Source organism: Oncorhynchus nerka, unplaced genomic scaffold (assembly GCF_034236695.1).
Source record: "Oncorhynchus nerka isolate Pitt River unplaced genomic scaffold, Oner_Uvic_2.0 unplaced_scaffold_1393, whole genome shotgun sequence".
Taxonomy (NCBI): domain Eukaryota; kingdom Metazoa; phylum Chordata; class Actinopteri; order Salmoniformes; family Salmonidae; genus Oncorhynchus; species Oncorhynchus nerka.
The window spans coordinates 32898-104986 of NW_027039920.1; the positions used below are offsets into that span (position 1 = coordinate 32898).

At 41.1% G+C, this 72089-nt stretch overlaps 1 protein-coding gene across 1 annotated transcript; it reads left to right on the forward strand.

Moving 5' to 3' along the window:
- The first annotated feature begins 13017 nt into the window (after window positions 1–13017).
- LOC135568776 (NACHT, LRR and PYD domains-containing protein 12-like) lies at window positions 13018–38097 on the forward strand. The gene is given in 16 exon segments (XM_065015518.1): window positions 13018–13101; window positions 15031–15119; window positions 15122–15173; window positions 20166–20282; window positions 20630–20714; window positions 20845–21065; window positions 21436–23235; window positions 23516–23689; window positions 25442–25615; window positions 28468–28641; window positions 30918–31091; window positions 33770–33943; window positions 35694–35867; window positions 36267–36440; window positions 36911–36957; window positions 37563–38097. Coding segments are annotated over 15 exon segments (4140 nt in total). The 5' UTR covers window positions 13018–13101; window positions 15031–15046; the 3' UTR covers window positions 38090–38097.
- Window positions 38098–72089: the final 33992 nt, after the last annotated feature.

Sequence of the window (72089 nt, forward strand, 5' to 3'; positions counted from 1 at the left end):
ACAGAGACAAACAGCATCTACACAAACAGCCACCTGAACTACTGTCCTACAGAGACAAACAGCCACCTGAACTACTGTCCTACAGAGACAAACAGCCACCTGAACTACTGTCCTACAAAGACAAACAGCATCTACACAAACAGCCACCTGAACTAATGTCCTACAAAGACAAACAGCATCTACACAAACAGCCACCTGATCTACTGTCCTACAAAGACAAACAGCCACCTGAACTACTGTCCTACAAAGACAAACAGCATCTACACAAACAGCCACCTGAACTACTGTCCTACAAAGACAAACAGCCAACTGAACTACTGTCCTACAAAGACAAACATCATCTACACAAACAGCCACCTGAACTACTGTCCTACAGAAACAAACAGCATCTACACAAACAGCCACCTGAACTACTGTCCTACAGAGACAAACAGCATCTACACAAACAGCCACCTGAACTACTGTCCTACAAAGACAAACAGAATCTACACAAACAGCCACCTGAACTACTGTCCTACAAAGACAAACAGCCACCTGAACTACTGTCCTACAAAGACAAACAGCCACCTGAACTACTGTCCTACAAAGACAAACAGCCACCTGAGCTACTGTCCTACAAAGACAAACAGCCACCCGAACTACTGTCCTACAAAGACAAACAGCCACCTGAACTACTGTCCTACAGAGACAAACAGCATCTACACAAACAGACACCTGAACTACTGTCCTACAAAGACAAACAGCATCTACACAAACAGCCACCTGAACTACTGTGCTACAAAGACAAACAGCATCTACTCAAACAGCCACCTGAACTACTGTCCTACAGAGACAAACAGCCACCTGAACTACTGTCCTACAGAGACAAACAGCTACCTGAACTACTGTCCTACAAAGACAAACAGCATCTCCACAAACAGCCACCTAAACTACTGTCCTACAGAGGCAAACAGCATCTACACAAACAGCTACCTGAACTACTGTCCTACAAAGACAAACAGCCACCTGAACTACTGTCCTACAAAGACAAACAGCATCTCCACAAACAGCCACCTGAACTACTGTCCTACAGAGGCAAACAGCATCTACACAAACAGCCACCGGAACTACTGTCCTACAAAGACAAACAGCATCTACACAAACAGCCACCTGAACTACTGTCCTACAAAGACAAACAGCATCTACACAAACAGCCACCTGAACTACTGTCCTACAGAGACAAACAGCCACCTGAACTACTGTCCTACAAAGACAAACAGCATCTCCACAAACAGCCACCTGAACTACTGTCCTACAGAGACAAACAGCCACCTGAACTACTGTCCTACAGAGACAAACAGCATCTACACAAACAGCCACCTGAACTACTGTCCTACAGAGACAAACAGCCACCTGAACTACTGTCCTACAGAGACAAACAGCATCTACACAAACAGCCACCTGAACTACTGTCCTACAGAGACAAACAGCATCTCCACAAACAGCCACCTAAACTACTGTCCTACAGAGGCAAACAGCATCTACACAAACAGCTACCTGAACTACTGTCCTACAAAGACAAACAGCCACCTGAACTACTGTCCTACAAAGACAAACAGCATCTCCACAAACAGCCACCTGAACTACTGTCCTACAGAGGCAAACAGCATCTACACAAACAGCCACCGGAACTACTGTCCTACAAAGACAAACAGCATCTACACAAACAGCCACCTGAACTACTGTCCTACAAAGACAAACAGCATCTACACAAACAGCCACCTGAACTACTGTCCTACAGAGACAAACAGCCACCTGAACTACTGTCCTACAAAGACAAACAGCATCTCCACAAACAGCCACCTGAACTACTGTCCTACAGAGACAAACAGCCACCTGAACTACTGTCCTACAGAGACAAACAGCATCTACACAAACAGCCACCTGAACTACTGTCCTACAGAGACAAACAGCCACCTGAACTACTGTCCTACAGAGACAAACAGCATCTACACAAACAGCCACCTGAACTACTGTCCTACAGAGACAAACAGTCCTACCACAGCTGAACTACTGTCCTACAAAGACAAACAGCATCTACACAAACAGCCACCTGAACTAATGTCCTACAAAGACAAACAGCATCTACACAAACAGCCACCTGAACTACTGTCCTACAGAGACAAACAGCATCTACACAAACAGCCACCTGAACTACTGTCCTAAAAAGACAAACAGCATCTACACAAACAGCCACCTGAACTACTGTCCTAAAAGACAAACAGCATCTACACAAACAGCCACTTGAACTACTGTCCTAAAAGACAAACAGCATCTACACAAACAGCCACCTGAACTACTGTCCTACAGAGACAAACAGCATCTACACAAACAGCCACCTGAACTACTGTCCTACAAAGACAAACAGCATCTACACAAACAGCCACTTGAACTACTGTCCTAAAAAGACAAACAGCATCTACACAAACAGCCACCTGAACTACTGTCCTACAAAGACAAACAGCCAACTGAACTACTGTCCTACAAAGACAAACAGCATCTACACAAACAGCCACCTGAACTACTGTCCTACAGAAACAAACAGCATCTACACAAACAGCCACCTGAACTACTGTCCTACAGAGACAAACAGCATCTACACAAACAGCCACCTGAACTACTGTCCTACAAAGACAAACAGAATCTACACAAACAGCCACCTGAACTACTGTCCTACAAAGACAAACAGCCACCTGAACTACTGTCCTACAAAGACAAACAGCCACCTGAACTACTGTCCTACAAAGACAAACAGCCACCTGAGCTACTGTCCTACAAAGACAAACAGCCACCCGAACTACTGTCCTACAAAGACAAACAGCCACCTGAACTACTGTCCTACAGAGACAAACAGCATCTACACAAACAGACACCTGAACTACTGTCCTACAAAGACAAACAGCATCTACACAAACAGCCACCTGAACTACTGTGCTACAAAGACAAACAGCATCTACTCAAACAGCCACCTGAACTACTGTCCTACAGAGACAAACAGCCACCTGAACTACTGTCCTACAGAGACAAACAGCTACCTGATCTACTGTCCTACAAAGACAAACAGCATCTCCACAAACAGCCACCTAAACTACTGTCCTACAGAGGCAAACAGCATCTACACAAACAGCTACCTGAACTACTGTCCTACAAAGACAAACAGCCACCTGAACTACTGTCCTACAAAGACAAACAGCATCTCCACAAACAGCCACCTGAACTACTGTCCTACAGAGGCAAACAGCATCTACACAAACAGCCACCGGAACTACTGTCCTACAAAGACAAACAGCATCTACACAAACAGCCACCTGAACTACTGTCCTACAAAGACAAACAGCATCTACACAAACAGCCACCTGAACTACTGTCCTACAGAGACAAACAGCCACCTGAACTACTGTCCTACAAAGACAAACAGCATCTCCACAAACAGCCACCTGAACTATTGTCCTGAGACAAACAGCCACCTGAACTACTGTCCTACAGAGACAAACAGCATCTACACAAACAGCCACCTGAACTACTGTCCTACAGAGACAAACAGCCACCTGAACTACTGTCCTACAGAGACAAACAGCATCTACACAAACAGCCACCTGAACTACTGTCCTACAGAGACAAACAGCATCTACACAAACAGCCACCTGAACTACTGTCCTACAGAGACAAACAGCCACCTGAACTACTGTCCTACAGAGACAAACAGCCACCTGAACTACTGTCCTACAAAGACAAACAGCATCTACACAAACAGCCACCTGAACTAATGTCCTACAAAGACAAACAGCATCTACACAAACAGCCACCTGAACTACTGTCCTACAGAGACAAACAGCATCTACACAAACAGCCACCTGAACTACTGTCCTAAAAGACAAACAGCATCTACACAAACAGCCACCTGAACTACTGTCCTAAAAAGACAAACAGCATCTACACAAACAGCCACTTGAACTACTGTCCTAAAAGACAAACAGCATCTACACAAACAGCCACCTGAACTACTGTCCTACAGAGACAAACAGCATCTACACAAACAGCCACCTGAACTACTGTCCTACAAAGACAAACAGCATCTACACAAACAGCCACTTGAACTACTGTCCTAAAAAGACAAACAGCATCTACACAAACAGCCACCTGAACTACTGTCCTACAAAGACAAACAGCCAACTGAACTACTGTCCTACAAAGACAAACAGCATCTACACAAACAGGGAATCTGAGAAAAAATGGCTTTAAAGTTTGTTTTCTAGTCCATGCATATTAACCATGACCACTGATCTGAACTATGACCCCTAAGTACTGATACTACACTCTGCCTTGGTCTGACCTTAAACAGCTGTCTGGGTAATGAAACAGCAAAGTACAGCATCTAGAAATCTAAATGTGTTGATCCAGATTTATTGTTGTTTTTCTGTTTGATGGAAACAGTTTGAGATCTAACTACATTCCAACTGTATTTAATGGTGTTATGTAGTTGTGTTGTCATGTTGTCATGTTGTATTGTAGTAACCCTCAACTGTATTTAATGGTGTTATGTAGTTGTGTTGTCATGTTGTATTGTAGTAACCCTCAACTGTATTTAATGGTGTTATGTAGTTGTGTTGTCATGTTGTATTGTAGTAACCCTCAACTGTATTTAATGGTGTTATGTAGTTGTGTTGTCATGTTGTATTGTAGTAACCCTCAACTGTATTTAATGGTGTTATGTAGTTGTGTTGTCATGTTGTATTGTAGTAACCCTCAACTGTATTTAATGGTGTTATGTAGTTGTGTTGTCATGTTGTATTGTAGTAACCCTCAACTCTATTTAATGGTGTTATGTAGTTGTGTTGTCATGTTGTATTGTAGTAACCCTCAACTGTATTTAATGGTGTTATGTAGTTGTGTTGTCATGTTGTATTGTAGTAACCCTCAACTGTATTTAATGGTGTTATGTAGTTGTGTTGTCATGTTGTATTGTAGTAACCCTCAACTGTATTTAATGGTGTTATGTAGTTGTGTTGTCATGTTGTATTGTAGTAACCCTCAACTGTATTTAATGGTGTTATGTAGTTGTGTTGTCATGTTGTCATGTTGTATTGTAGTAACCCTCAACTGTATTTAATGGTGTTATGTAGTTGTGTTGTCATGTTGTCATGTTGTAGTAACCCTCAACTGTATTTAATGGTGTTATGTAGTTGTGTTGTCATGTTGTATTGTAGTAACCCTCAACTGTATTTAATGGTGTTATGTAGTTGTGTTGTCATGTTGTATTGTAGTAACCCTCAACTCTATTTAATGGTGTTATGTAGTTGTGTTGTCATGTTGTATTGTAGTAACCCTCAACTGTATTTAATGGTGTTATGTAGTTGTGTTGTCATGTTGTATTGTAGTAACCCTCAACTGTATTTAATGGTGTTATGTAGTTGTGTTGTCATGTTGTATTGTAGTAACCCTCAACTGTATTTAATGGTGTTATGTAGTTGTGTTGTCATGTTGTATTGTAGTAACCCTCAACTGTATTTAATGGTGTTATGTAGTTGTGTTGTCATGTTGTATTGTAGTAGCCCTCAAATGTATTTAATGGTGTTATGTAGTTGTGTTGTCATGTTGTGAATGTTGTATTGTAGGAGGCCTAAATGACAACAATTTCTGGTGATGGAGAGAGACACAGACAAGACACAGAGACAGCAACAGAAGAATAGGATATGATGAAGAGAGACACCAGACAAGACACAGAGACAGCAACAGAAGAATATGATGTGATGGAGGAGAGAGACACCAGACAAGACACAGAGACAGCAACAGAAGAATAGGATATGATGGAGAGAGACACCAGACAAGACACAGAGACAGCAACAGAGGAATAGGATGTGATGGAGAGAGACACCAGACAAGACACAGAGACAGCAACAGAGGAATAGGATATGATGGAGAGAGACACCAGACAAGACACAGAGACAGCAACAGACTATGATATGATGGAGAGTGACACCAGACAAGACACAGAGACAGCAACAGAGGAATAGGATATGATGGAGAGAGACACCAGACAAGACACAGAGACAGCAACAGAATAGGATATGATGGAGAGAGACACCAGACAAGACACGGAGACAGCAACAGACGACACAGAGAAAGTGATGGAGAGAGACAGAAGAATAGAGTTCCAGACAGTTGTAGACAAGACACATTGTAAGAGCTATAAAGAGAGAGGGAGAGAGAACAGGCAGAACCTGATATGTAAATGAGCAGAGCAAATGAAAGTAACTTTTGACGACCTGATGATCATTCAGACTCTGTTTCTATTGAGAGATAAAAGGTAAGACGACGATTGTTATGTGTATTCATATAGTTGATGATATTGTTATGTGTATTCATATAGTTGATGATATTGTTATGGGTATTCATATAGTTGATGATATTGTTATGGGTATTCATATAGTTGATGATATTGTTATGGGTATTCATATAGTTGATGATATTGTTATGGTATTCATATAGTTGATGATATTGTTATGGGTATTCATATAGTTGATGATATTGTTATGGGTATTCATATAGTTGATGATATTGTTGTGTGTATTCATATAGTTGATGATATTGTTATGTGTATTCATATAGTTGATGATATTGTTATGTGTATTCATATAGTTGATGATATTGTTGTGTGTATTCATATAGTTGATGATATTGTTATGTGTATTCATATAGTTGATGATATTGTTATGTGTATTCATATAGTTGATGATATTGTTATATTCATATAGTAGATGATATTGTTATGTGTATTCATATAGTTGATGATATTGTTATGTGTATTCATATAGTTGATGATATTGTTATGTGTATTCATATAGTTGATGATATTTCTGGTGGACAGTGTTATAATAGTCCTACTCTCCTTAAAATGTTTGATATAAATTAGATGCTTGGGGTGAATTGGTTCTGTGCCCATCTGTGTGCCCCAGGGTGATCACTCCTACACTATCTAGAATCTAAAAGGGTTCTTTGGCTGTCCTCATAGGAGAACCCTTTGTAGAACCCTTTTTGGTACTAGGTAGAACCCTTTTGGGTTCCATGAAGAACCCTTTCCACAGAGGGTTCTACATAGAAGCCAGGAGAATTCTACCTCGAACCCAAAAGCGTTCTCCTGTGGGAACAGCCAGAGGATCCGTTTAGAACCCTTTATTCTAAGAGTGTACTGTATCATAGGTCTATAGACCAGGGTGATCTCCTACTGTATCATAGGTCTATAGACCAGGGTGATCTCCTACTGTATCATAGGTCTATAGACCAGGGTGATCTCCTACTGTATCATAGGTCTATAGACCAGGGTGATCTCCTACTGTATCATAGATCTATAGACCAGGGTGATCTCCTACTGTATCATAGGTCTATAGACCAGGGTGATCTCCTACTGTATCATAGGTCTATAGACCAGGGTGATCTCCTACTGTATCATAGGTCTATAGACCAGGGTGATCTCCTACTGTTTCATAGGTCTATAGACCAGGGTGATCTCCTACTGTATCATAGGTCTATAGACCAGGGTGATCTCCTACTGTATCATAGGTCTATAGACCAGGGTGAGCTCCTAAATCAAATCAAATCAAATCAAATGTATTTATATAGCCCTTCGTACATCAGCTGATATCTCAAAGTGCTGTACAGAAACCCAGCCTAAAACCCCAAACAGCAAGAAATGCAGCTGTAGAAGCACGGTGGCTAGGAAAAACTCCCTAGAAAGGCCAAAACCTAGGAAGAAACCTAGAGAGGAACCAGGCTATGTGGGGTGGCCAGTCCTCTTCTGGCTGTGCCGGGTGGAGATTATAACAGAACATGGCCAAGATGTTCAAATGTTCATAAATGACCAGCATGGTCGAATAATAGTATGGCAGAACAGTTGAAACTGGAGCAGCAGCATTGCCTGGTGGACTGGGGACAGCAAGGAGTCATCATGTCAGGTAGTCCTGGGACATGGTCCTAGGGCTCAGGTCAGTTGAAACTGGAGCAGCAGCATGGCCAGGTGGACTGGGGACAGCAAGGAGTCATCATGTCAGGTAGTCCTGGGGCATGGTCCTAGGGCTCAGGTCCTCCGAGAGAGAGAAAGAAAGAGAGAAGGAGAGAATTAGAGAACGCACACTTAGATTCACACAGGACACCGAATAGGACAGGAGAAGTACTCCAGATATAACAAACTGACCCTAGCCCCCGACACATAAACTACTGCAGCATAAATACTGGAGGCTGAGACAGGAGGGGTCAGGAGACACTGTGGCCCCATCCGAGGACACCACCGGACAGGGCCAAACAGGAAGGATATAACCCCACCCACTTTGCCAAAGCTCAGCCCCCACACCACTAGAGGGATAACTTCAACCACCAACTTACCATCCTGAGACAAGGCCGAGTATAGCCCACAAAGATCTCCGCCACGGCACAACCCAAGGGGGGCGCCAACCCAGACAGGATGACCACAACAGTGAATCAACCCACTCAGGTGACGCACCCCCTCCAGGGACGGCATGAGAGAGCCCCAGTAAGCCAGTGACCCAGCCCCTGTAATAGGGTTAGAGGCAGAGAGTCCCAGTGGAAAGAGGGGAACCGGCCAGGCAGAGACAGCAAGGGCGGTTCGTTGCTCCAGAGCCTTTCCGTTCACCTTCCCGCTCATGGGCCAGACTACACTCAATCATATGACCCACTGAAGAGATGAGTCTTCAGTAAAGACTTAAAGGTTGAGACAGAGTTAGCGTCTCTGACATGGGTAGGCAGACCGTTCCATAAAAATTGAGCTCTATAGGAGAAAGCCCTGCCTCCAGCTGTTTGCTTAGAAATTCTAGGGACAATTAGGAGGCCTGCGTCTTGTGACCGTAGCGTACGTGTAGGTATGTACGGCAGGACCAAATCAGAGAGATAGGTAGGAGCAAGCCCATGTAATGCTTTGTAGCTTAGCAGTAAAACCTTGAAATCAGCCCTTGCTTTGACAGGAAGCCAGTGTAGAGAGGCTAGCACTGGAGTAATATGATCAAATTTTTTGGTTCTAGTCAGGATTCTAGCAGCCGTATTTAGCACTAACTGAAGTTTATTTAGTGCTTTATCCGGGTAGCCGGAAAGTAGAGCATTGCAGTAGTCTAACCTAGAAGTGACAAAAGCATGGATAAATTTTTCTGCATCATTTTTGGACAGAAAGTTTCTGATTTTTGCAATGTTACGTAGATGGAAAAAAGCTGTCCTCGAAATGGTCTTGATATGTTCTTCAAAAGAGAGATCAGGGTCCAGAGTAACGCCGAGGTCCTTCACAGTTTTATTTGAGACGACTGTACAACCATTAAGATTAATTGTCAGATTCAACAGAAGATCTCTTTGTTTCTTGGGACCTAGAACAAGCATCTCTGTTTTGTCCGAGTTTAATAGTAGAAAGTTTGCAGCCATCCACTTCCTTATGTCTGAAACACATGCTTCTAGCGAGGGCAATTTTGGGGCTTCACCATGTTTCATTGAAATGTACAGCTGTGTGTCATCCGCATAGCAGTGAAAGTTAACATTATGTTTTCGAATAACATCCCCAAGAGGTAAAATATATACTCCTACTGTATCCTAGGTCTGTAGACCAGGGTGATCTCCTACTGTATCATAGGTCTGTAGACCAGGGTGGTCTCCTACTGTATCATAGGTCTATAGACCAGGGTGATCTCCTACTGTATCATAGTTCTATAGACTAGGGTGCTCTCCTACTGTATAATAGGTCTATAGACCAGGGTGATCTCCTACTGTATCATAGGTCTATAGACCAGGGTGATCTCCTACTGTATCATAGGTCTATAGACCAGGGTGTTCCCCTACTGTATCATAGGTCTATAGACCAGGGTGATCTCCTACTGTATCATAGGTCTGTAGACCAGGGTGATCTCCTACTGTATATCATAGGTCTATAGACCAGGGTGATCTCCTACTGTATCATAGGTCTATAGACCAGGGTGGTCTCCTACTGTATCATAGGTCTGTAGACCAGGGTGATCTCCTATTGTATCATAGGTCTATAGACCAGGGTGATCTCCTACTGTATCATAGGTCTATAGACCAGGGTGATCTCCTACTGTATCATAGGTCTATAGACCAGGGTGATCTCCTACTGTATCATAGGTCTATAGACCAGGGTGATCTCCTACTGTATCATAGGTCTATAGACTTGTCTTCTCAAAACAGGCTTAAAACACAACAAGCAACAAACAATCTCATTTTTATGCTTCTCACTTAGTTGTGTGAAAGAGAGACAAATACATATTGTGGAAAGCCTAATAACAAATTCCACTTCATCAAAACAGGTTGTGTGTATTCAATAGTGCCAACTGTAGAAAAACGTTTTTGTCACGTTGTACAGTGTTTGGAAACTGTAAACTGTTTATGCAACATTTTAAAACCGTTGGCTGTGGAGTAAACTAATGAATACAACCCAGGTTGTAGCCTACGACTCGGCATGTTGATACCTGCCTGATGCTGAAACCTGAACATAGCCTGAGGGGTAAACTATGATACTAGCCAGATATACTGGTTTTCTAAAAATAGCCAGGTTCAGTTAGCTTCACATTCCAGCTCAGACCTCATCCATCAGAATATACAGAACACAACAGAAAATATCTCAATGACTTGACATGTTCTGGTTGTGAATTCAGGCTACAAGGTGAGAATCCTGCCAGGGATTATTGTAAAGTGTGTAGAGACATTCAATGTCTGGTGTAATGTTAGTATAGTGAAGTAAAACACTCCTAACAGTAGATACATTAAATGTATGGTGTAATGTTAGTATAGTGAATGACAGTAAAACACTCCTAACAGTAGATACATTAAATGTCTGGTGTAATGTTAGTATAGTGAAGTAAAACACTCCTAACAGTAGATAAATTAAATGTCTGGTGTAATGTTAGTATAGTGAATGACAGTAAAACACTCCTAACAGTAGATACATTAAATGTATGGTGTAATGTTAGTATAGTGAAGTATAACACTCCTAACAGTAGATAAATTAAATGTCTGGTGTAATGTTAGTATAGTGAATGACAGTAAAACACTCCTAACTGTAGATACATTAAATGTATGGTGTAATGTTAGTATAGTGAAGTAAAACACTCCTAACTGTAGATACATTAAATGTATGGTGTAATGTTAGTATAGTGAATGACAGTAAAACACTGCTAACAGTCTACTTCTACTGAGACAGGTTGGTGTCAGTTTAATCATACAACATGGAGCTGACTGGACGTGGTCAAGTCAAATTCAATATGTCAACATTCATATATTATAGTTCTACATTTAACATTTCATATGATAATGTAATTTTATCATAGTTCCTCTACATTTCATATGATAATGTAATTGTATCATAGTTCCACAATAGTATAGTAATCCTCTACATTTCATATGATAATGTAATTGTATCATAGTTCCTCTACATTTCATATGATAATGTAATTGTATCATAGTTCCTCTATAGTGTAGTGAGCCACGTCACAATTCCAACCAAGTTACCCAATTGGTGCCAATGGCGCGATGCGTAGGTTGTTCACCTTTCACACATGCAACCTGGGTTCGCTTCCCTGCCCTGCTGTTTGCTACATTGGTGTCTGAGACATGCTTTTGTGTGAGCCAGGTAACAATTCCCACCATGTGGGTTAACCCTATTGGTGCAATACGTAGGGTGTTGACCTCCCTGCCAGCTGTTTTCAACTATATTAACAGCACAGGCTGCCTGTAGGGTGTTGACCTCCCTGCCTGCTGTTTTCAACTATATTAACAGCACAGGCTGCCTGTAGGGTGTTGACCTCCCTGCCTGCTGTTTTCAACTATATTAACAGCACAGGCTGCCTGTAGGGTGTTGACCTCCCTGCCTGCTGTTTTCAACTATATTAACAGCACAGGCTGCCTGTAGGGTGTTGACCTCCCTGCCTGCTGTTTTCAACTATATTAACAGCACATGCTGCCCGTAGGGTGTTGACCTCCCTGCCTGCTGTTTTCAACTATATTAACAGCACAGGCTGCCTGTAGGGTGTTGACCTCCCTGCCTGCTGTTTTCAACTATATTAACAGCACATGCTGCCCGTAGGGTGTTGACCTCCCTGCCTGCTGTTTTCAACTATATTAACAGCACAGGCTGCCTGTAGGGTGTTGACCTCCCTGCCTGCTGTTTTCAACTATATTAACAGCACAGGCTGCCTGTAGGGTGTTGACCTCCCTGCCTGCTGTTTTCAACTATATTAACATCACAGGCTGCCCGACATTCGTTGAACAAAGAGACACAATAATATGAGTGAAAGGATGTTAGGATAATATCAGTAAGTGTTGATTTAGAGTTGTCTTCTGGGTTCAGCCTTCTAGTTGCCTTTATCAGCAGGTTGAAATGTAATAAATGACATCACAATGACATGTCCTCAGAGTTGGAAAGATCCTACATCTGAACACATTATTTAACATGGTGACATGGTGCTGCTAGTGAAAGAAAACATTAAGAGACAGAATACAGGCGGTGGAGTTTGCACAAAGTTCACGTACAACAATACATTGAACTAGGTAGAGTGAGCATAGAGCTAAAGGCTGTAACCACGGGGAAGAAACTGTTCAGATTGGGGTCTATAACATCCAATCACAGAGGTTTACAGCAGCTGACAGTTGCAACTTCATTGCTAATAACTCAAACTTCCTTTTTCAGATAAAGACATCATCTCTGTACAGATGTAGGATCTGAATTTGATCACCCTGTTGCAGGAAAACTAAAACTTGCAGTGTATTTGATGTTTTAAAAGGCTTCTGAAGTTTGTCATTTCCACTTTCCGCTTTAAAATGTTAATTATAATCCACATAATTTTTCTGCTGTAGTAAACTGTCTCAAATTAAGATCCGACATCTGTAGCAAAACACCTGTCTTTCATGTGTATGACTCCATATATATATCTCTACCTCTTTCATGTCTTCTCCTTTGACCATTTGACATCTTTTATTTACTGTTGTTTAGGCTGGTTGAATGAGTTGTCTATGAAAGCTACTTCATCTGTAAGAAAACAGGCGTCTGCACCAGTGACTGTAAGTTATGTGATTTCCTCATATGAAATTAAAAGTATGTTTGTAGCCTACGCAGTTACAAAAATGGCTGTTGAAACTGTGACACATATTTCTCAGTACATTAGAAGTCGGATAAATGTGTTGAGACGTAGGAAAGATGGGCAAACTCTCGTTGGTCTTGGCTTTCTACAAACTATTATAAGGTTAGTCGATGTCAGACATTCAATATTCAGAGTAGGTTGGAGCTATGATCACTTATCATGCTGACAAACCTGATGGTCTCTGTGAACTGATCTGAACAGGTTTAGACTGGTCATCTATGATATGTAGGTTATATACAGTACATTCTCTGTCCTGCTACTGGTAGGACTATAACATTATGTGAACTGATCTGAACAGGTTTAGGCTGGTCATCTATGATATGTAGGTTATATACAGTACATTCTCTGTCCTGCTACTGGTAGGACTATAACATTATGTAAACTGATCTGAACATGTTTAGACTGGTCATCTATGATATGTAGGTTATATACAGTACATTCTCTGTCCTGCTACTGGAAGGACTATAACATTATGTGAACTGATCTGAACAGGTTTAGACTGGTCATCTATGATATGTAGGTTATATACAGTACATTCTCTGTCCTGCTACTGGTAGGACTATAACATTATGTGAACTGATTGGAACAGGTTTAGACTGGTCATCTATGATATGTAGGCTATAGCTGAGGTATAGACCTCGATCTGCATATCACTAACAACCTGCTACTATACATTATAACCTAGTCTACTTTACATAATATAACATCTACATATCACTAACAACCCACTGCTATACATTATAACCTAGTCTACTTTACATAATATAACATATCACTAACAACCCACTACTATACATTATAACCTAGTCTACTTTACATAATATAACATATCAATAACAACCCACTACTATACATTATAACCTAGTCTACTTTACATAATATAACATCTATATATCACTAACAACCCACTACTATACATTATAACCTAGTCTACTTTACATAATATAACATCTACATATCACTAACAACCCACTACTAGACATTATAACCTAGTCTACTTTACATAATATAACATATCACTAACAACCCACTACTATACATTATAACCAGGTCTACTTTACATAATATAAAATCTCTAACTTGTTGCAAATAAACTTTCTGAATGGATCAATAATTTCCCCCTCAGATCAATCATGCCCGTTTTAGTACTTCTGTCTACATTCTCAGATACGTTTAGAAAATAACAGATTGAAAGACAATAAAAAGCCACTTTTAATGAATAAAAATAAGTGTGAGACATGGCCTTGTGTTGCTGTACTGTCTAGAACTACCTGAACAAACAGTGACTTATTATTATTATTATTATTGTTGCTGTACTGTCTATAACTACCTTAACAAACAGTGACTTATTATTATTATTATTATTATTATTATTATTGTTGTTGTACTGTCTATAACTACCTTAACAAACAGTGACTTATTATTATTATTATTGTTGCTGTACTGTCTATAACTACCTTAACAAACAGTGACTTATTATTATTATTATTGTTGTTGCTGTACTGTCTAGAACTACCTTAACAAACAGTGACTTATTATTATTATTATTATTATTGTTGTTGCTGTACTGTCTATAACTACCTTAACAAACAGTGACTTATTATTATTATTATTATTGTTGTTGCTGTACTGTCTATAACTACCTTAACAAACAGTGACTTATTATTATTACAGACAGTTACCATGGAGATGAAATGTCACAACTATGTTTTCATGTGATGCATTACATCATCTAATTGTTTCTGTGTCTGTTAGTAAATGTTTTATAAGAGAAAATTAATAAATGATAACAATTAACATTAAATAATTACTGTGTTAACCACAACCAACATTTTGGATCTCTGTTTAGGGGTCAGTGCTCTAAAATGAGTCTCTCTGGGGAGAGAAAGGAGGGGGGCCCTGCCTCTAAAATGAGTCTCTCTGGGGAGAGAGAGGAGGGGGCCCTGCCTCTAAAATGAGTCTCTCTGGGGAACATGACACCAAAGCTAAGAGGTGAGATGACAATTTTTGATATCATTATTATGAGTTTTTTTCCCAAAATGTTCACATTTGTGTTTTAATCAGAAATGGTTGTTATGGGTACCTTCAATATTACTGTTCTCAGATTTTTTACTAATAGATTTTAGATGGGTATATATATATATATGTATATATATACGTAGCTATCTTAATTAAGATGAATGCACTTACTGTAAATTACTCTGGATAAGAGCATCTGCTAAATCAGGGTTCTCAATCCGGGGTCTGTGGAGGTACTGCAGGGGTTCTCAATCCGGGGTCTGTGGAGGTACTGCAGGGGTTCTCAATCCGGGGTCTGGGGAGGTACTGCAGGGGTTCTCAATTCGGGGTCTGTGGAGGTACTGCAGGGGTTCTCAATCCGGGGTCTGTGGAGGTACTGCAGGGGTTCTCAATCCGGGGTCTGTGGAGGTACTGCAGGGGTTCTCAATCCGGGGTCTGTGGAGGTTCTGTAGGGGTTCTCAATCCGGGGTCTGTGGAGGTACTGCAGGGGTTCTCAATCCGGGGTCTGGGGAGGTACTGCAGGGGTTCTCAATCCGGGGTTTGTGGAGGTACTGCAGGGGTTCGCGGCACCCTGACTGTACTCGTTGTAATGTTAGACATTTGATAGAATTTTCACATGACACGACCACTTTGCCTATTCTGAATTATTGCCTAATATAATAGAATGCATCTTTTAGACAATATAACCGTTATATCTACACTTCTGTTTAACAACTCTAAATATCTTTGACATAGTAGGTATCATGTCCCTTGCCAATAATGTTGCCTACAACGTTGCATACAATGTTCATATTCATCAAACACATATTACACCCTAGATGCCTTCAACTGCCCCATTTATATCCATCTGTCCAGTTTAGGATTATTATTTAACAACATGATGTTGTGCTCCAAAGGGAGAACTTGAAATAACATGATGTAGATAATTAAATAACAACATGATGTTGTGCTCCAAAGGAGAACTTGATATAACATGATGTAGATAATTAAATAACAACATGATGTTGTGCTCCAAAGGGAGAACTTGAAATAACATGATGTAGATAATTAAATAACAACATGATGTTGTGCTCCAAAGGGAGAACTTGAAATAACATGATGTAGATAATTAAATAACAACATGATGTTGTGCTCCAAAGGAGAACTTGATATAACATGATGTAGATAATTAAATAACAACATGATGTTGTGCTCCAAAGGGAGAACTTGAAATAACATGATGTAGATAATTAAATAATCAAAAGAAAAACGTGTTTATTATTATACACTCTTAGAACAGAAGGTTCCTTATAGAACCATAAAGGCTTCTATCACTTCCTTAATATATGGAACCACTAAAACATTATCTATATTGTTTGGTTCAGTGAAGAAGAACCTCTGGAGATCTGATCAACGGAAGGTTAATGTTTAGAGGATGTGAATCAAGCAGCCTTCCAGTCATCAGATCACTTCTGGTGGGTTTTTTCCCGGCCCGGGATTTGAACCAGCCACCTTTTGGCCACAAGCACCAACTCCTTAGCCGCTGGGCGAAAACCTGAGATAATAAGCCAAAATGTAGACACAATGCTGTGCAGACATAAATGGTATGACTTATTATAATTTTTATGCATAAATCATTGCCAAAAGCACAAGACGTACTGTTGCATGTAGGTCTATATTATTAATGGATTGATCATATAGAAATATAAAACATTCTTTTAACTACTACAATGCAATTACATGTGGAGCAGGAACCACTGACTCACTGCATTATTCTATAGTATTATCAAGACACCTGCTGTTAACTCTTAACTACTCAGGACACCTGCTGTTAACTCTTAACTACTCAGGACACCTGCTGTTAACTCTTAACTACTTAGGACATCTGCTGTTAACTCTTAACTACTTAGGACACCTGCTGTTAACTCTTAACTACTTAGGACACCTGCTGTTAACTCTAACTACTCAGGACACCTGCTGTTAACTCTTAACTACTTAGGACACCTGCTGTTAACTCTTAACTACTCAGGACACCTGCTGTTAACTCTTAACTACTTAGGACACCTGCTGTTAACTCTTAACTACTCAGGACACCTGCTGTTAACTCTTAACTACTCAGGACACCTGCTGTTAACTCTTAACTACTTAGGACACCTGCTGTTAACTCTTAACTACTCAGGACACCTGCTGTTAACTCTTAACTACTTAAGACAGCTCACGAGGTGTCCTAAATATCTGCCGACTAGGTGGGACTAGAGACTTCATGCATAGTTACCCCCCCACTTATACCCATAAGTGTAAAATGTCTTTATTCTCAGCACTTATACTACTAATGTTCTACTCTGAGACACTGTGTGAACATGGTCCCAGATCTCAACATATTGTTACAAAAAAACATAGAATGTTTGTTTTACATAATAATAAATAATTCATATTACTAATGTAACCCACTGTAAAGACTGGGTTTAGTTGATTGTGTTGCACTGATCATGTCCACGTTCTGGAACTGTCCTCACCCCGTACAGAACCGTCCGCGTCCCCGTACAGAACTGTCCCCATACAGAACTGTCCACGTCCCAGTACAGAACTGTCCCCATACAGAACTGTCCACGTCCCCGTACAGAACTGTCCACGTCCCCGTACAGAACTGTCCACGTCCCCCGTACAGAACTGTCCGCGTCCCAGGACAGAACTGTCCCCATACAGAACTGTCCGCGTCCCCGTACAGAACTGTCCACGTCCCCGTACAGAACTGTCCCCATACAGAACTGTCCACGTCCCCGTACAGAACTGTCCTCGTCCCCGTACAGAACTGTCCACGTCCCCGTACAGAACTGTCCGCGTCCCCGTACAGAACTGTCCACGTCCCAGTACAGGACTGTCCCCATACAGGACTGTCCGCGTCCCCGTACAGAACCGTCCGCGTCCCCGTACAGAACTGTCCGCGTCCCCGTACAGAACTGTCCTCGTCCACGTTCGGTGTGGCGCCAAGGAGATTATCCGGTTATGCGCAGAGTGGACTGAGGTGATCTTGGAGCATAACTACGGAGTTTGTTACAGTGTTGAAACACAGAAGTTTACTGTTCAATTTGCTTTTTCTTTACGGTCAGGGACAGGATGAGTGTAGCCAGATCCTTTTCACTCTCTATCCTTGTTTCATTTTGTGTTTCACCGGATTCGTCATCATCATCGAGACGAGGGACAGACGAACGACCTGCTAGCTAGCCAAGCTAGTCGGTACAGCTCGGTAAGCTAGCTAGCTACTCTACCAGCAGCATCCTAGTTATCCTAGCTAGTCGGTACAGCTCGGTAAGCTAGCTAGCTACTCTACCAGCAGCATCCTAGTTATCCTAGCTAGTCAGTACAGCTCGGTAATCTAGCTAGCTACTCTACCAGCAGCCTCCTAGTTATCCTAGCTAGTCGGTACAGCTCGGTAAGCTAGCTAGCTACTCTACCAGCAGCATCCTAGTTACCATAGCTACCACTACATCATCACCGCCTGTCTGCATTTCCTGTGGACCGATGGAGTTGACGGATGCTGGCTACCTCTGTCCGGTTCTCCTCTCTTCACTAGATGGACGGTAACTTTAGTGTTTAAACCCTCTGTGTCCAAGGACCGAACTTTTGAATATTATTTTCGGGGCCCTCAAGGAGGCTGTAAACATTCCGTTTTTAACAACGCTTTTTTTGGACGAAGTTCATTGCATCCAGTTTCATAATACCAATGAATGTGCTGGGAAAATACATTTTCTGGACCAGAATTGACTGAATTAATGTTCAGGCTTATTAATAGCCTAGTGGTTAGAGACAGGTAGCCTAGTGGTTAGAGTGTTGGACTAGTAACTGGAAGGTTGCAAGTTCAAATCCCGAGCTGACAAGGTACAAATCTGCCATTCTGCTCCTGAACAGGCAGTTAACCCACTGTTCCTAGGCTGTCATTGAAAATAAGAATTTGTTCTTAACTGACTTGCCTCGTGAAATATAATTTCAAAACATGAGTATAAAACCAGGTTATAATAAACATGAATCATCATTATATTACTTCACAGTAATCTGTTAAATGCTGTTTCAGTCCTTCCTCTTGTGTTAGCAGTGTGGAAAGGGACAGGAAGAAGCACACAGGAGTTTTCCTGTGAGGGGAGTGGTGGTGTATCCAGGGAGAAAACTAAACTAATCTACTGAAATGTCATTAGGGGTCTTATGCTGCCATCTATTGGAATTATGTAGCAACTGCAGTAGTGAATGTGTAATTCCTTATTGAAGTAGTATTTACTGTACATAGTCCATCGGTAAATAGCCCACCCAATCTACCTACCTCATCCCCATATTGTTTTTATTTACTTTTCTGCTCTTTTGCACATCAGTATTTCTGCTTGCACATCATCATCTGCTCATCATCATCTATCACTTCAGTGTTTATCTGCTAAATTGTAATTACTTTGCTACTATGGCCTATTTATTGCCTTACCTCCTCACGCCATTTGCACTGTATATAGACTTTATTTTTTCTACTGTACGTTTGTTTACTCCATGTGTAACTCTGTGTTGTTGTTCGTGTCACACTGCTTTGCTTTATCTTGGCCAGGTCGCAGTTGTAAATGAGAACTTGTTGTCTACTAGCCTGGTTAAATAAAGGTGGAAAATAAATAAATATATATATATATAAATAATAATAATATTAAATATATATATATAAATAATAATAATAATAAATATATATATATATTTAGCAAAAAAAATGATTATATGTCTCTCTGAAATGAAACATCAATTGATAGATTTTTAACTAATAGATGTCTGACCAATCGCCTGATTAGCTTGTGAAAAACACCAAACTCTTTCATCATTTCTTTAAACAATAAGAGCTAATTTACCAACATTTCTGAAAAGTGATATATAGTGTTTTGGAATGAAACTCTTCTTCTGTTTCCCCATCTGAGCTCAGAGTAGATGAGAGATGTAATGTTTGTCTCTGTTGTGTTGAAGCCCAATCAAGCAGGAGAGACCAGCCTCCCCTGTTCCCAGCTGTGTGTCCATGAAGAGTGACCGGTCTATGAATCTACCAATGAAGTTTAGAGAGGGAGACTTTTCTACTGAACAAAGGTAAGAAGAACTCATGGGTCCTGGTCAGTGAGTTAAACAACACCGTCTCTAGTCATTTCTCTTCTCCCATTTTCCCATTTATTGTTGTTGTTTTCATAATCCATATGCTAATCATTTAGTCCATTTTCATAGTCCTAAAACAATATTAAACAAACATAACATTCCCTCCCTGTGTGTGTGTGTGTGTGTGTGTGTGTGTGTGTGTGTGTGTGTGTGTGTGTGTGTGTGTGTGTGTGTGTGTGTGTGTGTGTGTGTGTGTGTGTGTGTGTGTGTGTGTGTGTGTGTGTGTGTGTGTGTGTGTGTGCACTCACTGGATGAGGAGATGTAATCTCATGTTTTGTCCACAGAAACCAACAGGAGAGATCAGAGTCAGAGATTCTCAGTGGTCAGTCTTCTCAGAGTCATCAAACAGACCTGGCCTCCATATTCAGTGTATGTGGTCCTGTTATGTACATTTGTTTTTGTTTTCCTCAAGTAAAGTTGATCTGTCAATCATTCATTAATGTGTTAATGAGAAAGCATTTAGTCTCTTGCATTAACTTATTTACTTTATTTATTTCAGTTGCTTGAAGAGAAAATTATGACATTTGTGAAGAATGAGATGAAGATGTTCAAGAGGATTCTTAGTCCAGAACTCCCAGAAGGCATCGAGAGTCAGAAGCAGGAAGTGGTGGATGCTGAAGATGAGAAGCAGGAGAGCAGTGCCAGAGAGGGGGCTCTGAAGATCACACTGCACATCCTGAGGAAAATGAACCAGAAGGAGCTTGCTGACACACTGGAGAAATGTAAGATCTGTCTGCCTCATGTTGAATGATGTTTTATAACATTTAAAAGCTGTAGCTAAAGTACAGCTAAAGTAGCTGTGTAACTCAATGATATTGTAGCAGCCTTAACACAACACCTAGTGACCTCATCAAGTAGCAGCAGGGATGTGTTGTGGTGATTCATTTAGAGAGAGAACATTAATAATACCATCAATAATACCAATAATAATATAATCAGTCACACCAGTCTGTAATGCATTATGAAAACATTTACACATTTATACCGTCAGTTAAGAGAATAAATTATTATAATTTACAACTTTATAACAGTCCTACAATACTGTAGGTATTAAAACAGATGTAATATTAATATCCTCTGTGTTATTTCTATATTCAGATGAGCTTGCTGTGATTTGCCAACTTGAACTCAAATCTAATCTAAAGAAGAAGTTTCAATGTGTATTTGAGGGGATCGCTAAACAAGGAAACCCAACACTTCTCAATAAGATCTACACAGAGCTCTACATCACAGAGGGTGGAACAGGAGAGGTCAATAATGAACATGAGCTGAGACAGATTGAGACAACAACCAGGAAACAAGCAAGACCAGAGACTGCAATCAAATGTAACGACATCTTCAAACCCTTAACTGGACAAGACAAACTTATCAGAACTGTGCTGACAAAGGGAGTCGCTGGCATTGGAAAAACAGTCTCTGTGCAGAAGTTCATTCTGGACTGGGCTGAAGGAAAAGCAAATCAGGATGTCCAATTCGTATTTTCATTCCCTTTTAGGGAGCTGAATATGATGAAAGGGGACAAACACACTTTAATTGAACTTCTTAGTCACTTCTCAATGGAAACCAAACAATCAGGAATCTCCATCTACAACAAGTACAAAGTTCTGTTCATCTTTGATGGTCTGGATGAGTGCCGACTGCCCCTAGACTTCCAGAAGAACAAGATCTGTTGTGACGTCACAGAGTCAACCTCAGTGGATGTTCTGCTGACAAATCTCATCAAGGGAAATCTGCTTCCCTCTGCTCTCCTCTGGATAACTACCCGACCTGCAGCAGCCAATAAGATCCCTTCAGGGTGTGTTGACCAGGTGACAGAGGTACGAGGGTTCAATGACCCACAGAAGGAGGAGTACTTCAGGAAGAGATTCAGTGATGAGGACCTGGCCAGCAGAATCATCTCACACATAAAGACATCAAGGAGCCTCCACATCATGTGCCACATTCCAGTCTTCTGTTGGATTTCTGCAACAGTCCTTGAACACATGCTGAAACATAAGAGAGTAGAGATGCCCAAGACTCTGACTGAGATGTACACACACCTTGTGGTGTTTCATACCAAACAGAAGAATGAAAAGTATCTTGGGAAAGAAGAGACAGGTTCACACTGGAATAAAGAGAGCATTCTGTCACTGGGAAAACTGGCTTTTCAACAGCTTGTGAAAGGCAATCTGATTTTCTATGAAGAAGACCTGAAAGATGCTGGCATTGATGTCAATGAAGCCTCAGTGTACTCAGGATTGTGCACACAGCTCTTTAAAGAGGAATGTGGGCTGTACCAGGACAAGGTGTACTGCTTTGTTCATCTGAGCATTCAGGAGTTTCTGGCTGCTGTATATGTGTTCGTCTCATTCATCAACAACAATGAGAATCTAATGGACAAACTGCAAACAACGTCCAGGAACTTTTCTGTGAGGATCAAACAAAGGCGTAAAGTTACTTTCTACAAGAGTGCTGTGGATAAAGCCTTACAAAGTGAGACGGGAAACCTGGACCTTTTCCTCCGCTTCCTTCTGGGCCTCTCACTGGAGTCCAATCAGAAGCACTTACAAGGTCTACTGACAAAGACAAGAAGCAGCTCACAGAGCCATGAAAAAACAGTCAAGTACATCAAGGAGAAGATCAGGGAGAATCCCTCTCCAGAGAGGAGTATCAATCTGTTCCACTGTCTGAATGAACTGAATGACCATTCTCTAGTGGAGGAGATCCAAAGATACCTGAGATCAGGAAGTCTCTCAGAACCCAACCTGTCACCTGCACAGTGGTCAGCTGTGGTCTTTGTGTTGCTGACTTCAGAAAAGGAGCTGGATGTGTTTGACCTGAAGAAATACTCCAGATCAGAGGAAGGTCTTCTGAGGCTGCTGCCAGTGGTCAAAGCCTCCAGAGCTGTTCTGTGAGTAAATAAAATGACATATAAGAACTAATCATCAGGAAGAAATATTCAGTTTAGAGAAAAATATGTATTATAATATGTATATAATATTATATTGTAAAACATATTGAATAAATGCATTGATTTTCACATTAGTATAACATTATGACCATACAATTCTGGGAGACGGAAGATGAATCTATATGTTGTTTGAGAGAATAAACCAAATGCATCTGCCATTGTCCTTCTACACTACTGGTGTTAAATGAACATCATGAAGTCATGATGATCTCTTTGTCAGGCTGTCAGGCTGTGGAGTCACAGAGGAAGGCTGTGCTTCTCTGGTCTCAGCTCTGAGGTCAAACCCCTCACACCTGAGAGAGCTGGACCTGAGTAACAATGACCTGAAGGATTCAGGAGTGAAGCTGCTCTCTGCTGGACTGGGGAATCCCCACTGTAAACTGGAGACTCTGAGGTCAGTATTATCAGATATGAAAGCACTTTATGTATGTAGTTCTCCCATTTGAAAAAGTCGTAATTACTCTGAAACATTCACTTATATTGTATTAAAGTAGTCATACGTTTAGTATTTGGTCCCATATTCCATGCCTGCAGTGATTACATCAAGCTTGTGATTCTACTAACTTGTTGAATTCATTTGCAGTTTGTCTTGGTTGTGTTTTGGATGTTTTTCCTAATAGAAACTGAATGGTGAATAATGTCCCTTCATTTTGGAGTCACTTCACTTGTATTGTCAGTAAGAATAGAAGATGTTTCTGAACACTTCTACATTCATGTGGATGCTACTATGATTATGAATAATAATGAATGAATCGTGAATGATGATGAATGAGAAAGTTACAGAGGTACAAACCCCCTCTGTTATTGGTGATGGTGAGAGGTTAGCGTGTTTTGTTGTAGCCTCTGTTATTGGTAATGGTGAGAGGTTATCATGTTTTGTTGTAGTCTCTGTTATTGGTAATGGTGAGAGGTTAGCATGTTTTGTTGTAGTCTCTGTTATTGGTAATGGTGAGAGGTTAGCATGTTTTGTTGTAGTCTCTGTTATTGGTAATGGTGAGAGGTTAGATTGTTTTGTTGTAGTCTCTGTTATTGGTAATGGTGAGAGGTTAGTATGGTTTGTTGTAGCCTCTGTTATTGGTAATGGTGAGAGGTTAGTATGTGTTGTTGTAGTCTCTGTAATTGGTAATGGTGAGAGGTTAGCATGTTTTGGACAATGACCCCAAGCATACGTCCAAAGTTGTAGTAAAATGGCTTAAGGACAACAAAGTCAATGTATTGGAGTGGCCATCACAAATCCCTGACCTCAATCCTACAGAAAATTTGAGGGCAGAACTGAAAAAGCATGTGTGAGCAAGGAGACCTACAAACTTGACTCAGTTACACCAGCTCTGTCAGGAGGAATGGGCCAAAATTCACCCAACTTATTGTGGGAAGCTTGTGGAAGGCTACCTGAAACATTTGACCCAAGTTAAACAATTTAAAGGCAATGCTACCAAATACTAATTGAGTGTATGTAAACTTCTGACCCATTGGGAATGTGATGAAAGAAATAAAAGCTGAAATAAATCATTCTCTCTACTATTATTCTGACATTTCACATTCTTAAAATAAAGTGGTGATCCTAACTGACCTAAGACAGGGAATTTTAACTAGGATTAAATGTCAGGAATTGTAAAAATTGAGTTTAAAAGTATTTGGCTAAGGTGTATGTAAACTACCGACGTCAACTGTATGTATTAAAATACCCCAAATAAAAGGTGACATTATATACTGTCACCTCATATGAAACATTTGATCTGAAATCCAAAATGTTGGAGTATAGAGCCACATTTAAAATGTCAGCTTCACTGTCAAAATATATATGGTGTGGACTGTATACTCAATACAATCTAAATCTGATACCTCACTGTCTAAATAGATATGGTGTGGACTGTATACTCAATACAATCTAAATCTGATACCTCACTGTCTAAATAGATATGGTGTGGACTGTATACTCAATACAATCTAAATCTGATACCTCACTGACTGTCTTTTGAGTGATACTGATTTTTAAACTGGTCTGGTCAGTCTTCTCAAATATTTGTACTATACATGTTTCTATCTGCAGGCAATACTTTGATCATGTGTCATTTTTAATGATGATACACTATTTTCACCACCAAAGAATATCAGTGTGATTTTAATATGATTTGACTCTTTGCAGGCTGTCAGGCTGTCTAGTCACAGAGGAAGGCTGTGCTTCTCTGCTCTCAGCTCTGAGGTCAAACCCCTCACACCTGAGAGAGCTGGACCTGAGTAACAATGACCTGAAGGATTCAGGAGTGAAGCTGCTCTGTGCTGGACTGGAGGATCCCCACTGTAAACTGGAGACTCTGAGGTCAGTATTCCTGTAGTTGGTCAACAAGTGATAACTGTTCACCAGATCCACATGTGTTTACCAGACACACATAGTCCACACCATATGTGTTTGGACAGTGAAGCTTACAGTTTTAAATGTGGTGCTTTGATCCAGCATTTTGGATTTGAGATATAATGTTTCATATTAGGAGACAGTACAGAATGTCACCTTTTATTTAAAGGTATTTTCATACATATTTATTTTACAGTTTATAAATGAAAACACTTTATGTATCTAGTTCTCCCATTTGAAAAAGTCATAATATTTTGGATAAATGATTTTTGTCAAAAGTTTAGTATTTGGTCCCATATTCCATGCCTGCAGTGATTACATCAAGATTGTGATTCTACTAACTTGTTGAACTTATTTGCAGTTTGTCTTGGTTGTGTTTTAGATGTTTTTCCTAATAGAAACTGAATGGTGAATAATGTCCTGTCATTTTGGAGTCACTTCACTTGTATTGTCAGTAAGAATAGAAGATGTTTCTGAACACTTCTACATTCATGTGGATGCTACCATGATTATGAATAATAATGAATGAATCGAGAATGATGATGAATGAGAAAGTTACTGAGGGACAAAGATCAGACCTCCTCTGTTATTGGTAATGGTGAGAGGTTAGCATGTTTTGTTGTAGCCTCTATTATTGGTAATGCTGAGAGGTTAGTGTGTTTTGTTGTAGACTCTGTTATTGGTAATGGTGAGAGGTTAGCATGTTTTGTTGTAGCCTCTGTTATTGGTAATGGTGAGAGGTTAGCATGTTTTGTTGTAGCCTCTGTTATTGGTAATGGTGAGAGGTTAGCATGTTTTGTTGTAGCCTCTGTTATTGGTAATGGTGAGAGGTTAGCATGTTTTGTTGTAGCCTCTGTTATTGGTAATGGTGAGAGGTTAGCATGTTTTGTTGTAGCGTCTGTTATTGGTAATGGTGAGAGGTTAGCATGTTTTGTTGTAGCGTCTGTTATTGGTAATGGTGAGAGGTTAGCATGTTTTGTTGTAGCCTCTGTTATTGGTAATGGTGAGAGGTTAGCATGTTTTGTTGTAGCCTCTGTAACTTTCTCACTCATTATTATTCATGATTCTTTCATGATTTTTCTTAATCATGACATCATCAGGATTAATGTATTATTGTTTAGAAACATGTTATCTACTCTCTTAGACAGAAAAGTTACTCCACTCATCATCCACCATTTTATTATTGGACAAAACACAACCAAAAACACAACCAAAACAATCTGCAAATGCAACCAACGAGTTTACGACAAAATACTATACTTTTGACTACTTTAATATACTATAAGTAAATTGGTCAGATTACTTATGTCTTCTTCTAATGGGGAGACTGGAAACATAAAGTGTTTTCATTTCAAAATGTGAAACAGATATGTATTAAAATATCCTCAAATAAAAGGTGACATTATAAACTGTCACCTCATATGAAACATTTGATCTGAAATCCAAAATGTTGGAGAATAGAGACACATTTAAAATGTCAGCTTCACTGTCTAAATAGATATGGTGTAGACTGTATACTCAATACAATCTAAATCTGATACCTCACTGTCTATCAAATCAAATCAAATCAAATGTATTTATATAGCCCTTCGTACATCAGCTGATATCTCAAAGTGCTGTACAGAAACCCAGCCTAAAACCCCAAACAGCAAGCAATGCAGGTGTAGAAGCACGGTGGCTAGGAAAAACTCCCTAGAAAGGCCAAAACCTAGGAAGAAACCTTGAGAGGAACCAGGCTATGTGGGGTGGCCAGTCCTCTTCTGGCTGTGCCGGGTGGAGATTATAACAGAACATGGCCAAGATGTTCAAATGTTCATAAATGACCAGCATGGTCGTATAATAATAAGGCAGAACAGTTGAAACTGGAGCAGCAGCACAGTCAGGTGGACTGGGGACAGCAAGGTGTCATCATGTCAGGTAGTCCTGGGGCACGGTCCTAGGGCTCAGGTCCTCCGAGAGAGAGAAAGAAAGAGAGAATTAGAGAGAGCATATGTGGGGTGGCCAGTCCTCTTCTGGCTGTGCCGGGTGGAGATTATAACAGAACATGGCCAAGATGTTCAAATGTTCATAAATGACCAGCATGGTCGAATAATAGTAAGGCAGAACAGTTGAAACTGGAGCAGCAGCATGGCCAGGTGGACTGGGGACAGCAAGGAGTCATCATGTCAGGTAGTCCTGGGACATGGTCCTAGGGCTCAGGTCAGTTGAAACTGGAGCAGCAGCATGGCCAGGTGGACTGGGGACAGCAAGGAGTCATCATGTCAGGTAGTCCTGGGGCATGGTCCTAGGGCTCAGGTCCTCCGAGAGAGAGAAAGAAAGAGATAAGGAGAGAATTAGAGAACGCACACTTAGATTCACACAGGACACCGAATAGGACAGGAGAAGTACTCCAGATATAACAAACTGACCCTAGCCCCCCGACACATAAACTACTGCAGCATAAATACTGGAGGTATTAGATATGGTGTGGACTGTATACTCAATACACAATCTAAATCTGATACCTCACTGTCAAAATTGATATGGTGTGGACTGTATACTCAATACAATCTAAATCTGATACCTCACTGTCTGTCTTCTGACTGATACTGATTTTTAAACTGGTCTGGTCAGTCTACTTACATATTTGTTAATATGCATCTTTCTATCTACAAGCAATACTTGGAAAATGTGTCATTTCTAGGCTGTGCCTCTCTGGTCTCAGCTCTGAGGCTAAACCCAACACGTTATTTGTGCACAGGTTACAGTGTAAGCAGAGAAAGCTAAGCGAAATATTTTAATACATCCTGTCTGTCATTGTATTTCTTCTGTGTTGGCAGACTCACTGTCTGTAAACTCACAGACACATCCTGTGAAGTGTTGGCCTCAGTTCTCAGTTCAAACCCCTCACACCTGAGAGAGCTGGATCTGAGTAACAATGACCTGAAGGATTCAGGAGTGAAGCTGCTCTCTGCTGGACTGGGGAATCCCCACTGTAAACTGGAGACTCTGAGGTCAGTATTCCTGTAGTTGGTCAACAAGTGATAACTGTTCACCAGATCCACATGTGTTTACCAGACACACATAGTCCACACCATATGTGTTTGGACAGTGAAGATTACAGTTTTAAATGTGGTGCTTTGCTCCAGCATTTTGGATTTGAGATATAATGTTTCATATTAATTGACTGTACAGAATGTCACCTTTTATTTAAAGGTATTTTCATACATATATTTTTTACAGTTTATAAATGAAAACACTTTATGTATCTAGTTCTCCCATTTGAAAAAGTCATACTATTTTGGATAAATAATTTTTGTCATAAGTTTAGTATTTGGTCCCATATTCCATGCCTGCAGTGATTACATCAAGCTTGTGATTCTACTAACTTGTTGAATTAATTTGCAGTTTGTCTTGGTTGTGTTTTAGATGTTTTTCCTAATAGAAACTGAATGGTGAATAATGTCCTGTCATTTTGGAGTCACTTCACATGTATTGTCAGTAAGAATAGAAGATGTTTCTGAACACTTCTACATTCATGTGGATGTTACTATGATGATGAATAATCAGGAATGAATCGGGAATAATGATGAATGAGAAAGTTACTGAGGCACAAAGATCAGACCCCCTCTGTTATTGGTAATGGTGAGAGGTTAGCATGTTTTGTTGTAGTCTCTGTTATTGGTAATGGTGAGAGGTTAGCATGTTTTGTTGTATCCTCTGTTGTTGGTAATGGTGAGAGGTTAGTATGTTTTGCTGTAGCCTCTGTTATTGGTAATGGTGAGAGGTTAGCATGTTTTGTTGTAGCCTCTGTTATTGGTAATGGTGAGAGGTTAGCATGTTTTGTTGTAGCCTCTGTTATTGGTAATGGTGAGAGGTTAACATGTTTTGTTGTAGTCTCTGTTATTGGTAATGGTGAGAGGTTAGCATGTTGTGTTGTAGCCTCTGTTATTGGTAATGGTGAGAGGTTAGCATGTTTTGTTGTAGCCTCTGTTATTGGTAATGGTGAGAGGTTAGTATGTTTTGTTGTAGTCTCTGTTATTGGTAATGGTGAGAGGTTAGCATGTTTTGTTGTAGTCTCTGTTATTAGTAATGGTGAGAGGTTAGCATGTTTTGTTGTAGCCTCTGTTATTGGTAATGGTGAGAGGTTAGCATGTTTTGTTGTAGTCTCTGTTATTGGTAATGGTGAGAGGTTAGTATGTTTTGTTGTAGTCTCTGTTATTGGTAATGGTGAGAGGTTAGCATGTTTTGTTGTAGTCTGTTATTGGTAATGGTGAGAGGTTAGTATGTTTTGTTGTAGTCTCTGTTATTGGTAATGGTGAGAGGTTAGCATGTTTTGTTGTAGCCTCTGTAACTTTCTCACTCATTATTATTCATGATTCTTTCATGATTTTTCTTAATCATGACATCATCAGGATTAATTTATTATTGTTTAGAAACATGTTATCTACTCTCTTAGACAGAAAAGTTACTCCACTCATCATCCACCATTTTATTATTGGACAAAACACAACCAAAAACACAACCAAAACAATCTGCAAATGCAACCAACGAGTTTACGACAAAAAACAACATTTTTGACTATTTTAATACACTATGAGTGAATTGTTCAGAATACTTAAGACTTCTTCTAATGGGGAGACTAGAAACATAAAGTGTTTTCATTTCTAAATGTGAAACAGATATGTATTAAAATCCCCTCAAATTAAAGGTGACATTATAAACTGTCACCTCATATGAAATATTTGACCTCAAATCCAAAATGTTGGAGAATAGAGCCACATTTAAAATGTCAGCTTCACTGTCAAAATAGATATGGTGTGGACTGTATACTCAATACAATCTAAATCTGATACCTCACTGTCTAAATAGATGTGGTGTGGACTGTATACTCAATACAATCTAAATATGTTACCTCACTGTCTAAATAAATATGGTGTAGACTGTATACTCAATACAATCTAAATCTGATACCTCACTGTCTAAATAGATATGGTGAGGACTGTATACTCAATACAATCTAAATCTGATACCTCACTGTCTGTCTCTTGACTGATATTGCTTTTTAAACTGGTCTGGTCAGTCTACTATAATATTTGTACTATACATGTTTCTATCTGCAGGCAATACTTTGATCATTTGTCATTTTTTATGATGATACACTATTTTATGAATAGATATGGAAGGTTTCAGGACACAGATATATCTGAATATGTTGAAAAAATATACTGCCACTATTTTCACCACCAAAGAATATCAGTGTGATTTAATATGATTTGACTCTTTGCAGGCTGTCAGGCTGTCTAGTCACAGAGGAAGGCTGTGCTTCTCTGGTCTCAGCTCTGAGGTCAAACCCCTCACACCTGAGAGAGCTGGACCTGAGTAACAATGACCTGAAGGATTCAGGAGTGAAGCTGCTCTCTGCTGGACTGGGGAATCCCCACTGTAAACTGGAGACTCTGAGGTCAGTATTCCTGTAGTTGGTCAACAAGTGATAACTGTTCACCAGATCCACATGTGTTTACCAGACACACATAGTCCACACCATATGTGTTTGGACAGTGAAGGTTACAGTTTTAAATGTGGTGCTTTGCTCCAGCATTTTGGATTTGAGATACAATGTTTCATATTAGGAGACAGTACAGAATGTCACATTTTATTTGAGGGAATTCATACATATATTTTAGCGTTTAGATATGAATAGTGAATAATGATGAATAACAAAGTTATAGACGCACAAATATCAGTATAAATGCTAATCTCCCCTGTTATTGGTAATGGTGAGAGGTTAGCATGTTTGTTGTATCCTCTGTTATTGGTAATGGTGAGATGTTAGCATGTTTTTTGTAGCCTCTGTTATTGGTAATGGTGAGAGGTTAGCATGTTTTGTTGTATCCTCTGTTATTGGTAATGGTGAGAGGTTAGCATGTTTTGTTGTAGTCTCTGTTATTGGTAATGGTGAGAGGTTAGCATGTTGTGTTGTAGCCTCTGTTATTGGTAATGGTGAGAGGTTAGCATGTTTTGTTGTAGCCTCTGTTATTGGTAATGGTGAGCGGTTAGCATAATTTGTTGTAGTCTCTGTTATTGGTAATGGTGAGAGGTTAGCATGTTTTGTTGTAGCCTCTGTTATTGGTAATGGTGAGAGGTTAGCATGTTGTGTTGTAGCCTCTGTTATTGGTAATGGTGAGAGGTTAGCATGTTTTGTTGTAGCCTCTGTTATTGGTAATGGTGAGAGGTTAGTATGTTTTGTTGTAGTCTCTGTTATTGGTAATGGTGAGAGGTTAGCATGTTTTGTTGTAGCCTCTGTTATTGGTAATGGTGAGAGGTTAGCATGTTTTGTTGTAGTCTCTGTTATTGGTAATGGTGAGAGGTTAGTATGTTTTGTTGTAGCCTCTGTTATTGGTAATGGTGAGAGGTTAGTATGTTTTGTTGTAGTCTCTGTTATTGGTAATGGTGAGAGGTTAGCATGTTTTGTTGTAGCCTCTGTTATTGGTAATGGTGAGAGGTTAGCATGTTTTGTTGTAGCCTCTGTTATTGGTAATGGTGAGAGGTTAGCATGTTTTGTTGTATCCTCTGTTATTGGTAATGGTGAGAGGTTAGCATGTTTTGTTGTAGTCTCTGTTATTGGTAATGGTGAGAGGTTAGTATGTTTTGTTCTAGCCTCTGTTATTGGTAATGGTGAGAGGTTAGTATGTTTTGTTGTAGTCTCTGTTATTGGTAATGGTGAGAGGTTAGCATGTTTTGTTGTAGCCTCTGTTATTGGTAATGGTGAGAGGTTAGCATGTTTTGTTGTAGCCTCTGTTATTGGTAATGGTGAGAGGTTAGCATGTTTTGTTGTAGCCTCTGTTATTGGTAATGGTGAGAGGTTAGCATGTTTTGTTGTAGCCTCTGTTACTGGTAATGGTGAGAGGTTAGCATGTTTTGTTGTAGCCTCTGTTATTGGTAATGGTGAGAGGTTAGCATGTTGTAGCCTCTGTTATTGGTAATGGTGAGAGGTTAGCATGTTTTGTTGTAGCCTCTGTTATTGGTAATGGTGAGAGGTTAGCATGTTTTGTTGTAGCCTCTGTTACTGGTAATGGTGAGAGGTTAGCATGTTTTGTTGTAGCCTCTGTTATTGGTAATGGTGAGAGGTTAGCATATTTTGTTGTAGCCTCTGTTATTGGTAATGGTGAGAGGTTAGCATGTTTTGTTGTAGCCTCTGTTATTAGTAATGGTGAGAGGTTAGCATGTTTTGTTGTAGCCTCTGTTATTGGTAATGGTGAGAGGTTAGCATGTTTTGTTGTAGTCTCTGTTATTGGTAATGGTGAGAGGTTAGCATGTTTTGTTGTAGCCTCTGTTATTGGTAATGGTGAGAGGTTAGCATGTTTTGTTGTAGCCTCTGTAACTTTCTCACTCATTATTATTCATGATTCTTTAATGATTTTTCTTAATCATGACATCATCAGGATTAATTTATTATTGTTTAGAAACATGTTATCTACTCTCTTAGACAGAAAAGTTACTCCACTCATCATCCACCATTTTATTATTGGGCAAAACACAACCAAAAACACAACCAAAACAATCTGCAAATGCAACCAACGAGTTTACGACAAAAAACTACATTTTTGACTATTTTAATTCACTATGAGTGAATTGTTCAGAATACTTAAGACTTCTTCAAATGGGGAGACTGGAAACATAAATTGTTTTCATTTTTAATAGTGAAACAGATATGTATTAAAATACCCTCAAATTAAAGGTGACATTATAAACTGTCACCTCATATGAAACATTTGACCTCAAATCCAAAATGTTGGAGAATAGAGCCACATTTAAAATGTCAGCTTCACTGTAAAAATAGATATGGTGTGGACTGTATACTCAATACAATCTAAATATGATTCCTCACTGTCTGTCTCTTGACTGATATTGCTTTTTAAACTGGTCTGGTCAGTCTACTATAATATTTGTACTTTACATGTTTCTATCTGCAGGCAATACTTTGATCATTTGTCATTTTTATGATGATACACTATTTTATGAATAGATATGGAAGGTTTCAGGACACTGATATATCTGAATATGTTGAAAAAATATACTGTCACTATTTTCACCACAAAAGAATATCAGTGTGATTTAATATGATTTGACTCTTTGCAGGCTGTCAGGCTGTCTAGTCACAGAGGAAGGCTGTGCTTCTCTGGTCTCAGCTCTGAGGTCAAACCCCTCACACCCGAGAGAGCTGGACCTGAGTAACAATGACCTGAAGGATTCAGGAGTGGAGCTGCTCTCTGCTGGACTGGGGAATCCCCACTGTAAACTGGAGACTCTGAGGTCAGTATTCCTGTAGTTGGTCAACAAGTGATAACTGTTCACCAGATCCACATGTGTTTACCAGACACACATAGTCCACACCATATGTGTTTGGACAGTGAAGCTTACAGTTTTAAATGTGGTGCTTTGCTCCAGCATTTTGGATTGGAGATACAGTGTTTCATATTAGGAGACAGTACAGAATGTCACCTTTTATTTGAGGGAATTCATACATATATTTTAGCGTTTAGATATGAATAGTGAATAATGATGAATAACAAAGTTATAGACGCACAAATATCAGTATAAATGCTAATCTCCCCTGTTATTGGTAATGGTGAGAGGTTAGCATGTTTGTTGTATCCTCTGTTATTGGTATTGGTGAGATGTTAGCACGTTTGTTGTAGCCTCTGTTATTGGTAATGGTGAGAGGTTAGCATGTTTTGTTGTATCCTCTGTTATTGGTAATGGTGAGAGGTTAGCATGTTTTGTTGTAGTCTCTGTTATTGGTAATGGTGAGAGGTTAGCATGTTGTGTTGTAGCCTCTGTTATTGGTAATAGTGAGAGGTTAGCATGTTTTGTTGTAGCCTCTGTTATTGGTAATGGTGAGAGGTTAGCATGTTTTGTTGTAGCCTCTGTTATTGGTAATGGTGAGAGGTTAGCATGTTTTGTTGTAGCCTCTGTTATTGGTAATGGTGAGAGGTTAGCATGCTTTGTTGTAGCCTCTGTTACTGGTAATGGTGAGAGGTTAGCATGTTTTGTTGTAGCCTCTGTTATTGGTCATGGTGAGAGGTTAGCATGTTTTGTTGTAGCCTCCGTTATTGGTAATGGTGAGAGGTTAGCATGTTTTGTTGTAGCCTCTGTTATTGGTAATGGTGAGAGGTTAGCATGTTTTGTTGTAGCCTCTGTTATTGGTAATGGTGAGAGGTTAGCATGTTTTGTTGTAGTCTGTTATTGGTAATGGTGAGAGGTTAGCATGTTTTGTTGTAGTCTGTTATTGGTAATGGTGAGAGGTTAGCATGTTTTGTTGTTGTCTGTTATTGGTAATGGTGAGAGGTTAGCATGTTTTGTTGTAGTCTGTTATTGGTAATGGTGAGAGGTTAGCATGTTTTGTTGTAGCCTCTGTTATTGGTAATGGTGAGAGGTTAGCATGTTTTGTTGTAGTCTCTGTTATTGGTAATGGTGAGAGGTTAGCATGTTTTGTTGTAGCCTCTGTAACTTTCTCACTCATTATTATTCATGATTCTTTCATGATTTTTCTTAATCATGACATCATCAGGATTAATTTATTATTGTTTAGAAACATGTTATCTACTCTCTTAGACAGAAAAGTTACTCCACTCATCATCCACCATTTTATTATTGGGCAAAACACAATTTAAAATGTCAGCTTCACTGTCTAAATAGATATGGTGTGGACTGTATACTCAATACAATCTACATGTCTATACCACACTGTCTAAATAGATATGGTGTGGACTGTATACTCAATACAATCTACATCTGATACCTCACTGTCTGTCTTCTGACTGATACTGATTTTTAACTTAAACTGGTCTGGTCAGTCTACTCACATATTTGTTAATATGCATCTTTCTATCTACAAGCAATACTTGGAAAATGTGTCATTTCTAGGCTGTGCCTCTCTGGTCTCAGCTCTGAGGCTAAACCCAACACGTTATTTGTGCACAGGTTACAGTGTAAGCAGAGAAAGCTAAGCGAAATATTTTAATACATCCTGTCTGTCATTGTATTTCTTCTGTGTTGGCAGACTCACTGTCTGTAAACTCACAGACACATCCTGTAAAGTGTTGGCCTCAGTTCTCAGTTCAAACCCCTCACACCTGAGAGAGCTGGATCTGAGTAACAATGACCTGAAGGATTCAGGAGTGAAGCTGCTCTCTGCTGGACTGGGGAATCCCCACTGTAAACTGGAGACTCTGAGGTCAGTATTCCTGTAGTTGGTCAACAAGTGATAACTGTTCACCAGATCCACATGTGTTTACCAGACACACATAGTCCACACCATATGTGTTTGGACAGTGAAGCTTACAGTTTTAAATGTGGTGCTTTGCTAAATCTGATTCCTCACTGTCTGTCTTCTGACTGATACTGCTTTTTAAACTGGTCTGGTCAGTCTACTATAATATTTGTACTATACATGTTTCTATCTGCAGGCAATGCTTTGATCATTTGTCATTTTTTATGATGATACACTATTTTACGAATAGATATGGAAGGTTTCAGGACACTGATATATCTGAATATGTTGAAAAAATATACTGCCACTATTTTCACCACCAAAGAATAGCAGTGTGATTTAATATGATTTGACTCTTTGCAGGCTGTCAGGCTGTCTAGTCACAGAGGAAGGCTGTGCTTCTCTGGTCTCAGCTCTGAGGTCAAACCCCTCACACCTGAGAGAGCTGGACCTGAGCTACAATCACCCAGGAGACTCAGGAGTCAGACTGCTCTCTGCTGGACTGGAGGATCCACACTGCAGACTGGAGAAACTCAAGTATGTCGAGGGTTTATGTCAATGTTCATATCAGACATGTTGGACTTATCAGGCTGGTTAAGACAAACATTCTGACCACCACTTGGACAAAGTTATATGCTGACCGTGTGTGTGTGTGTGTGTGTGTGTGTCCAATGTGAAACACACACTGGACATTTACACACACACGCGCACTGGACACAAATACACACACTGGACACACAAACACTGGACACACACACACACACACACACACTGGACACACACACACACACACACTGGACACACACACACACATACTGGAACCACACACACACACACACACACACACACTGGTCACACACACACAAACATTCTTGCCAACGCTTGACAGTGTGTGTGTGTGTGTCCAGTGTTTGTGTGTGTGTGTGTGTGTGTCCAGTGTTTGTGTGTGTGTGTGTGTTCAGGTGTGTCCCTCAATGACTGTCTGTTCTTTCTGCATACCGCTACAGTGTGGAACATGGTGGAGAGAACAGAATGAAACCTGGGCTTAGAAAATGTGAGTGTTGACTGCTGTGAAGAATATGACTAAGAATAAGTCTTAATTCAAGTTAAGTCAAAGTCAAAGACCAACATCATTACTTACATGGTCATATTAAATATCAGCTGTAGTTCTACAGAATTAGAAATCAGGGACACCAAAGTTTACAAAGAGTTGCTTTGACGTGTGTGTGTGTGTGTGTGTGTGTGTGTGTGTGTGTGTGTGTGTGTGTGTGTGTGTGTGTGTGTGTGTCCAGAGTGTGTGTTTGTCCTGTGTGTGTGTGTCCTGTGTGTCCTGTGTGTGTCGTGTGTGTGTGTGTGTGTGTGTGTGTGTGTGTGTGTGTGTGTGTGTGTGTGTGTGTGTGTGTGTTTGTGTGTCTGTGTGTGTGTGTGTCTGTGTGTGTGTGTGTGTGTGTGTGTGTGTGTAATTAATGTGAATAAAAATAAGTGTGTTTTATATTACCATACAGTATAACATATGATCATTCAACAAGTATCAAGTTACCTTAACTTCTCCTTTTGATACCTAGAAACATCTACATTAAATGAATTAGTTAAAAGCGAGTTAACATTCTAATGTGAAAGATGATGATTTCTAATATTGTGTCTGGTTTCATCCATCAGATGTCTGTGATCTCACACTGGACCCAAACACAGTAAACAGACACCTCTCTCTGTCTGAGAACAGAAAAGTGACATGGAGGACAGAGGAGCAGCCGTATCCTGATCACCCAGAGAGATTTGAGGACTGTGGACAGGTGCTGTGTAGAGAGGGTCTGACTGGTCGCTGTTACTGGGAGGTAGAGTGGAGTGGAAGAAGGGCTGTTATAGGAGTGACATATAAAGGAATCAGCAGGAGAGTAGGGGTTAAGGAATGTTGTCTTGGATACAATGACAAGTCCTGGAGTCTGTTCTGCTATGACAACAGTTACTATGCCTGGCACAATAATAATCGGACTCTCATAGACGTCCCCCCCTCCAGCTCCCACAGAGTAGGAGTGTATCTGGACTGGCCAGCCGGCACTCTGTCCTTCTATAGAGCCTCCTCTGACACACTGACCCACCTGATCACATTCACCTCCACATTCACTGAGCCCCTCTATCCAGGGTTTAGGGTTTGGGGTGATGGTGACTCAGCGTCCCTGAAATAAGTGAACACACACACTGGACAGAGACTCACACACTGGACAGAGACACACACACTGGACAGAGACACACACACTGGACAGAGACACACACACTGGACAGAGACACACACACTGGACAGAGACACACACACTGGACAGAGACACACACACTGGACAAAAACACACTCACACTGCTGGACACACACACTCACACTGGACACACACACACACTGGACACACACACACACACACAAACACACACGACACACACAGGACACACAGGACACACACACACAGGACAAACACACACTCTGGACACACACACACAGTGGTCACACACACACACACACACAGGACACACACACACTGGACACACACACACACAGGACACACACACACACTGGATACACACACACACTGGACACACACACACTGGACACACACACACACACACACTGGACAAACACACACTGGACACACACACATACAGTGGACACACACACACACTCTGGACACACACACACACTGGACACACACACACAGACAGGACACACACACACACAGACAGGACACACACACACAGACAGGACACACACACACTCTGGACACACACACACACTCTGGACACACACACACTGGACACACACACACACTGGACACACACACACACGCTGGACACACACACACTGGACAAACACACACTGGACAAATACACACACACACACACACACACACACACTGGACACACACACACACACTGGACACACACAAACACACTGGACAAACACACACTGGACAAACACACACTGGACAAATACACACACACAAACACATACACACAGGACACACACACACACACAAATACATACACACACACACAAACAAACACACACACAGGACACACACACACACACTGGACACACACACTCTGGACACACACACACTGGACAAACACACACTGGACAGATACACACACACAAACACATACACACAGGACACACACACACACACACTGGACACACACACTCTGGGCACACACACTCTGGACACACACACACACACTGGACACACACACACACACACTGGACACACACACACTCAGGACACACACATTCTACACACACACACACACACTGGACACACACACACACTGGACACACACACACTGGACAAACACACACTGGACAAATACACACACACACACACTGGACAAACACACACTGGACAAATACACACACACACACACTGGACACACACACTCTGGACACACACACACACTGGACACACACACACACATTCTGGACACACACACACTCTGGACACATACACACTCTGGACACACACCCACACAGGACACACACACACACAGGACACACACACACACAGGACACACACACACTGGACACACACACACTCTGGACACACACACACTCTGGACACACACACACTCTGGACACACAGACACTCTGGACACACACACACTCTGGACACACACACACACTGGACACACACACACTCTGGACACACACACACACTGGACACACACACACACTGGACACACACACACTCTGGACACACACACACACTGGACAAACACACACTGGACAAATACACACACACACTAGACAAACACACACACAAACACAGTGGACACACACACACACACACACACTGGACTCACAGACACACACTGGACACACACTGGACACACACACACTGGACACACACACACACACACACACAGACTCACACACACACACTCTGGACACACACACATGTGCGTCTTTCTATAGTTGTGAGGACCTCTTACAACAACACTGTTAAAATACCAATGTGATCATGTTTTGTCTTTTATGTTGAAAAACAAATTGTATAATTATATCTGGACATACGCTCCATAGTTGTACAAGTATACAAGGATATATTGTACTTTTCATAATAAAACATACTTGAAACAAGAAAAGGCTTGTTAATTGTGAAAACAGTTTGTTTATTGATTTTACGTTTCCTCTGTCAGTTTGATGTTAACCTGCGACTGGTTGAAACATGAAACAAATATGAAATGAAATACAAAACAATTAAATATGTGGAATAGAATTAAACAAATTGTACAACAGAGTGTTGTAATGCAGGGTTACTATAGCAACAGAGTGTTGTAATGCAGGGTCACTATAGCAACAGAGTGTTGTGATGCAGGGTCACTATAGCAACAGAGTGTTGTAATGCAGGGTCACTATAGCAACAGAGTGTTGTAATGCAGGGTCACTATAGCAACAGAGTGTTGTGATGCAGGGTCACTATAGCAACAGAGTGTTGTAATGCAGGGTCACTATAGCAACAGAGTGTTGTGATGCAGGGTCACTATAGCAACAGAGTGTTGTAATGCAGGGTCACTATAGCAACAGAGTGTTGTAATGCAGGTCACTATAGCAACAGAGTGTTGTGATGCAGGGTCACTATAGCAACAGAGTGTTGTAATGCAGGGTCACTATAGCAACAGAGTGTTGTAATGCAGGGTCACTATAGCAACAGAGTGTTGTGATGCAGGATCACTATAGCAACAGAGTGTTGTAATGCAGGGTCACTATAGCAACAGAGTGTTGTGATGCAGGGTCACTATAGCAACAGAGTGTTGTGATGCAGGGTCACTATAGCAACAGAGTGTTGTGATGCAGGGTTACTATAGCAACAGAGTGTTGTAATGCAGGGTCACTATAGCAACATAGTTCTCTCTGCTCTCTCTTTCTGCTCTGTTCTCTGCTCTCTCTTTCTCTGCTCTCTCTCTTTCTGCTCGCTCTCTCTGATCTCACTCTCTGCTCTCTTCTCCTCGCTCTGCTCTATCAGCTCTCAGCCTGCTCTCTTTTCTCTGCTCTCTCTGTTCTCTGCTCTCTCTCTTTTCTCTGCTCTCTCTCTCTCTCTCTCACACTCTGCTCTCTCTCTCCCACACACTCTGCACATCTCTCTGCTCTCTCTCTCTCCCACATTCTGCTCTCTCTCTCCCCACATTCTGCTCTCTCTCCCACACACTCTGCTCTCTCTGCTCTCTCTCCCAACACTCTGCTCTCTCTGCTCTCTCTCCCACACACTCTGCTCTCTCTCTGTTCTCTCTCTCCCACACACTCTGCTCTCTCTCTGCTCTCTCTCCCACACACTCTGCTCTCTCTCTGCTCTCTCTCCCACACACTGCTCTCTCTCTCCCACACTCTGCTCTCTCTCTGCTCTCTCTCCCACACACTCTGCTCTCTCTCTGCTCTCTCTCCCACACACTCTGCTCTCTCTCCCACACACTCTGCTCTCTCTCTGCTCTCTCTCTCCCACACTCTGCTCTCTCTCTCCCACACACTCCTGCTCTCTCTCTGCTCTCTCTCCCACACTCTCTGCTCTCTCTCTCTCCACACTCTCTGCTCTCTCTCTCCCACTCTAATCTCTCTCTGCTCTCTCTCCCCACTCTCTGCTCTCTCTCTCTCCACACTTTCTTCTCTCTCTATCTCTCACTTTCTCTCTCTTAACAGTGGTGCAGTTTGGACAATCACCACTTGATGGCAGTGTTAAACCAGAAGTGATGAAAACAACATCACTGCAGAGAGAGAGAGAGAGAGAGAGACTAATATACTGATATACAGTAACATTCAGAAAGTATTCAGTAACATTCAGAAAGTATTCAGACCCCTTGACTTTTTACACATTTTGTCACGTTACAGCCTTATTCTAAAATGAATTAAATGTGTTTTTCCCCTCATCAATCTACACACAATAACCCAGAATTACAAAGCAAAAACGGTTCACTTTATGTGTGAACATTTTTATTTAAAAAAACGTAGATATCACAGAGAGAGAGGGAGAGTAGAGAGTCAGAACAGAGGGAAAGAGAGAGAGAGAGAGAGTAGAGAGTCAGAACAGAGGGAAAGAGAGAGATGGAGGGGAGAGAGTCAGAACAGAGGGAAAGAGAGAGATGGAGGGGAGAGAGTCAGAACAGAGGGAAGAGAGAGATGGAGGGTAGAGAGTCAGAACAGAGGAAAGAGAGAGAGAGGGGAGGGTAGAGAGTCAGAACAGAGGGGGTAGAGAGTCAGAACAGAGGGAAAGAGAGAGATGGAGGGAGAGAGTCAGAACATAGGGAAGAGAGAGATGGAGGGTAGAGAGTCAGAACAGAGGGAAAGAGAGAGAGAGGGAGGGTAGAGAGTCAGAACAGAGGGAAGAGAGAGAGAGGGAGATAGAGAGTCAGAACAGAGGAAAGAGAGAGAGAGGGAGGGTAGAGAGTCAGAACAGAGGGAAGAGAGAGAGAGAGGGAGGTAGAGAGTCAGAACAGAGGGAAAGAGAGAGATGGAGGGGAGAGAGTCAGAACAGAGGGAAGAGAGAGATGGAGGGTAGAGAGTCAGAACAGAGGAAAGAGAGAGATGGAGGGTAGAGAGTCAGAACAGAGGGAAGAGAGAGATGGAGGGTAGAGAGTCAGAACAGAGGGAAAGAGAGAGAGAGAGAGATGAGAGTCAGAACAGAGGGAAAGAGAGAGAGAGGGAGGGTAGAGAGTCAGAACAGAGGGAGGGTAGAGAGTCAGAACAGAAGGAAAGAGAGAGATGGAGGGGAGAGAGTCAGAACAGAGGGAAGAGAGAGATGGAGGGTAGAGAGTCAGAACAGAGGGAAAGAGAGAGATGGAGGGGAGAGAGTCAGAACAGAGGGAAGAGAGAGATGGAGGGTAGAGAGTCAGAACAGAGGGAAAGAGAGAGAGAGGGAGGGTAGAGAGTCAGAACAGAGGGAGGGTAGAGAGTCAGAACAGATTGAAAGAGAGAGAGGGAGGGTAATGAGTCATAACAGAGTGATGGTAGAGAGTATGAACAGATGGAAAGAGAGAGAGGGAGGGAGAGAGTCAGAACAGAGGAAAGAGAGAGAGGAGGGAGGGGAGAGAGTCAGAACAGAGGGAAAGAGAGAGAGAGAGAGGGAGGGTAGAGTGTCAGAACAGAGGGAAAGAGAGAGAGAGAGAGGGAGGGTTGAGAGTCAGAACAGAGGGAAAGAGAGAGTCAGAACAGAGGAAAGCGAGAGAGAGAGGGAGGGGAGAGAGTCAGAACAGAGGAAAGAGAGAGAGAGAGGGAGGGAGAGTGTCAGAACAGAGGGAAAGAGAGAGAGAGAGGGATGGGAGAGAGTCAGAACAGAGGGAAAGAGAGAGAGAGAGGGAGGGTAGAGAGTCAGAACAGAGGGAAAGAGAGAGAGAGAGGGAGGGATAGTGTCAGAACAGAGGAAAGAGAGAGAGAGAGGGAGGGGAGAGAGTCAGATCAGAGGGAAAGAGAGTGAGAGGGAGGGTAGAGAGTCAGAACAAAGGGAAAGAGAGAGAGAGGGAGGGTAGAGAGTCAGAACAGAGGGAACGAGAGAGAGAGGGAGGGGAGAGAGTCAGATCAGAGGGAAAGAGAGAGAGAGAGCGAGGGTAGAGAGTCAGAACAGAGGGAAAGAGAGAGATGGAGGGTAGAGAGTCAGAACAGAGGGAAAGAGAGAGAGAGGGAGGGTAGAGAGTCAGAACAGATGGAAAGAGAGAGAGAGAGGGAGGGTAGAGAGTCAGAACAGAGGGAAGGAGAGAGAGAGGGAGGGTAGAGAGTCAGAACAGAGGGAAAGAGAGAGAGAGAGGGAGGGTCGAGAGTCAGAACAGAGGGAAGAGCGAGAGAGGGAGGAGAGAGAGGGAGGGAGGGAGAGAGTCAGAACAGAGGGAAAGAGAGAGAGAGGATGTGTGGAATTTGCTTTATGTTTGGTAATTGGGGGCCTTTGAGCCCTGATGGGCTGGGTGACATCAGTGACTCTCTGAGAGATATGAGCTGCTGTGGAGGGAGAGCAGAGAGAGAGAGAGAGAGAGAGAGATTAGTCAGCAGAAATTATTCAGGACGACGTTCGTCTTTAAATGTACTTCTTCATTTCTCTCTTTCCCCACTGAGGAAGATAAAGGACACACACACACACATAGACAGACAGACAGACAGACAGGTAATCAGGAATTCCTCCCAAGGTGTGTATATTGATTTTAGTCCCCTTCTCATTAACTAGATGCTGACCGTGGCCAGAGATGGCTAGATTGAGCTACTAGAAATGGTTGGAACAGGTGGGATTTAATTACAAAATGATTGAGAAACCAGTCTCTATTCAAAGTGTACAATCACTTTGAAATTCTACTATTTCTTGAATTGACTAGTTATTCAAATAGGTTTATTTTTTATTAATCATGGGTTCATAGGAGAAATGATCAGTTCCCTGGGTTATGGTCTTTGGGTAAATACAAAATGTGCTTTGTTCATTCGACATATAAAATATAAAATGGAAATATATGTTAACAAGGGATAACAGTTACTCCAAATGGTTTACTGGAGTGGGGGTTTCTGCGAGGGTTATGTTGATAACTACATAATCTGTAACTCATCTGAGAGATCCCCAGTAGAATAAGGGAGTGATCATGGAAATGTGATGTCAGAATCTAACCACTGTTAATCTCTCAATAACATGAACCTGCATCACTAAAAATAATTGATACATGATAAAACCTTATCATACTGTTAATAATGATTAACTCTCTTCCTAACAGACCATTTGTTTCTGAATGGTTTAGATGCAGGAAATTCCAGTTATATAACAATTAACATGAATTATCAGCTTTTTAAAATAATGTATTAATGCATTTTTTATGGTTTAGTAATTATGCATACAATGAATAAATACTTAGTATATATTCAATGAATTATTTATTTATTCAGGTTAACTAATGCATTAACTAATGTACCCTTATTGTAAAGTGTTACCGTTCCCTGTCTTTCATATCCGAGGATAAATCCATGAGAGAGAGAGAGAGAGAAGAGAGAGAGAGAGAGAGATATTATATTTCTCCCCTGAATGAAGGACTGAAGATGCTCTCAGATGAAACAGGGAATGTGTCCACAGAGAGAGAGAGAGAGAGAGCGAGAGAGATTATATTTCTCCCTAGAATGAAGGACTGAAGATGCTCTGAGATTAAACAGGGAATGTGTCCACAGAGAGAGAGTGACAGAGAGAGTGAGAGAGCTATTCTATTTCTCCCCTGAATGAAGGATTGAAGATTAAAAAGCAGATTAGAAAGAAAAGGCGGAGTCACAGGGACGGAGACACAACAATAAGATAGAGAGAGACCCTCACACAACAATAAGATAGGGAGAGACCCTCACACAACAATAAGATAGGGAGAGACCCTCACACAACAATAAGATAGGGAAAGTCCCTCACACAACAATAAGATAGAGACCCTCACACAACAATAAGATAGAGAGAGACCCTCACACAACAATAAGATAGGGAGAGACCCTCACACAACAATAAGATAGGGAGAGTCCCTCACACAACAATAAGATAGAGAGAGACCCTCACACAACAATAAGATAGGGAGAGACCCTCACACAACAATAAGATAGGGAGAGTCCCTCACACAACAATAAGATAGAGAGAGACCCTCACACAACAATAAGATAGGGAGAGTCCCTCACACAACAATAAGATAGGGAGAGTCCCTCACACAACAATAAGATAGGGAGAGTCCCTCACACAACAATAAGATAGAGAGAGTCCCTCACACAACAATAAGATAGAGAGAGACCCTCACACAACAAAAAGATAGAGAGAGACCCTCACACAACAATAAGATAGAGAGAGTCCCTCACACAACAATAAGATAGGGAGAGTCACTCACACAACAATAAGATAAGGAGAGACCCTCACACAACAATAAGATAGGGAGAGTCCCTCACACAACAATAAGATAGAGACCCTCACACAACAATAAGATAGAGAGAGACCCTCACACAACAATAAGATAGAGAGAGACCCTCACACAACAATAAGATAGGGAGAGACCCTCACACAACAATAAGATAGAGAGAGACCCTCACACAACAATAAGATAGGGAGAGTCCCTCACACAACAATAAGATAGGGAGAGTCCTCACACAACAATAAGATAGGGAGAGTCCTCACACAACAATAAGATAGAGAGAGTCCCTCACACAACAATAAGATAGAGAGAGACCCTCACACAACAATAAGATAGGAGAGACCCTCACACAACAATAAGATAGAGAGAGAGGGAGAGACCCTCACACAACAATACGATAGAGAGAGAGGGAGAGACCCTCACACAACAATAAGATAGAGAGAGTCCCTGGTTTCATACCATCACATGGTATCAGACCTATGGTATCAGACCTATGGTTTCATACCATCACATGGTATCAGACCTATGGTATCAGACCTATGGTATCATACAATCACATGGTATCAGACCTATGGTATCAGACCTATGGATTCATACAATCACATGGTATCAGACCTATGGTATCAGACCTATGGTATCAGACCTATGGATTCATACAATCACATGGTATCAGACCTATGGTTTCATACAATCACATGGTATCAGACCTATGGTTTCATACAATCACATGGTATCAGACCTATGGTTTCATACAATCACATGGTATCAGACCTATGGTATCATACAATCACATGGTATCAGACCTATGGTTTCATACAATCACATGGTATCAGACCTATGGTTTCATACCATCACATGGTATCAGACCTATGGTTTCATACAATCACATGGTATCAGACCTATGGTTTCATACCATCACATGGTATCAGACCTATGGTTTCATACAATCACATGGTATCAGACCTATGGTTTCATACAGTCACATGGTATCAGACCTATGGTATCAGACCTATGGTTTCATACAATCACATGGTATCAGACCTATGGTTTCATACAATCACATGGTATCAGACGTATGGTATCAGACCTATGGTTTCATACAATCACATGGTATCAGACCTATGGATTCATACACTCACATGGTATCAGACCTATGGTATCAGACCTATGGCATCAGACCTATGGATTCATACAATCACATGGTATCAGACCTATGGTATCATACAATCACATGGTATCAGACCTATGGTATCAGACCTATGGTTTCATACCATCACATGGTATCAGACCTATGGTTTCATACAATCACATGGTATCAGACCTATGGTATCAGACCTATGGTTTCAGACAATCACATGGTATCAGACCTATGGTTTCATACCATCACATGGTATCAGACCTATGGTATCAGACCTATGGTTTCATACAATCACATGGTATCAGACCTATGGTTTCATACCATCACATGGTATCAGACCTATGGTTTCATACAATCACATGGTATCAGACCTATGGTTTCATACAATCACATGGTATCAGACCTATGGTTTCATACAATCACATGGTATCAGACCTATGGTTTCATACCATCACATGGTATCAGACCTATGGTTTCAGACAATCACATGGTATCAGACCTATGGTTTCATACCATCACATGGTATCAGACCTATGGTTTCATACAATCACATGGTATCAGACCTATGGTTTCATATGATCACATGGTATCAGACCTATGGTTTCATATGATCACATGGTATCAGACCTATGGTTTCATACCATCACATGGCATCAGACCTATGGTTTCAGACCTATGGTTTCATACCATCACATGGTATCAGACCTATGGTATCAGACCTATGGTTTCATACAATCATACAAAGTCTCATCCCTCCAAAATAACAGTCTCATCCAACACTGGCTCCTCATAGCTTCATAACAATACGGTCTCATCCCTCCAAAATAACAGTCTCATCCAACACTGGCTCCTCATAGCTTCATAACAATACGGTCTCATCCCTCCAAAATAACAGTCTCATCCAACACTGGCTCCTCATAGCTTCATAACAATACGGTCTCATCCCTCCAAAATAACAGTCTCATCCAACACTGGCTCCTCATAGCTTCATAACAATACGGTCTCATCCCTCCAAAATAACAGTCTCATCCAACACTGGCTCCTCATAGCTTCATAACAATACAGTCTCATCCCTCCAAAATAACAGTCTCATCCAACACTGGCTCCTCATAGCTTCATAACAATACGGTCTCATCCCTCCAAAATAACAGTCTCATCCAACACTGGCTCCTCATAGCTGAAAGAAACGGAATCCTCTGCCAGCCCTTGAAGCTCGAACTCGTCATCACACAAACCAGCGCTCGAAATCGGTCCATACCTCATCACCATCTGTTGCCCTACCGACCTCTCCAGAGTCTTGATAAGCAAAACTGTCACACAAGGTACCAAACAAACCCCACACAGAACCAAAACACTCATACAGGTGACGGTTGCCCACAACACAGTGATAATGACATGTTTCCATTTCCCAAACACTGTCAAACCAATTTGTTAGAGAATTATCCACCCCAGAGTTCTCAGCCAATTCGTGAGCTAGGGTTGTTAATAAAGTAGTGTAGACTACAGTAGGCTACATAGACCTGTTTTACCCATTAATAAAGTAGTGTAGACTTCAGTAGGCTACATAGACCTGTTTTACCCATTAATAAAGTAGTGTAGACTACAGTAGGCTACATAGACCTGTTTTACCCATTAATAAAGTAGTGCAGACTACAGTAGGCTACATAGACCTGTTTTACCCATTAATAAAGTAGTGTAGACTACAGTAGGCTACATAGACCTGTTTTACCCATTAATAAAGTAGTGTAGACTACAGTAGGCTACATAGACCTGTTTTACCCATTAATAAAGTAGTGTAGACTACAGTAGGCTACATAGACCTGTTTTACCCATTAATAAAGTAGTGTAGACTACAGTAGGCTACATAGACCTGTTTTACCCATTAATAAAGTAGTGTAGACTACAGTAGGCTACATAGACCTGTTTTACCCATTAATAAAGTAGTGTAGACTACAGTAGGCTACATAGACCTGTTTTACCCATTAATAAAGTAGTGTAGACTTCAGTAGGCTACATAGACCTGTTTTACCCATTAATAAAGTAGTGTAGACTACAGTAGGCTACATAGACCTGCGTTACCCATTAATAAAGTAGTGTAGACTACAGTAGGCTACATAGACCTGTTTTACCCATTAATAAAGTAGTGTAGACTTCAGTAGGCTACATAGACCTGTTTTACCCCATTAATAAAGTAGTGTAGACTCTAGTAGGCTACATAGACCTGTTTTACCCATTAATAAAGTAGTGTAGACTACAGTAGGCTAGATAGACCTGTTTTACCCATTAATAAGGTAGTGTAGACTACAGTAGGCTACATAGACCTGCGTTACCCATTAATAAAGTAGTGTAGACTACAGTAGGCTACATAGACCTGTTTTACCCATTAATAAAGTAGTGTAGACTTCAGTAGGCTACATAGATCTGTTTTACCCATTAATAAAGTAGTGTAGACCTCAGTAGGCTACATAGACCTGTTTTACCCATTAATAAAGTAGTGTAGACTTCAGTAGGCTACATAGACCTGTTTTACCCATTAATAAGGTAGTGTAGACTACAGTAGGCTACATAGACCTGCGTTACCCATTAATAAAGTAGTGTAGACTACAGTAGGCTACATAGACCTGTTTTACCCATTAATAAAGTAGTGTAGACTTCAGTAGGCTACATAGACCTGTTTTACCCCATTAATAAAGTAGTGTAGACTACAGTAGGCTACATAGACCTGTTTTACCCATTAATAAAGTAGTGTAGACTACAGTAGGCTAGATAGACCTGTTTTACCCATTAATAAGGTAGTGTAGACTACAGTAGGCTACATAGACCTGCGTTACCCATTAATAAAGTAGTGTAGACTACAGTAGGCTACATAGACCTGTTTTACCCATTAATAAAGTAGTGTAGACTTCAGTAGGCTACATAGATCTGTTTTACCCATTAATAAAGTAGTGTAGACCTCAGTAGGCTACATAGACCTGTTTTACCCATTAATAAAGTAGTGTAGACTACAGTAGGCTACATAGACCTGTTTTACCCATTAATAAAGTAGTGTAGACTTCAGTAGGCTACATAGATCTGTTTTACCCATTAATAAAGTAGTGTAGACTACAGTAGGCTACATAGACCTGTTTTACCCATTAATAAAGTAGTGTAGACTACAGTAGACTACATAGACCTGTTTTACCCATTAATAAAGTAGTGTAGACTTCAGTAGGCTACATAGACCTTTTTTACCCATTAATAAAGTAGTGTAGACTACAGTAGGCTACATAGACCTGTTTTACCCCATTAATAAAGTAGTGTAGACTACAGTAGGCTACATAGACCTGTTTTACCCATTAATAAAGTAGTGTAGACTTCAGTAGGCTACATAGACCTGTTTTACCCATTAATAAAGTAGTGTAGACTACAGTAGGCTACATAGACCTGTTTTACCCATTAATAAGGTAGTGTAGACTACAGTAGGCTACATAGACCTGCGTTACCCATTAATAAAGTAGTGTAGACTACAGTAGGCTACATAGACCTGTTTTACCCATTAATAAAGTAGTGTAGACTTCAGTAGGCTACATAGACCTGTTTTACCCATTAATAAAGTAGTGTAGACTACAGTAGGCTACATAGACCTGTTTTACCCATTAATAAGGTAGTGTAGACTACAGTAGGCTACATAGACCTGCGTTACCCATTAATAAAGTAGTGTAGACTACAGTAGGCTACATAGACCTGTTTTACCCATTAATAAAGTAGTGTAGACTTCAGTAGGCTACATAGATCTGTTTTACCCATTAATAAAGTAGTGTAGACTACAGTAGGCTACATAGACCTGTTTTACCCATTAATAAAGTAGTGTAGACTTCAGTAGGCTACATAGATCTGTTTTACCCATTAATAAAGTAGTGTAGACTACAGTAGGCTACATAGACCTGTTTTACCCATTAATAAAGTAGTGTAGACTACAGTAGACTACATAGACCTGTTTTACCCATTAATAAAGTAGTGGAGACTACAGTAGGCTACATAGACCTGTTTACCCATTAATAAAGTAGTGTAGACTACAGTAGGCTACATAGACCTGTATTACCCATTAATAAAGTAGTATAGACTACAGTAGGCTACATAGACCTGTTTTACCCATTAATAAAGTAGTGTAGACTACATAGACCTGTTTTACCCAACAATCAACACACAGAGAAATAAACAAATCATGAGAATTTAATAGAGATATTGGTGATTTTATGAACTTAATCAGATCAAATTATTTTATTGTCACTGAATGCTATGTACTTATCAAATGTGCTAATTATGTTCTGACCCACCGACTTTAACTCAGAAAACAATTGTCCCGAAGCCAAACCTAGTTGACGAACCCTGTTTTATAGTATTCCATGGCCTTCACTGGCCAACTGCTGTTATGGTTATGATATACTATGGTGTTGTGTCACTAGACTTTGACCAGATATTATTACATCCAAAGATCAACCTAGAACATAGATACAGAGACACTTGTCATCAGGAAGGATCTCTCTCAGCACAACGGAAAATATCTCAATTACTTGACATGTTCTGGTTGTGAATTCAGGCTACAAGGTAAGACTCTTCCCAGGGATTATTGTAAAGTGTGTAGAGAATTTAAATGTCTGGTGTTATTTTAGTTTAGTGAATGACAGGAAAACACTCAGATGTAACAGTCCATTTCACCTGGGACAGCTACATGACAGTTCAATCATACAAAATGGCGCTAACTGGGTATAGTCAAGTCACATTCAATAACATGTTGTTCATATAGCTAACTGGGTGTAGTCAAGTCACATTCAATAACATGTTGTTCATATAGCTAACTGGGTGTAGTCAAGTCACATTCAATAACATGTTGTTCATATAGCTAACTGGGTGTAGTCAAGTCACATTCAATAACATATTGTTCATATAGCTAACTGGGTGTAGGCTAGTCACATTCAATAACATGTTGTTCATATAGCTAACTGGGTGTAGTCAAGTCACATTCAATAACATGTTGTTCATATAGCTAACTGGGTGTAGTCAAGTCACATTCAATAACATGTTGTTCATATAGCTAACTGGGTCTAGTCAAGTCACATTCAATAACATGTTGTTCATATAGCTAACTGGGTGTAGTCAAGTCACATTCAATAACATGTTGTTCATATAGCTAACTGGGTGTAGTCAAGTCACATTCAATAACATGTTGTTCATATAGCTAACTGGGTGTAGTCAAGTCACATTCAATAACATGTTGTTCATATAGCTAACTGGGTGTAGTCAAGTCAAATTCAAAAACATGTTGTTCATATAGCTAACTGGGTGTAGTCAAGTCACATTCAATAACATGTTGTTCATATAGCTAACTGGGTGTAGTCAAGTCACATTCAATAACATGTTGTTCATATAGCTAACTGGGTGTAGACAAGTCACATTCAATAACATGTTGTTCATATAGCTAACTGGGTGTAGTCAAGTCAAATTCAAAAACATGTTGTTCATATAGCTAACTGGGTGTAGTCAAGTCACATTCAATAACATGTTGTTCATATAGCTAACTGGGTGTAGTCAAGTCACATTCAATAACATGTTGTTCATATAGCTAACTGGGTGTAGTCAAGTCACATTCAATAACATGTTGTTCATATAGCTAACTGGGTGTAGTCAAGTCACATTCAATAACATGTTGTTCATATAGCTAACTGGGTGTAGTCAAGTCACATTCAATAACATGTTGTTCATATAGCTAACTGGGTGTAGTCAAGTCACATTCAATAACATGTTGTTCATATAGCTAACTGGGTGTAGTCAAGTCACATTCAATAACATGTTGTTCATATAGCTAACTGGGTGTAGTCAAGTCACATTCAATAACATATTGTTCATATATTCGTATATCGCGATTATTTTACAATTTGTATATTTTTTATGTATAAATTGTAGGTCGTCTTTCAGAATATCAGAACATTTGTTGTTTTCAAAATTATAATGAATTCAGTAACAGCATAATAATATCATACCTGGTGAACAAAACAACACACTAGAACAACACACTAGAATGAGAGAAATTAATAAAAGAGAAGGTGAGACATTATTATTATTAATAATATTACTATGTTTATATTGGTATTATTTTTATTAGTTATCTATTAATTAAATCACCTGACTGTTTGGATGTGTCTGTTAGTAAATGTTTTATTTCTAAGAGATAATGAATAAATGAGAACAATTGACCTTCAAGAATTACTGTTAACCACAACCAACATGTTGTATCTCTGTTTAGTTGTCACTGTGTTAACCACAACCAACATGTTGGATCTCTGTTTAGTTGACACTGTGTTAACCACAACCAACATGTTGGATCTCTGTTTAGTTGTCATTGTGTTAACCACAACCAACATGTTGGATCTCTGTTTAGTTGTCACTGTGTTAACCACAACCAACATGTTGGATCTCTGTTTAGTTGTCACTGTGTTAACCACAACCAACATGTTGGATCTCTGTTTAGTTGTCACTGTGTTAACCACAACCAACATGTTGGATCTCTGTTTAGTTGTCACTGTGTTAACCACAACCAACATGTTGGATCTCTGTTTAGTTGTCACTGTGTTAACCACAACCAACATGTTGGATCTCTGTTTAGTTGTCACTGTGTTAACCACAACCAACATGTTGGATCTCTGTTTAGTTGTCACTGTGTTAACCACAACCAACATGTTGGATCTCTGTTTAGTTGTCACTGTGTTAACCACAACCAACATGTTGGATCTCTGTTTAGTTGTCACTGTGTTAACCACAACCAACATGTTGGATCTCTGTTTAGTTGTCACTGTGTTAACCACAACCAACATGTTGGATCTCTGTTTAGTTGTCATTGTGTTAACCACAACCAACATGTTGGATCTCTGTTTAGTTGTCACTGTGTTAACCACAACCAACATGCTGGATCTCTGTTTAGTTGTCACTGTGTTAACCACAACCAACATGCTGGATCTCTGTTTAGTTGTCACTGTGTTAACCACAACCAACATGCTGGATCTCTGTTTAGTTGTCACTGTGTTAACCACAACCAACATGCTGGATCTCTGTTTAGTTGTCACTGTGTTAACCACAACCAACATGCTGGATCTCTGTTTAGTTGTCACTGTGTTAACCACAACCAACATGCTGGATCTCTGTTTAGTTGTCACTGTGTTAACCACAACCAACATGCTGGATCTCTGTTTAGTTGACACTGTGTTAACCACAACCAACATGTTGGATCTCTGTTTAGTTGTCACTGTGTTAACCACAACCAACATGTTGGATCTCTGTTTAGTTGTCACTGTGTTAATAACCACAACCAACATGTTGGATCTCTGTTTAGTTGTCACTGTGTTAACCACAACCAACATGCTGGATCTCTGTTTAGTTGTCACTGTGTGATCTCTGTTTAAGGGGTCAGTGCTCTAAAATGAGTCTCTCTGGGGAGAGAGAGGAGGGGGGCCCTGCCTCTAAAATGAGTCTCTCTGGGGAGAGAGAGGAGGGGGGCCCTGCCTCTAAAATGAGTCTCTCTGGGGAGAGAGAGGAGGGGGGCCCTGCCTCTAAAATGAGTCTCTCTGGGGACCATGACACCAAAGCTAAAAGGTGAGATGACAATGTTGTTTAATTTCTTGCATGACACAATCATTTAGCCTACTCATAATTATTGCCTAATATGTCATCATAATCTTGTTGTTTTGACTAATTCTGATAGTTGTTTCAAGAGGAATTTTGACAATATATCCGTTAAATCAACACACTCTTCACTGCTGTTCAAACCAAAAATTATTCTCTCTTGCTTAATATACGGAACCACTAAAGTTCTACATAGAACCCTTTATAGGAGGTATATAATATATATATAAACCTTTATAGGAGGTTAGGAAGTGTCTGAGTATACAGTATATATATAATATATATAGAACCCTTTATAGGAGGTTAGGAAGTGTCTGAGTATACAGTATATATAGAATATATATAGAACCCTTTATAGGAGGTTAGGAAGTGTCTGAGTATACAGTATATATAGAATATATATAGAACCCTTTATAGGAGGAGGTTAGGAAGTGTCTGAGTATACAGTATATATTTAACCCTTTATAGGAGGTTAGTCTGTCTGAGTATACAGTATATATTTAACCCTTTTTAGGAGGTTAGCCTGTCTGAGTATACAGTATATATTTAACCGTTTATAGGAGGTTAGTCTGTCTGAGTATACAGTATATATTTAACCCTTTATAGGGCTCTTTGATCAGGACTCTGGAGGTTCTTCTTCACTGAATTGATCTGCCTTATATCCAAACACACTGGTTGACTTCTTTACAACACAATATATTACAATACTTTACAATAAAACGCCTTATAATACAATACATTACAATACTTTTCAATACAACTTTGTCCATTAGTTACAGCAAACAACAAACATGTCTCTTCTGCAATTCTCTACTCTGAGATGCTTTGTGAACATGGGCCCAGATTTCAAATTAATGTTTGTTTAACTTCTTGCGTCAATGGTCTATAATATACTGTAAGTCTGATCAGTGGAACTATTCTCATCCTTAACTTCTTGCGTCGAGCCATCCTGGATCCGGGATCGTGACTACAGCCTCAAGCTCAATACCATAACGCAATGTTAACTATTCATGAAAATCGCAAATGAAATGAAATGAATCGATTTGCTCTCAAGCTTAGCCTTTTGTTAACAACACTGTCATCTCAGATTTTCAAAATATGCTTCTCAACCATTGCAAAACAAGCATTTGTGTAACAGTATTGATGGCTAACGTAGCATTTAGCGTTAGCATTCAGCATGCAACATTTTCCACAAAAACCAGAAAAGCATTCAAATAAAATAATTTACCTTTGAAGAACTTCAGATGTTTTCAATGAGGAGACTCTCAGATAGCAAATGTTCAGTTTTTCCTGAAAGATTATTTGTTTAGGACAAATCGCTCCGTTTTCTGCGTCACGTTTAGCTACGAAAAAAAAACCTGTATCCAGGATTGTGTAAATCTATCCATAAGCTCATTAGCATAACACAACGTTAACTATTCATGAAAATCGCAAATGAAATGAAATTAATCTATTTGCTCTCAAGCTTAGCCTTTTGTTAACAACACTGTCATCTCAGATTTTCAAAATATGCTTCTCAACCATTGCAAAACAAGCATTTGTGTAACAGTATTGATGGCTAACGTAGCATTTAGCGTTAGCATTCAGCATGCAACATTTTCCACAAAAAACAGAAAAGCATTCAAATAAAATAATTTACCTTTGAAGAACTTTAGATGTTTTCAATGAGGAGACTCTGTTAGATAGCAAATGTTGTTTTTTTTACAAAAAACATTATTTGTGTCGACTAATCGCTTCGTTTTGTTCATCACATTTGGGGAGGGAAAAAAAAAATATATATATTAAGTCATTAAAACGAAAAACTTTTTTCCAAATTAACTCCATAATATCGACAGAAACATGGCAAACCGATGTTTAGAATCAATCCTCAAGGTGTTTTTCACATATCTATCGACGATAAAATCCATCGTGGCATTTTACTTTCTCTTCTGAAGAAATGGAACGCGCATGGACCTACAGATTACGCACACAGGACACCTGGCGGGACACCAGGTAAATGTAGTCTCTTATGGTCAATCTTCCAATGATATGCCTACAAACACGTCACAATGCTGCAGACACCTCGGGGAATAGACAGAAACCGCAGGCTCATTCCTGGCGCATTCACAGCCATATAAGGAGACATTGGAACACAGCGCCTTCAGAATCTGGGGCATTTCCTATATGAAACTTCATCTTGGTTTCGCCTGTTGCATTAGTTCTGGGGCACTCACAGATAATATCTTTGCAGTTTTGGAGACGTCAGAGTTTTGTCTTTCCAAGGCTGTCTATTCCATGCATAGTCGAGCATCTTTTCGTGACAAAATATTGCGCTTAAAACGGGCACGTCTTTTTATCCAATAATGACATAGCGCCCCCATAGGTTGAACAGGTTAACATAATCATAAAAAAATATGAATATTACTAGTTTAACCCACAGTAAAGGTTTAGTTATTTTGTGCCACCGTTCTGGAACTTCCTGCGTCCACGTACAGAACTGTCCGTGTCCCCGTACGGTGTGGTGCCAAGCATGTTGTCCGGTTACGCGCAGAGTTGGCTGAGGTGATCTTGGGGAATAATTACAGAGTTCATTACAGTGTTGAGATGCACCGGAGTTTATTGTTCAATTTGCTTTTTTCTTTACAGTCAGGGACAGTATGAGTGTAGCCAGATCCTTTTCACTCTCTATCCTTGTTTGAATTTGTGGTTCACCAGATTCGTCATCATCCTCGAGACGAGGTACAGACAACGACCTGGTAGCTAGCCAAACTAGTCAGTACAGCTAGCTAAGCTAGCTAGCTACTATACCAGCAGCATCCTGGTTATCCTAGCTACCAAATCAAATCAAATGTATTTATAAAGCCCTTCTTACATCAGTTGGTGGCTGTACAGGAACCCAGCCTAATACCCTAAACAGCAAGAAATGCAGGTGTAGAAGCACGGTGGCTAGGAAAAACTCCCTAGAAAGGCCAGAACCTAGGAAGAAATCTAGAGAGGAACCAGGCTATGTGGGGTGGCCAGTCCTCTTCTGGCTGTGCCGGTGGAGATTATAATAGAACATGGTCAAGATGTTCAAATGTTCATAGATGACCAGCAGTGTTAAATAATAATTATCACAGTGGTTGTCGATGGTGCAACAGGTCAGCACCTCAGGAGTAAATGTCAGTTGGCTTTTCATAGACGATCATTCAGAGTATCTCTCCCGCTGCTGCTGTCTCCAGAGAGTTGAAAGCAGCTGGTCTGGGACAGGTAGCATGTCCGGTCAGGGTTCCATAGCCGCAGGTAGAACAGTTGAAACTGGAGCAGCAGCACGGCCAGGTGGATTGGGGACAGCAAGGAGTCATCAGGCCAGGTAGTCCTGAGGCATGGTCCAAGGGCTCAGGTCCTCTAAGAGAGAGAAAGAAAGAATGTAAGAGAGAGAAAGAGAGAGAGAATTAGAGAGAGCATACTTAAATTCACACAGGACACCAGATAAGACAGGAGAAATACTCCAGATATAACAGACTGACCCTAACCCCCCCGACACATAAACTACTGCAGCAGAAATACTGGAGGATGAGACAGGAGGGGTCGGGAGACACTGTGGCCCCATCCGACGATACCACCGGACAGGACCAAACAGGAAGGATATAACCCCACACACTTTGCCAAACCACAGCCCCCACACCACTAGAGGGATAACTTCAACCACCAACTTACCATCCTGAGACAAGGCCGAGTATACAGCCCACAAATATCTCGGCCACGGCACAACCCAAGGGGGGTTATTATATAACTGAAGTTTATTTAGTGCTTTACCACTACATCATCACCGGCTGCCTGCATTTATGGGGACCGATGGAGATACCCGGATGTTTCTTCCACCTGTTAAATCCCGGTGAGGCTTCTCCCTCTCTCGTTGACGGATGCTGGCCACCTCTGTCCGGTTCTCCTCTCTTCACTAGATGGACGGTAACTTTAGTGTTTAAACCCTCTGTGTCCAAGGACCGAACTTTTGAATATTATTTTCGTGGCGTCTCAGTAGGCTGAACACATGACATTTTCAACAACGTTTTTTTCTGATAAAAACTAGTTCATTGCATCCGCCATGGAGCCCAGTTTCATAACATTACCTTATCTTATATTATGTCTCTGGTTATGAAGTAATCGTGAATAAACAGACCTTATTTAGGTTATTTTTCACCCTGCCAGCTCCTATTAGTTCTATTGAGCACCGTGGAATCAACTCACCTTCTGAACGTTCTATTCCCAGCTCATTGTTCTGCGTCACAATGGCAGCTCCTATTAGTTCTATTGAGCACCGTGGCACCATCTCACTTTCTGAACGTTCTATTCCCAGCTCATTGTTCTGCGTCACAATGGCAGCTTCTCTATTGTATCAATGACACCTGCCGGCATTAAAGGTGAACACTGACCTCAGGTAACTTATTATACTGAGATGCAGTGCCTTAGACCGCTGACCTCAGGTAACTTATTATACTGAGATGCAGTGCCTTAGACCGCTGACCGCAGGTAACTTATTATACTGAGATGCAGTGCCTTAGACCGCTGACCTCAGGTAACTTATTATACTGAGATGCAGTGCCTCAGACCGCTGACCTCAGATAACTTATTATACTGAGATGCAGTGTCTCAGACCGCTGACCTCAGGTAACTTATTATACTGAGATGCAGTGCCTTACACTGCTGACCTCAGGTAACTTATTATACTGAGATGCAGTGCCTTAGACCGCTGACCGCAGGTAACTTATTATACTGAGATGCAGTGCCTTACAGCGCTGACCTCAGGTAACTTATTATACTGAGATGCAGTGCCTTAGACCGCTGACCGCAGGTAACTTATTATACTGAGATGCAGTGCCTTAGACCGCTGACCGCAGGTAACTTGTTATACTGAGATGCAGTGCCTTAGACCGCTGACCTCAGGTAACTTATTATACTGAGATGCAGTGCCTTAGACCGCTGACCGCAGGTAACTTATTATACTGAGATGCAGTGCCTTAGACCGCTGACCTCAGGTAACTTATTATACTGAGATGCAGTGCATTAGACCGCTGACCGCAGGTAACTTATTATACTGAGATGCAGTGCCTTAGACCGCTGACCGCAGGTAACTTATTATACTGAGATGCAGTGCCTTAGACCGCTGACCGCAGGTAACTTATTATACTGAGATGCAGTGCCTTAGACCGCTGACTGCAGGTAACTTATTATACTGAGATGCAGTGCCTTAGACCGCTGACCGCAGGTAACTTATTATACTGAGATGCAGTGCCTTAGACCGCTGACCTCAGGTAACTTATTATACTGAGATGCAGTGCCTCAGACCGCTGACCTCAGATAACTTATTATACTGAGATGCAGTGTCTCAGACCGCTGACATCAGGTAACTTATTATACTGAGATGCAGTGCCTTACACTGCTGACCTCAGGTAACTTATTATACTGAGATGCAGTGCCTTAGACCGCTGACCGCAGGTAACTTATTATACTGAGATGCAGTGCCTTAGACCGCTGACCGCAGGTAACTTATTATACTGAGATGCAGTGCCTTAGACCGCTGACCTCAGGTAACTTATTATACTGAGATGCAGTGCATTAGACCGCTGACTGCAGGTAAATTATTATACTGAGATGCAGTGCCTTAGACCGCTGACCGCAGGTAACTTATTATACTGAGATGCAGTGCCTTAGACCGCTGACCGCAGGTAACTTATTATACTGAGATGCAGTGCCTTAGACCGCTGACTGCAGGTAACTTATTATACTGAGATGCAGTGCCTTAGACCGCTGACCGCAGGTAACTTATTATACTGAGATGCAGTGCCTTAGACCGCTGACCTCAGGTAACTTATTATACTGAGATGCAGTGCCTCAGACCGCTGACCTCAGATAACTTATTATACTGAGATGCAGTGCCTCAGACCGCTGACCTCAGGTAACTTATTATACTGAGATGCAGTGCCTTACACCGCTGACCTCAGGTAACTTATTATACTGAGATGCAGTGCCTTAGACCGCTGACCTCAGGTAACTTATTATACTGAGATGCAGTGCCTTAGACCGCTGACCTCAGGTAACTTATTATACTGAGATGCAGTGCATTAGACCGCTGACCTCAGGTAACTTATTATACTGAGATGCAGTGCCTTAGACCGCTGACCGCAGGTAACTTATTATACTGAGATGCAGTGCCTTAGACCGCTGACCTCAGGTAACTTATTATACTGAGATGCAGTGCATTAGACCGCTGACCTCAGGTAACTTATTATACTGAGATGCAGTGACTTAGACCGCTGACCTCAGGTAACTTATTATACTGAGATGCAGTGCCTTAGACCGCTGACCTCAGGTAACTTATTATACTGAGATGCAGTGCCTTAGACCGCTGACCGCAGGTAACTTATTATACTGAGATGCAGTGCCTTAGACCGCTGACCTCAGATAACTTATTATACTGAGATGCAGTGCATTAGACCGCTGACCGCAGGTAACTTATTATACTGAGATGCAGTGCCTTAGACCGCTGACCGCAGGTAACTTATTATACTGAGATGCAGTGCCTTAGACCGCTGACCGCAGGTAACTTATTATACTGAGATGCAGTGCCTTAGACCGCTGACTGCAGGTAACTTATTATACTGAGATGCAGTGCCTTAGACCGCTGACCGCAGGTAACTTATTATACTGAGATGCAGTGCCTTAGACCGCTGACCTCAGGTAACTTATTATACTGAGATGCAGTGCATTAGACCGCTGACCTCAGGTAACTTATTATACTGAGATGCAGTGCCTTAGACCGCTGACGGCAGGTAACTTATTATACTGAGATGCAGTGCCTTAGACCGCTGACCGCAGGCAACTTATTATACTGAGATGCAGTGCCTTAGACCGCTGACCTCAGGTAACTTATTATACTGAGATGCAGTGCCTTAGACCGCTGACCTCAGGTAACTTATTATACTGAGATGCAGTGCCTTAGACCGCTGACCGCAGGTAACTTATTATACTGAGATGCAGTGCCTTAGACCGCTGACCGCAGGTAACTTATTATACTGAGATGCAGTGCCTTAGACCGCTGACCGCAGGTAACTTATTATGCTGAGATGCAGTGCCTTAGACCGCTGACCTCAGGTAACTTATTATACTGAGATGCAGTGCCTTAGACCGCTGACCGCAGGTAACTTATTATACTGAGATGCAGTGGCTTAGACCGCTGACCGCAGGTAACTTATTATACTGAGATGCAGTGCCTTAGACCGCTGACCGCAGGTAACTTATTATACTGAGATGCAGTGCCTTAGACAGCTGACTGCAGGTAACTTATTATACTGAGATGCAGTGCCTTAGACCGCTGACCACAGGTAACTTATTATACTGAGATGCAGTGCCTTAGACCGCTGACCTCAGGTAACTTATTATACTGAGATGCAGTGTCTCAGACCGCTGACCTCAGGTAACTTATTATACTGAGATGCAGTGCCTTACACTGCTGACCTCAGGTAACTTATTATACTGAGATGCAGTGCCTTAGACCGCTGACCGCAGGTAACTTATTATACTGAGATGCAGTGCCTTACAGCGCTGACCTCAGGTAACTTATTATACTGAGATGCAGTGCCTTAGACCGCTGACCGCAGGTAACTTATTATACTGAGATGCAGTGCCTTAGACCGCTGACCGCAGGTAACTTGTTATACTGAGATGCAGTGCCTTAGACCGCTGACCTCAGGTAACTTATTATACTGAGATGCAGTGCCTTAGACCGCTGACCGCAGGTAACTTATTATACTGAGATGCAGTGCCTTAGACCGCTGACCTCAGGTAACTTATTATACTGAGATGCAGTGCATTAGACCGCTGACCGCAGGTAACTTATTATACTGAGATGCAGTGCCTTAGACCGCTGACCGCAGGTAACTTATTATACTGAGATGCAGTGCCTTAGACCGCTGACCGCAGGTAACTTATTATACTGAGATGCAGTGCCTTAGACCGCTGACTGCAGGTAACTTATTATACTGAGATGCAGTGCCTTAGACCGCTGACCGCAGGTAACTTATTATACTGAGATGCAGTGCCTTAGACCGCTGACCTCAGGTAACTTATTATACTGAGATGCAGTGCCTCAGACCGCTGACCTCAGATAACTTATTATACTGAGATGCAGTGCCTCAGACCGCTGACCTCAGGTAACTTATTATACTGAGATGCAGTGCCTTACACCGCTGACCTCAGGTAACTTATTATACTGAGATGCAGTGCCTTAGACCGCTGACCTCAGGTAACTTATTATACTGAGATGCAGTGCCTTAGACCGCTGACCTCAGGTAACTTATTATACTGAGATGCAGTGCATTAGACCGCTGACCTCAGGTAACTTATTATACTGAGATGCAGTGCATTAGACCGCTGACCGCAGGTAACTTATTATACTGAGATGCAGTGCATTAGACCGCTGACCGCAGGTAACTTATTATACTGAGATGCAGTGCCTTAGACCGCTGACCGCAGGTAACTTATTATACTGAGATGCAGTGCCTTAGACCGCTGACCTCAGGTAACTTATTATACTGAGATGCAGTGCATTAGACCGCTGACCTCAGGTAACTTATTATACTGAGATGCAGTGACTTAGACCGCTGACCTCAGGTAACTTATTATACTGAGATGCAGTGCATTAGACCGCTGACCTCAGGTAACTTATTATACTGAGATGCAGTGCATTAGACCGCTGCACCACTTGGGAGCCCATATTGGTTTCCAGAAAAAACTGTTCAAAACACATGTCTCTGTCCCAGTTTTCAAGATGTGGCCGATTTAAGCAGCCAGAATAATTTGTTTTCATTAAGAATGATTTAATTGTTGTGACGATTTGTTGTATCTAAATGGCTGCTGGGTAATTTGATATGAATTGGAATCTTCATTCGTTGACATCAAATTGCTGAGTTCACTGAGTTAGAACACAAATGGGCAGGTCCAGCTCATTGATTTGTAGATCTGACGCTGTTGCTACCTCAGATTTTGAGCCTAGCAGGTGTTGCGAATGAGTTATGTAGTACCCACAGAAGGCCACAGGGAGGAGCAAGAGAGCTATAAACACATACTATTTGTTAGCATTTTGAATATTTTGTTCATCATTACATTTACATTTAAGTCATTTAGCAGACGCTCTTATCCAGAGCGACTTACAAATTGGTGCTTTCACCTTATGACATCCAGTGGAACAGCCACTTTACAATAGTGCATCTAGGTCTTTTAAGGGGGGAGGGGGGGAGAAGGATTACTTTATCCTATCCTAGGTATTCCTTAAAGAGGTGGGGTTTCAGGTGTCTCATCAAAACCTGTCTAAGAGCTGTCGTGTCTTTACTATCATTAAATGAAGACTTAGTTTTTATCAAAGAATCTCTGTAATTACTATTACACAATTAAACTGATTAATCATGTAACTGTAATTAACTAGGAATTTGGGGCACCAAGGAAAATATTCAGATTACAAAGTTAGATTTTCCTAAAATAACTTTTCAGATATTTTATCTGATCAAATTAATTAAGTTTAACTTTAACTCACGTCGTAAATTGTTGCACGAACGTCTTCACTATGAGTCATCCACACATTAATTGTCACAGAAATGCATAAACAAACATTTGATAGTTACAAGGAAATGATAATGGAGTTTCCCTAGTGGGATAAACCGGCATCGCGGCTTGGTGTACAAAGGGGAAGTGGGGGTCGACTGAGATGAGACAACACACAGTTGACAATTATATTAATTGAAATGCTAATCCTTTGCACATGAACACTCACTCATTCGGGAACAATTGGAATCAATATATATATATATATACGCTCAGTGTGTTGTCTTGATCGCTGTTTAAATGTTTTTTCTTTTGTAGAATTGTCCGTCTCTCTCTCCATGTCGTGGTTAGAATGGATAGTTCAGAGTAACATTAATTCATGTCGTTATAGAATAGATGTTTGGTTGTTGTCGGTCTTCGCGTTCAATGATACCGAAATCCTAGCTGCAGACTAGTAATTAATATCAATTACTTGTTCTTATTCTGTCGGTATCGATAGTCTAAGAGTTTAACCACGTGGGATGGTTATAAGATTCAGCAGTCTACTCAAAACTTGGGCTGGTCTGCAACCTTTGTCCTCTCGTAATTGAGGGAAACATGGTCTGTTGAGAAATTCTCAAGGTGGGGTTTTATTTGCAATTGCAGAAAAGGGCCTGTCCCAGGATGCCCGACCCTAACTGGGCTCATGGGATAGTATCATCCTCACTCGTTCATCTTATACAACAATTAGATGTAAACCTCATATCTGAGGCTATTATATAAACAGCGTTATGATAATGTGGCCCCACCGTCTTCCATGAGCCCCACAAAATTACACCAAATGGACCAGTTCATAGCTGGATTCTTCACCGATCTTTTATACCTTCTCCGGAATATAAATGTTGTTCGGACCTCAAGTTCTGTGAGGTTGAAGAAATGAATTTGTTCTCTATGTAAATTCACTCTGTCTCTATACTGTGGCCATACTGCGACCTCTCTGACCACAGCAGCCTAGTTGCAGGAGACAGAGAGAGGGGGCCTCGCTGTACCCAAAGAGGGCAATGTCATGACAGCGCTGTGCTGTTTTTATTTTAGTTATTAGTTATTTTATTACATTTATTATTTGAAGGCAGAACACTTGATCAACAAGCCACATGTGTTTTATTTTGTAATGTAGTTTGAATTAGGTGACTTAGTAACCTCTATGTGAAAGTCCAGAAATTGGTTTAGGATAGGTGGGGCAGGTTTGAGACTGATCTAAGGAATTAACCAGAAAAATAAACTTTATTTTTCAGCTCCCTCACCAATGGCTGTATATGAATTAATAACTTTTAATTGCTAAATATTTATAAAAAATATACAGCCAAATAATCACTAGTCAGATGCTCTAACCTCAACCTTAGTATACATGCATTTTCAAATATTTTCTTAATATCTCATATTGGGACTAAACAGCCTCGGAATAGAAAAGATGAGACTGCATCTTCGAATTTACCTCATCATGCCCCTCATTTGCGCGAGATGGCAGAGTAACGACACAAGCTTTTTGGCGGTGGCTGAGTTGTCTGCTTGTGAGAGAAGTTGGAGAGCGGGTCGATGCTGGTTGATGAATAGACAATGAATGTACTATAGTAGATGGAACTTTTCCTGTGAGGGGAGTGGTGGTGTATCCAGGGAGAAAACTAAACTAATTTATTGTGGTCTTCTGCTGCCATCTATTGGAATTATTTAGCAACTACAGTAGCACTGAATAATGTGTAATTCTAAACTAGTAATTACTCAGAATTAATATAACATGTTCTAGTTCATTTTACTTCTAGTTCATTTTACCATTAAATAACCATTTATAGTGTAACAAACATTGAAACTGACATAAACCAAACACACCATACATTTAGTAGATGAGAGATGTAATGTTTGTCTCTGCTGTGTTGAAGTCCAATCAAGCAGGAGAGACCAGCTTCCCCTGTACCCAGCTGTGTGTCTATGAAGAGTGATAAGTCTATGGATCTACCTATAGAGTTTAGAGAGGAAGACATTTCTACTGAACAAAGGTAAGAAGAACTCATGGGTCCTGGTCAGTGAGTTAAACAACACTGTCTCTAGTCATTTCTCCTCTCCCATTTTCCCATTTATTGTTGTTGTTTTCATAATCCATAGGCTAATCATTTTGTCCATTTTCATGGTCCTAAAACAATATTAAACAAACACAACATTCCCTCCCTGTGTGTGTGTGTGTGTGTGTGTGTGTGTGTGTGTGTGTGTGTGTGTGTCTGAACTCCCTGGATGAGGAGATGTAATCTCTATCCTGATTGCCTAGTCACTTATACCCCTACCTACATGTGGATATTACCTCAATTACCTCAACTACCTGGTACCCTGCACATTGACTCAGTACTGGTTCTCCTTATAGTCTCATTATTACCTCAACTACCTGGTACCCTGCACATTGACTCAGTACTGGTACTCCTTATAGCCTCATTATTACCTCAACTACCTGGTACCCTGCACATTGACTCAGTACTGGTACTCCTTATAGTCTCATTATTACCTCAACTACCTGGTACCCTGCACATTGACTCAGTACTGGTACTCCTTATAGTCTCATTATTACCTCAACTACCTGGTACCCTGCACATTGACTCAGTACTGGTACTCCTTATAGCCTCATTATTACCTCAACTACCTGGTATCCTGCACATTGACTCAGTACTGGTACTCCTTATAGTCTCATTATTACCTCAACTACCTGGTACCCTGCACATTGACTCAGTACTGGTACTCCTTATAGCCTCATTATTACCTCAACTACCTGGTACCCTGCACATTGACTCAGTACTGGTACTCCTTATAGCCTCATTATTACCTCAACTACCTGGTACCCTGCACATTGACTCAGTACTGGTACTCCTTATAGTCTCATTATTACCTCAACTACCTGGTACCCTGCACATTGACTCAGTACTGGTACTCCTTATAGCCTCATTATTACCCCAACTACCTTGTACCCTGCACATTGACTCAGTACTGGTACTCCTTATAGTCTCATTATTACCTCAACTACCTGGTACCCTGCACATTGACTCAGTACTGGTACTCCTTATAGCCTCATTATTACCTCAACTACCTGGTACCCTGCACATTGACTCAGTACTGGTACTCCTTATAGTCTCATTATTACCTCAACTACCTGGTACCCTGCACATTGACTCAGTACTGGTACTCCTTATAGCCTCACTATTACCTCAACTACCTGGTACCCTGCACATTGACTCAGTACTGGTACTCCTTATAGTCTCATTATTACCTCAACTACCTGGTACCCTGCACATTGACTCAGTACTGGTACTCCTTATAGTCTCATTATTACCTCAACTACCTGGTACCCTGCACATTGACTCAGTACTGGTACTGCTTATAGTCTCATTATTACCTCAACTACCTGGTACCCTGCACATTGACTCAGTACTGGTTCTCCTTATAGTCTCATTATTACCTCAACTACCTGGTACCCTGTACATTGACTCAGTACTGGTACTCCTTATAGTCTCATTATTACCTCAACTACCTGGTACCCTGCACATTGACTCAGTACTGTAGCGTCATTATTGTTATTTTCTGTTACTATTTCCTTTCTGTTATTTATAAGGTACAAGGGCAACGTAGCACGTCTGGTGAACAGGGCAGAGCTCCATATCCGCAGGCAGAACAGTACAAACTGGACCAGCAGCACGACAAGGTATCACTTCTAGTGGATCATGTATCAATACTGATAGGATGGAATGAAAGGGAGATCTTCTCTCAGATCAGTTTTCTACATTCAAATATTTCCTTGACATTATAATTGTGTCACAATACTGACCACAGATCAGCTTATATTATCACCTACGGCTTCAAGTATTGAGGAGGCTTATTCTAATGTTTACCCAATTAAAATGCAGTAAATCCCAGATTTGACATTGTGTTCATGTTACACATCATTAAATATATTGAGACAAATTACAGAGTAGCCTACATGTAGCAAAATAGAACTCAATATATTGAACAATATGATTGAAATAGTTCATACTTTAATGAGTCATCTCAGTTTTCATCTTCCAGCCCGACAACAATTACATCATCCAACGGTTAGTGAATTTACCTCATCATGCCCCTCATTTGCGCGAGATGGCAGAGTAACGACACAAACTTTTTGGCGGTGGCTGAGTTGTCTGCTTGTGAGAGAAGTTGGAGAGCGGGTCGATGCTGGTTGATGAATTGACAATGAATGTACTATAGTAGATGGAACTTTTCCTGTGAGGGGGAGTGGTGGTGTATCCAGGGAGAAAACTAAACTAATTTATTGTGGTCTTCTGCTGCCATCTATTGGAATTATTTAGCAACTACAGTAGCACTGAATAATGTGTCATTCTAAACTAGTAATTACTCAGAATTAATATAACATGTTCTAGTTCATTTTACTTCTAGTTCATTTTACCATTAAATAACCATTTATAGTGTAACAAACATTGAAACTGACATAAACCAAACACACCATACATTTAGTAGATGAGAGATGTAATGTTTGTCTCTGCTGTGTTGAAGTCCAATCAAGCAGGAGAGACCAGCCTCCCCTGTACCCAGCTGTGTGTCTATGAAGAGTGACCAGTCTATGGGTCGTCCTCTAAACTTTAGAGAGGGATACTTTTCTACTGAACAAAGGTAAGAAGAATTCATGGTCAGTGAGTTAAACAACACTGTCTCTAGTAATTTCTCCTCTCCCATTTTCCCATTTATTGTTGTTGTTTTCATAATCCATAGGCTCATCCTTTTGTCCATTTTCATGGTCCTAAAACAATATTAAACAAACACAACATTCCCTCCCTGTGTGTGTGTGTGTGTGTGTGTGTGTGTGTGTGTGTCTGAACTCCCTGGATGAGGAGATGTAATCTCTATCCTGATTGCCTAGTCACTTATACCCCTACCTACATGTGGATATTACCTCAACTACCTGGTACCCCTGCACATTGACTCAGTACTGGTACTACTTATAGTCTCATTATTACCTCAACTACCTGGTACCCTGCACATTGACTCAGTACTGGCACTCCTTATAGTCTCATTATTATGGACGAATACGCTGATTCGGTGTGCGAGTTCATTAGAACGTGCGTCGAAGATGTCGTTCCCATAGCAACGATAAAAACATTCCCAAACCAGAAACCGTGGATTGATGGCAGCATTCGCTTGAAACTGAAAGCGCGAACCACTGCTTTTAATCCGGGCAAGGTGTCTGGTAACATGTCCGAATATAAACAATGCAGCTATTCCCTCCGCAAGGCTATTAAACAAGCTAAGCGTCAGTACAGGGACAAAGTGGAATCTCAATTCAATGGCTCAGACACAAGAGGCATGTGGCAGGGTCTACAGTCAATCACGGACTACAAGAAGAAACCCAGCCCAGTCACGGACCAGGATGTCTTGCTCCCAGGCAGACTAAATAACTTTTTGCCCGCTTTGAGGACAATGGACAGTGCCACTGACACGGCCTGCAACGAAACATGCGGTCTCTCCTTCACTGCAGCCGAGGTGAGTAAGACATTTAAACGTGTTAGCCCTGGCAAGGCTGCAGGCCCAGACGGCATCCCCAGCCGCGCCCTCAGAGCATGGCAGACCAGCTGGCCGGTGTGTTTACGGACATATTCAATCAATCCCTATACCAGTCTGCTGTTCCCACATGCTTCAAGAGGGCCACCATTGTTCCTGTTCCCAAGAAAGCTAAGGTAACTGAGCTAAACGACTACCGCCCCGTGCACTCACTTCCGTCATCATGAAGTGCTTTGAGAGACTAGTCAAGGACCATATCACCTCCACCCTACCTGACACCCTAGACCCACTCCAATTTGCTTACCGCCCAAATAGGTCCACAGACGATGCAATCTCAACCACACTGCACACTGCCCTAACCCACCTGGACAAGAGAATACCTATGTGAGAATGCTGTTCATCGACTACAGCTCGACATTCAACACCATAGTACCCTCCAAGCTCGTCATCAAGCTCGAGACCCTGGGTCTCGACCCCGCCCTCATCAACTGGGTACTGGACTTCCTGACGGGCCCCCCCAGGTGGTGAGGGTAGGCAACAACATCTCCTCCCCGCTGATCCTCAACACGGGGGCCCCACTCAAACGTTCTGAGCCCTCTCCTGTACTCCCTGTTCACCCACGACTGCGTGGCCTCGCACGCCTCCAACTCAATCATCAAGTTTGCGGACGACACAACAGTGGTAGGCTTGATTACCAACAACGACGAGACGGCCTACAGGGGAGGAGGTGAGGGCCCTCGGAGTGTGGTGTCAGGAAAATAACCTCACACTCAACGTCAACAAAACTAAGGAGATGATTGTGGACTTCAGGAAACAGCAGAGGGAACACCCCCTATCCACATCGATGGAACAGTAGTGGAGAGGGTAGCAAGTTTTAAGTTCCTCGGCATACACATCACAGACAAACTGAATTGGTCCACTCACACTGACAGCGTCGTGAAGAAGAGCAGCGCCTCTTCAACCTCAGAGGCTGAAGAAATTCGGTTGTCACCAAAAGCACTCACGAACTTCTACAGATGCACAAGTCGAGAGCATCCTGGCGGGCTGTATCACCGCCTGGTACGGCAACTGCTCCGCCCTCAACCGTAAGGCTCTCCAGAGGGTAGTGAGGTCTGCACAACTCATCACCGGGGGCAAACTACCTGCCCTCCAGGACACCTACACCACCCGATGTTACAGGAAGGCCATAAAGATCATCAAGGACATCAACCACCCGAACCACTGCCTGTTCACCCCGCTATCATCCAGAAGGCGAGGTCAGTACAGGTGCATCAAAGCTGACTGAGAGACTGAAAAACAGCTTCTATCTCAAGGCTATCAGACTGTTAAACAGCCACCATTGAGTGGCTGCTGCCAACACACTGTCATTGACACTGACCCAACTCCAGCCACTTTAATAATGGGAATTGATGGGAAATGATGTAAATATATCACTAGCCACTTTAAACAATGCTACCTTATATAATGTTACTTACCTACATTATTCATCTCATGTGCATACGTATATACTGTACTCTACATCATCGACTGCATCCTTATGTAATACATGTATCACTAGCCACTTTAACTATGCCACTTTGTTTACTTTGTCTACATACTCATCTCATATGTATATACTGTACTCGATACCATCTACTGTATGCTGCTCTGTACCATCACTCACTCATATATCCTTATGTACATATTCTTTATCCCCTTACACTGTGTATAAGACAGTAGTTTTAGAATTGTTAGTTAGATTACTTGTTGGTTATCACTGCATTGTCGGAACTAGAAGCACAAGCATTTCGCAACACTCGCATTAACATCTGCTAACCATGTGTATGTGACAAATAAAATTTGATTTGATTTGATTTGATTTGACCTCAACTACCTGGTACCCTGCACATTGACTCAGTACTGGTTCTCCTTATAGTCTCATTATTACCTCAACTACCTGGTACCCTGCACATTGACTCAGTACTGGTACTACTTATAGTCTCATTATTACCTCAACTACCTGGTACCCTGCACATTGACTCAGTACTGGTACTCCTTATAGTCTCATTATTACCTCAACTACCTGGTACCCTGCACATTGACTCAGTACTGGTTCTCCTTATAGTCTCATTATTACCTCAACTACCTGCACATTGACTCAGTACTGGTACTACTTATAGTCACATTATTACCTCAACTACCTGGTACCCTGCACATTGACTCAGTACTGGTACTCCTTATAGTCTCATTATTACCTCAACTACCTGCACATTGACTCAGTACTGGTTCTCCTTATAGTCTCATTATTACCTCAACTACCTGGTACCCTGCACATTGACTCAGTACTGGTACTCCTTATAGTCTCATTATTACCTCAACTACCTGGTACCCTGCACATTGACTCAGTACTGGTACTACTTATA